The sequence below is a fragment of the Sorex fumeus genome, unplaced genomic scaffold, assembly GCF_029834395.1.
Source record: "Sorex fumeus unplaced genomic scaffold, SorFum_2.1 ptg000019l, whole genome shotgun sequence".
In the NCBI taxonomy this organism is placed as follows: Eukaryota; Metazoa; Chordata; class Mammalia; order Eulipotyphla; family Soricidae; genus Sorex; species Sorex fumeus.
This window is the reverse complement of record NW_026606076.1, coordinates 13,943,495-14,015,583: the sequence shown is the minus strand read 5'-3', so window position 1 is coordinate 14,015,583 and position 72,089 is coordinate 13,943,495. Positions and strand designations below refer to the sequence as shown.

The 72,089-nt window shown below is 41.4% G+C and overlaps 4 protein-coding genes and 1 pseudogene across 4 annotated transcripts; all 5 read right to left on the bottom strand.

Annotated features, from left to right (window-relative positions):
* Window positions 1-12,438: 12,438 nt before the first annotated feature.
* Window positions 12,439-13,287, bottom strand: LOC130021953 (putative olfactory receptor 7A2). Its single transcript, XM_056112689.1, has 2 exons — window positions 12,933-13,287; window positions 12,439-12,647 (listed from the first exon to the last, which is right to left on the bottom strand). The coding sequence occupies exons 1-2, from the start codon at window positions 13,285-13,287 to the stop codon at window positions 12,439-12,441; spliced, it is 564 nt and encodes a 187-aa protein (XP_055968664.1).
* A 9,251-nt stretch (window positions 13,288-22,538) lies between these two features.
* LOC130021952 (olfactory receptor-like protein OLF4) lies at window positions 22,539-23,486 on the bottom strand. Its single transcript, XM_056112688.1, has one exon. It carries the CDS (start codon window positions 23,478-23,480, stop codon window positions 22,539-22,541), a length of 942 nt encoding a protein of 313 aa, XP_055968663.1. The 5' UTR covers window positions 23,481-23,486.
* An 8,169-nt stretch (window positions 23,487-31,655) lies between these two features.
* Window positions 31,656-32,585, bottom strand: LOC130022409 (olfactory receptor 7A10-like). The gene has a single exon (XM_056113160.1). It carries the CDS (start codon window positions 32,583-32,585, stop codon window positions 31,656-31,658), a length of 930 nt encoding a protein of 309 aa, XP_055969135.1.
* Window positions 32,586-39,186: 6,601 nt separating this feature from the next.
* Window positions 39,187-40,134, bottom strand: LOC130022410 (olfactory receptor 18-like; the record flags this gene model as incomplete). Its single annotated transcript, XM_056113161.1, has 1 exon — window positions 39,187-40,134. A coding segment is annotated over one exon (948 nt), but the record flags the coding sequence as incomplete, so codon positions are not given.
* Window positions 40,135-51,874: 11,740 nt separating this feature from the next.
* Window positions 51,875-52,822, bottom strand: LOC130021951 (olfactory receptor-like protein OLF4; annotated as a pseudogene).
* Between the last annotated feature and the right edge of the window lie 19,267 nt (window positions 52,823-72,089).

The following is a 72,089-nucleotide window of genomic DNA, read 5'->3' as shown; positions in this document are numbered from 1 at the left end:
CCATTGTGAGACTTGCTGTTACTGTTTTTGGCATATCGAATATGCCACAGGGAGCTTACCAGGCTCTGCCATGCAGGCAAGATATTCTTGTAGCTTGCCAGGCTCTCCAAGAGGGACGGAGGAATTGAACCCGAGTCAGCCACGTGCCAGGCAAACACCATACCCACTGTGCTATCGCTCCAGCCCTATATTTAGAACACATGTGAAAATTTTACCCTTAAAACATAGTCTTCTAAACCAAAGTTTCCTCAATCAAAATATTCAAAATTTAATTTGATGCTTTGTGATCAACTACAAAGTCTTAGAAAGTAATCATTTCAGCTTTAAAATAAGAGTTGCATATTAACTTTAAAATATATAGACTCAGAAGTAAAAATATAATTAAAGGTGTTGGGAGGATCCTCCCAGGATGGGAGAAGCATGCGGAAAGTAGACTATAGACTAAACATGATTGTCACCCATTGCCTCTTTTGCAAACCACAACACCCAACAAGAGAGAGAGAACAAAAGGGAATGCCCTGCCACAGAGGCAGGGTGAGATTGGGGGATGGAGGGTGGGAGGGATACTGGGATCCGTGGTGGTGGGAAATGGGCACCGGTGGAGGGATGGGTATTTGATCATTGTGTAGTTGAAACCCAAGCACAAAAATGTGTAAGTCTGCAACTGTACCTCATGATGTCTCACTATTAAAAAATGTTTAATAAAAATATATAATTAATAAAATAAAATATAAAAATGAAATAAAGGCTGCACTGGAAAAAAGCAAAGAATTAGTGAAAAATAATTTCTTTGGTTTTGAGCCACACCTGTCTATGTTCAGGTGTTACTCCTGGATCTGCACTCAGGAATCACTTCTTGTGGTGCTCTGAGGATCATATGGGTGCCAGGAATTGAACCAAGGGCATCTGTTTTCTAGACAAGCCCTATCCCACTGTACTATCTACCCCCAATATCATTACTTCAAAAACCAGACAGTTATAAGATTGCTCTGAAGTAAACTATGCAAAAGACATAAGGGAAAGAGAAAAGCAATACTTCACTTAGGAATACAAATCCAGAGATCTCTGAAGAATTTGACTTTACAAGTCATGGGTTCTGATTAGGGGAAATGAGTGATTAACAGATAAGGGGAAGCAGAGCACAAAGGAGAAGTTAAAGATGAATACCAATGAACTGGGAGTGCTTAGGGAGCACTGTGATGGGTGTTACTCAACAAACCTAAGCTATTTGCCGCAGAGGAGAAATGGTGGAGGAGAAAGGACAAACCAATGCTGGGTCTAAAATGTTTAGAACTGTAATCCAACGGTAGCACTATACCTCCCGTTGTTCACTGATTTGCTTGAATGGGCACCAGTAACGTCTCACAACAAATTGTGAGACTTCTTGTTACTGTTTTTAGCATATCAAATACGTCACAAGTAACTTGCCAGGCTTTGCGGTGCGGGCGAGATACTCTCGGTAGCTTGCCAGGCTCTCCGAGAGGGGTGGAGGAATCGAACCAGGGTTGGCCGTGTGAGAGGCAAACGCCCTACCCACTGTGCTATTGCTCCAGCCCAATCCAATGGTATGGTGGAGAAAAATATGGTCGAGGAGGCGGTGGGGGAAGTGTGGGTTATGGAGGGAGAAGCAGATACTGAGTTTCCTCCACTTCCCATGGCTTCACTGTATACATAGGGAAGGATGAGAACCAGAGGTAATAGAACAGATTCAGGTTACCAAAACAATAATGTTAAGGGAACTCTGATGTCAGCCCTACATAAAAAGTCAGTGATATGACAGAAGACACCAGAGCAGATGCAGAGAGGCAGTTTGTGAATGGATTAGATTATTCAATAACACCACTCACTGTGGAGGAAGGACAGTTTCTTGACTTTTAATTGTTATTTCTTTCTAGTGGTCATTGAAAGAGTGTAGAAGTATTTCTTCTTTGATACTGTTAAATTTATAAGTTTCAGGTGACATGTATACCCTTTTTATGATTTTTTCCCCAAAGTCCTGCAAAGCTATTAGCCAGAATCATAGTGTAATAAGACATACTACTTTTCTTTTAAAAAATATAAGTGCGTAGATTTTAAAAAGGTGTAGGACACTTATTATTCAATAAAATAATCCTAAAGAAAAAATAAATCTAAATAATGACTGGCGTCAAACTAGTTGTTATGAAGATACATCTACCAGGCACTGTCAAATGAGAAAGAAAAAGAAAGAAGGTGTGAAAAGGAGGCCATATCTAACCTCTATTATCATTTTAAATAGTGGTGCACATATTGAAATATGCTGTTACAATATAAAAGTTATTTTCAGTCAAGTGGAAATAATACTTGTCAATGGCCGATGAAATGGAATGTGCATTTAAAGAATAGATTCAGTGTCAAAAGAACATGTAAAGACTTAAGAGATGGGAAAAAGGAGTTGATACAAGGATTTAAAGTTTATTAGAACCAATAATGAATGAGAAACTTAGCTTCGTTTTTTGTTTAGTGATATGCATGTGAGGAGCATTAAAATGTGCTTCACAAGTAGGAGAAACAGAAATTCATTGCACACAAGGAGTATGCAATTCAGTTAGGGCACAGAAGGAACAAAATAAATGAAAAACAGTCCAACCTAGTTTACAATTCAGATCCATAAAAGTGAACCATTCCCATCTTTCATAAATCAAAGAAATTATATAATTGTGTTGCAAAAGTAAGAAAATTCATCTTTCACTGAGAATTACCAGTATACCCCATATTTTAAGCACGTTGTAGATAATTAAGTATAATCATTTGTCTTGACTATGTTTAAAAATGGAATTATTTTTAACTAATTTAGCCATAACTTTACAATTATTTTTCATATTCTAATATCAATGGACTAAAATAATTCTATCTACTTTAACCATGGACTGGAAGATAGATTCATCCAAAAAATTAATTCTCACTTGCATGATTCTGGAATAAAATATGCAAACTTATTACAGACTATATATGGATTCATAGTTTTGAAAGAAAATATTTACTCTGACATGAATGGAAAGTTCCATTAAATGACCATAAACAAAATACTTTTGAGAAAGAAGTTGCCTCCAGTTGTTCCAGAGATTCTGTATATAGTTCAAAATTGGTGCTCTCCTCTGTTTACCTTAGGTAAAAAGCTGTATTTTACTATACTGATTTTTTCTTATGTGCAATTATAGTGAAATCATTTTGTATCTTGAAAATGTGCCCTTGTGACAATATTTTATTTAGAATGAATGATACATATTTACTTATAAAGAAATAGTTCATCTATTTTATAGGGACATTTGGTTAAAAATAAAATTTCCTCTTTTTTTTCAGGGGAGTTTTCCCACCAACAATGCTCAGATCTTATTCCTTGTTCTGTGTTCAAGGATTATTCCAGGGGTAGGGTGGTCAAAGGATCATATGGGGTGCAGTGCCAGACATTAGACTCAAGCTGGCCACATGCAAAGCAAATGCCCTACCCACAGTACTATCAGTCGAAGCCCTCCTCTTTCTTTTCCAAACAGAAGATGAACATTGAGGCAAAAACTCAAGTCTTCTATAAACAAATTCAAAGGAAACTCTAGTGTGAACTTCTGATAGTAATAACCTCACAACATCATAAATTGTCACCTTATCTCTCATACAGCTCAACCTAAATAAATGAAATCAAAGGAAAATAGTCAGGTGGCTAACTAGCTGCCATATTTTGAAAATCTTTTAATGAATGCAGTGAAAAATAAGAAAAGTCACTGTGAGTTGAACATATCACATAAAATTGTACTTCAACAGAAAATTGAAAATGGAAATAAGTCAATCACACACACAACTATTTTTATGCAGACAGAAAATGAAAAATGCAGAAGTAAACACCTTCACCATAGCCATTAGTAATTTTCATAGTGAGATGCATGGAATATACTCTCAAGATGTTTGTGTAGGAAGACATTTTTCAAGCATTCCTCAATCTGGGTCTTCTTTATCTATAGCTAAGCATAATGATGTGATTTAGCTAAAATTAACATGGATTTTTCATCACTCCATATCCTTCCACATCAAATTCAGTATTTATTTGCTTCCATACTCTACCATGATCATAGGACTTAGTCCTACTTTTACTGGAAGATTTTTAAGCCCTCATTCTCTCTTCCAATTCTCATTTTATTAACATCATTTTGTACTGACACTGATCCCTTAATTTATTTTTAATAATTGTCCTTTTTTGGTCACTGTGAGCAATAAATTAATGAATTAGTAAGCAATAATAGAAAGCAGTGACCAGAATTAGTTGAGTTCTTTGATGAACTCAAATTCAATTTTACCTTTAATTCTCTAATTCTCTCTCTCTCTCTCTCTCTCTCTCTCTCTCTCTCTCTCTCTCTCTCTCTCTCTCTCTCATCTTCTAATATAGATTATGCATCACATATGGACTCACCTGGATGAGATTTCTCAGAGAAAGGACTGTGAGGTGAAACACAAATTCACTCTGGGAAACTGATGATAGAGACCAAAGACCACACAGCAGGTTGGAAGGGAGCATCAGAGCCGTGGAGAGCCTCACGTCTCCAAAAGTAATAACCATGTCTTGACCAATCCTGGTTGAACAAACAGAGGGACTGAGAAGAGGAGATACTTATAGCTCTCTGTGTCTGTTCATTATAAAAATCTCGAACTAGTTACTACAGCCACTTGGTATAAGATTTCCCCCATGGGTCGCTTGTCTGGACAGAGCAAAAATTTTCTATTAGTTTTCTATTCCTAACAAGAGATCTCGTTAGAAGTCAGTTGCACCCAATTATGACCTCCACATGAATTTCCTGGCACACAGACAGATTGCTGCTCAAAACTATATGACAATAATGGGTTATACTTTCTCAAAGTTTAAGTATTAGAATTTGATCTGGATGAAGTTGCCTCCAAAGCATTATTAACTGCAACTTCAGAGCAATGTTATCTGCAGAAAATCAAGCCCATAAATATCTGGAGCATGGCTACCCCACAGTACAACAAGGAGAACTGTCTGACTTGGATGAAAAACTTGGGCTCTGCGTTTCTTAGCTCTGTGATGCTTTTGCAAAACAAAGTAGAATATCCTTCTTAGATCAGAAAGTAAGAATTGGTCTATAGGGGCTGGAGCGATAGCAGAGTGGGGAGGGCGTTTGTCTTGCACGCAGTGGACCCAGGTTCGATTCCCAGCATCCCATATGGTCCCCCGAGCACCGCCAGGAGTGATTCCTGAGTATATGAGCCAGGAATAACCCCAGAGCATCACCAGGTCTGCCCCCCCCCCAAAAAAAAGCAAAAGAAAAAAAAAAGAATTGTTCTATTATCACAAATTAGAAAACCTTAGCTAATTACAAGAGACCTATTAATGTAAGTGTTTACCACGTCACCTGAATTAAGCATCTTCTTGAAAATGTATGATGATTTTTTTTGGCGAAATGAATTGATTGAAGCATTCTATTACCAATTCTATTTTTCAATGGGAGCAAGTTTTTATGTTATTTTTAATGAAACTTTATTTAAACACCATGATTTACAAAGTTGCTCTCAATACAGTTGTTTCAGGTAATTCAGTGTTCTGACATCAGTCCCACCATCAAACGTCCCTGGTTTTCCACCTATCCCCTAAGCCCGCTCTTTAGCAAGTCACAAAATCATTTACTTTGTAGTGTTACAACAGACACCTCATTGCAGTAATGCTCTTACTAAAGTCGTTGTGTGAGAATTTACTGAGCTGTTAGTAAATAGGCTAGTCAAGCGTTGTGTGCAATTGTTTTCACTCACTGAGCTTGGTGGACTTCTACCAAGACACCATAATTTTCCCATATAATTTTCTGTGCATCTTCTGAGCTGTCAGCCCTTGTGAAGTTTGGAGGTGTTCAGCCTCGCAGTTCAGGAACTTGGAGATGGAACAATCTCCAGGAACAATCAGTTGTCAGAAGCAATCAGTTGAAGCTAGGGCAGTAGGTGCCAGATGTGGGTGGGTGGAGCCCTGGGTGGGTGGGCCCCTCCCCCCGCATCAGGGTAGGGACTTGGTCTGTCCCCATTCCAAAAAGGCTCCAGATGACTCCAGTGGCTGCCAGGCCTACCTGGAATAACTCAGCAGCTGGTATCTCTCTGAGACCAAGCATGAAGCTCTACCAATCCATTTTAAAATATTTTTGGAGGGAGCCACAACCAGCGGAGCTCAGGAATCACTCCTGGTGGGGCTCAGAGACCATACGGGGTGCCAGGGATTAAACCCAGTGGGTACCTTGCAAGGCAAATAACCTCCCAGTGATACTATTGCTCTGCCCCCCACCATTTCATTTTTATTTAGAAATTAAATATAAGAAATTCAGTGAACAAGCCAAATGTATCATCTGAGGATGGAGAATGATTAGAATCTATCGGGCTGCATCACTTTTCACATTCTGTGCCAAGAGGTCTTCATTAGAATTCCTTTTACCCATTGCTATATTTGACATGTGTGGAGACCCTAAACACCCACAATCCACAAGGCAACACCAAAGCCATAGAATCATTTTATCCAAAGTGTAACATTGAGAATGTGAGACTATGTTTTTATTTATTCATTTATTTATTTACTTTTTTCATTGATTCATAGCATAGTGAGATATACAGTTACAAAGTTCTTAATGATAGACTTCAGCCATATACTATCTCAACACCCTTTCTTCACCAGTGTACATTTCCCACCACCAATGTCTTCAGTTTCCCTCCTACCTTCCCCACCCCCACCTCTATGACAGGTACTTCTCTCTCTCTCTCTCTCTCTCTCTCTCTCTCTCTCTCTCTCTCTCTCTCTCTCTCTCTCCCCTCCTCTCTTGCTCTCACACTAGCTCTCTTTCCTTTTGGGCATTAAGATTTGCAATACCTATACTTCAAAGTTATCATGTCTATCCCTTTACCTACTTTCAATACTCAGTTCTTGCCCAGGGTGATCATTCCCAACTATTATTGTCATAATGATCCCTTTTATCATAACTCCCCTAACCTCACACACACTTGTAGCAAAATTCCGACCATTGAAATTTTTATTAATTGTGTGTTTAAGTCCCCCAGTATTTATATTCCTTGCAGATACTGGCTCAGTTCATCCTGCTGGGCCCATGGATGCAGCTTCTCTAACAGAACCTGAGCGATGCTGATGTTACAATTTTTTTCCGTTCTATGAGAACCAAGTTCAACATCCCGTGAGAGATCAAATTAATGGTCATATGAGCTCTACTAACCATATATCATATTGAATTTTGAAAGAATAATAAATACACATACTTCAGAGTTTGTGATAAAAAAAAATAACCTTTGGTTATTTGGACTGGAGTGATAGGACAGCAGGTAGGGCATTTGCCTTGCATGCGGCCCACCTGGCGAGCTGGGTGCGATTCCTCCGCCCCTCTCCGCGAGCCCAGCAAGCTGTTGGAGTAGAAGTGTAAGGTCCCTTGGGACCCCAAGGGAGATTCCAGAGTTAAAACTCTACTAATTAGTAACTCTCCCTTTCCTGCCTCCTCCCTAGTAGAGTCTTAGCTGTGAAGCCCTTCCTTATTGGGATGTAAATTCTGAAACCATTTGTTGGTCCTTCCTTATCTGTTACCTCTGTTAGGAACTTTTTCCTTATCCTCTTCCACCAAATCAAAGGGAGCCAGGTGATAACCAAATGTTCGAGTTACCAGATGCCCACTAGCCACAATGCCTATGTACGTAAATGCTGATCTTTGAATCTATAGGCTAAGGAGTGATGTACTTTTAAATGGATTGGTTAAGAAGGTATGTGTTGTTACAAATCTATTGGCTATGAAATGCGCAGGCTTTTTGCTGTACCGGCCAGTGAAGGCCTATATAAGATCCCCTTTGAAGAAGTTCGGGGTCTTGCCTCACCTATCTGACCTGCGTGTCTGTGTAGGCAGCTCGACCCTGGCTAGCCAGTCTTATAATAAACCTTGCTTGCTGTTTGCAGTCCCTGGAGTCTCTTTGTCGTTAAAGGGAGATCACAATCCGCGTCCTAACACAAGGAGCTTAGGTTTATCAGGCTGCACCCATCACAATGCTCCCGAGTCATTCCCATTACTTTGTTTGTCTGTAACTACTTTGTGCTCTTTTCTCCAACCAATTTGTAAGGTCTCATCCTTCTTAGACACTGAAGCTGTACTGTAAGTTAATATTCCTTTCTCCTCTCCTTATGTCTTTTGAATAGTTTACTTTAATACAATGGCCTTTTTGTATAGATACAGGAAGACAATTAATATTATGCTTTATAACTTAGAATTTAATTGGATTTGAATATTATTCACTCCCTGGCATCTGCTTTCTCAACTTAAGCCTCAGTTTCCCTCACTTCCTAATACCCCAAGGGCAGGGTCTGACGTGGGACTGGATGGAACCAGGGCAAGCTGGTAAGTTATGTGCTACCCTGGCATCGCGATGGGCCAGGCCAAGGTGCCACGATTCTTAACTATAGGTTAAGAGTTTGATCATAGGCAAATGCTGTCATGATCCAAAAGTAATGACGAAACTAGGACCCTGCCACTAGGAATAGGAAAGATATCTGGCCTGAGCACTGCAGTCTGAGATCGAGATGGCCCTAGGAGAGCAATTCTATAAGCTCAAAGTATTTCTTACTGTGTCCATACAAAATGATTTATATTATGTATGCTTATATGTTTGTCAGACAAGGAGAGGAGAAATCTGAACATCCAGGGAAATCTGTTCTAGGGTGGGTTGATCTAAATGAGAATCTGTCCTAGAAGCAGTTTTCCTGGGTGTCCTGACTAGCTTGGATGAGAGTGATCCTTTCTCCCCTTCAAACTGCCTTCAGTAAATTATTTCAGTATATTGAGGCAGTTTCCCTTATCTCACAGGAACCTAGCTGGTCTTAGGTATGCAGATCCCAGGAGCTAAACCAGGCCTGATCTTTGAGATGTAGATGCCTGGCTCCAGGCAGGCTGATCTTTGAGATGTAGACTCCAAGCTCTAGCAGACTGGTCTTTGATGTGCTAATCCAAGTGCTTGTAGCTTGTAAAAGGTGAGGCCAGGATTACTGGCCTGCAGATGTAAAGAAACAATGTGGATGTAAAGAAACAATGTATGGTTTGCCACCTCAGTGTTCTTTCTGTAACTCCTTTTGATGACATCACTATATTGCGCCCTTTAGAGGTTCCATGATCTATATCAGGGGATTTTTGGTGCTCTCTGGGGGTGCAAGTGCTTGAGGACTCCCGAGGCCTCCATGACATACATTGCTTGCATGTAATAAACTGCTGCTAAAACCAACCAGTTTAGCCCTCGTTTCCTTCCTTCGCCTGACTATCACCATCGACCTCCCTGGAGTGGGGAAACTGCCTGAGACTACTGAACACGGGCGGCGGGAGAGATAGGCCACTGTCGTCCCTTTGCCCGCCATTTTTTGTGTGTTTACACAGCAAGCTACCGAGAGTATCGTGCCCGCACGGCAAAGCCTGGCAAGCTACCCATGACGTATCTGATATGCCAAACACAGTAACAAGTCTCACAATGGAGATGTTACTGGGCCTGCTCAAGCAAATCGATGAACAAATGGAGGATAGTGCTACAGTGCATACCCTATTGGGGCCGGAGTGATAGTACAGCGGGAAGGGCATTTGGAAAATGCATCCAACGGGTAGACAGATAGTGCAGTGGGTAAGGCATTTGTGTTGCACATGGCCAACCCAGATTCAATCCCCAGGACCCCCTAGGAAAGTCTGCCCGGAGTAATCTCTGAGCACCACCAGGTGTGGCCACCCGCATCCCCCCCCACAAAAAAAAGAAATAAAAATTTATCCAGATGTAACAAAAGTTACTAAAGAGAATGGTTGTTGAACAGTTACAGGATAGTTAGCTTCAACCGCAGGACTCAAATCTGTTACTCAAGGACAATGTACATATCTCAAAAATAGATGGAAAAAATGTATTTAAAAAATTAAGTAGACCTTAAAGGATATGTGGGACAGCAAGATTAACAACCTCTACATCACAGGAATTAAAGGAGGAACTAAAAGTGAGAAAGACAGTGGCAGGTAGAAGAGATAATAGTTGAGAACCTCCCCAGTCTGAGGAAGGAGGTATGAGCACTGAACCAGGAAGAGGAGGGGAAGGAAAAAGGAAAGGGAAAGAATTTTAAGAATCACTAAATCAGGAAAGAATGCACTGTAACACTGTTCTCCTGTTGTTCGTTGATTTGCTCGAACAGGCACCAGTAACGTCTCCATTGTGAGACTTGTTGTTACTGTTTTTGGCATATTGAGTATGCCATGGGGAGCTTGCTAGTCTCTGCCGTGTGGGCGGGATACTCTCGGTAGCTTGCCGAGCTCTCCAAGAGGGACAGAGGAATCGAACCTGGGTCGGTCGTGTGCAAGGCAAACGCCCTATCTGCTGTGCTATCGCTCCTGCCCCAGGAAAGAATGAAGTTGAAATAAATTCTTAACCATCAATAATCACCTTAAAAGCAATATAATTAAATTATTCAATCGTGATTCATAGGCTGACTCTGTTGGGGCGGGGGAGCAGGATGGAGGTGGAGGGGGGAAGCAAGAACAACACAAAACCCAAACAAAGACTGCTTACAAGAGGTGTATTTATTTCTGGAGGCAGAGCACAGAAACACTAAAAATGAGTCATTTGGGGGAAAATTCCATGCAAACAAAGCTAATAAAATTCTCCTTTTTTCTTTTTGGATCACACCCAACAATGCTCAGGCGTTACTCCTGACTCAGGAATTACTCCTGGAGGTGCTTGGGAGACTTTATGGGATGGCGGAGATCAAACCAGGTCAGCCACATGCAAGGCAAATGCTCTACCCACAGTACTATCACTCCCACCCCATAAAGTTCTTATCGGGAAAAATAAAGCTTAAAAGTAGGCAGTCATAAAAGACAGACACTGTAACATGATATATAAAATGATAAAGGAGTCAAATCCATCAATAACATAGACTTCATGAATATATTTCACCAACTATCAGGGTGGACGAGCCTCTCGCATGAAGGAACTGGCAGAGGAATTCAGGTGTGCAGGACCCAGGGCTGAGATCTCCAAGCCTGCTCAAATAAGGACTGGGCCTTCTCCACCCAGATCCCCCATCTTCCAGTATGTAGGCGTTACACCCACCAACTGCCCCAAAGCACCGTATTATCTCATCAATGGCCAAGACCCAGGGACTATAAAACCCAGCTCCTGGAAGAGAACACCACAGAGTCTCCTGCTCCCGCACCTGGCTGTCCTCACCAAGGCCCCTTGGAGGGGGGCGGGTTGAATTTCCCTCCCTGTGCCAAGCAGAGTTCCAGCAGGTGAAGACCTCTGGAACCAGCCACAGCCATGCTTAAGACCACTCTCCACACGTTTGGATAAGCCTCATGCATGAAGGAACTGGAAGAGGAACCCAGGTGTGCTGAGATCTCCAAGCTTGCTCGGATTGAGACTGGGCCTCCTCCACCCAGATCCCCCATCTTCCAGTATGTAGGCATTACACCCACCAAATGCCCCCGGCGCCATGTTATCCCATCAATGGCCAACACCCAGGGACTATAAAATCCAGCTCCTGGAAGCATGCATTTGTGGTCATGTGACCGCTTATTGTGTAGTTCTCACTCTTGGAGAACCCGACAGGCTACCGAGTGTATCTGCCCACATGGCAGAGTCTGGCAAGCTCCTTGTGGTGTATTCGATATGCCAAAACCAAGAAACAATGATGGGTCTCATTCCCCTGACCCTGAAGGAGCCTCAAACGTGGCACTTGTTAAAATCTCATGGCTAGGACAAATGGAAACGTTACTGGTGCCTGCTCGAGGAAATCAATGAACAATAGAATGACAGTGATACAGAGATACAGTGATCAGGACACCAAACATATTTGAAGCAAAAAACACAGTTACAAAGAGGGATTGTCATAAACACAGTAATAGTAGGGAACAGTCACACTCCAATTATATCAATATCAATAGACAATGACTAAGTCAGCTACACAAATGAATGTTTTGTACACAAAGGGGAAAATTCACAGCAAATTTTTCAGATTGTTAAAATTATACAAACTCCTTGGTCATCATCTGTATCTTGTTCTTTAATACAGTTGTACCAGGTGACCAAACAGTTCTAACCCTCTTCCAGTTAGTTTAGTGTAATCTCAGTTCTTTCCAAGAAATTGCCCTAGAAATGAACGCATACCATGTTGTAATTGGGAACCACAAAATATAGCGCCCAATTTAGTAATGAGTTTGAGCGAGTGGAGTAGACAAGAAAACATTTTCATACTAAAGAAAGCAGATAGCTTAATAAAACATGCCAAGCATAACTTCTATGAAAGGTCAAATAAAAACAATGGAAAATCTAGAAATAAGTAAAAGTACAGAGCCATTCCATGCTTTGACCAAAAGCATCATGTGGTCAGTTTCTCAGTATTTGGTCCCTAAAATAATTGGTTGTTCCTCAGTGCTAGGATAATGGTACTTTTGCTGTTTTCTTCCCAGTGAGAATTTTCAGAGCCCCTTTTATGTCTTTGTTCCGGAGACTGTAGATGAAGGGGTTCAGCATGGGGGTGACTACTGTGTACATCACGGAAGCTATAGAAATAGATTGTGATTTTTGGGTGCCGGTAGAACTCACATACACCCCTATAGCAGAACAATAAAATAAGGAGACCACTGTGAGGTGGGATGCACAAGTGGAAAACGCTTTATACTTCCCCTGAGCTGAGGAGATTCTCTGTACAGAGCAAACGATCTTAGAGTAGGAGTAAAGGATCCCGCTAAGGGGACCACCCCCGAGAATTCCTGCTGAAAAGTATATCACCAAGTCATTAAGGAAGGTGTCAGAACAAGCAAGGTGGACCACCTGATTGAGTTCACAGAAAAAATGAGGGATTTCCACCTCTTTACAGAAGGACAGTTGCAACACCATGAAGATTTCTAACAAGGAATGCAGGACACTCGTGATCCAGCACACTAGAACCAGCAGTCCACAGAGCTGGGGTTTCATGATAACTGTGTAGTGCAAGGGATGGCAGATGGCCACAAAGCGGTCATAGGCCATCACAGTTAAAAGGAAATTATCCAGTCCTGCAAGAAATATGGAAAAATACATCTGGGTAATACAGCCTTCATAGGTGATGGCTTTGCTGTGTGCCTGGATGTTTACCAGCATCTTGGGGACGGTGGTGGAGGTGAAGCAGATGTCCACAAAGGACAGGTTGGACAGGAAGAAGTACATGGGCGTGTGGAGGTGGGGGTCTGAGCTGACGGCCAGGATGATGAGCAGTTTCCCCAGCACCGTGATCAGGTACATGGACAGGAAGAGCCCAAATATTAGGGGTTGTGATTCTTGTTCTTCTGAAAATCTCAGAAGAAGAAATTGTATCATTCCTGTCAGGTTTTGTGTTTCCATGCTGTGAAGGGCACTATAGGATTGAGTAAAACAAAATGATTATTTTTTTTATGTAAGCAGAGATTTCTTTTTCACTTTTAATTTTTCATTGTGATAATATTTGATTTTGTAAGCATTTTAGAGGAACAGTTTCACATCTATGGAAATCGATGCTACTACACCTTATTTTTAATAAAAGTAAATATCAATCTCCATGGATCTTGGAGAAACTAGAGTTTCTAAACATTTTCAATTAAATATCTCTTAAAAGCAAATAGCATATTTTAACTAAAAGCTTGGGAAAGGAATTATAAATCTAAAGTTGGGTAATAAGATATATTCAGCAATGTGGAGGTGTGGTATATGTCTATCTCTAAAACCACAGGGACTGTAAGCATGAAACCCAAACTGTGTAAACACACAAAAAATAAAAAGGCCGGCGGTCTGGCCGTTTCCCCACTCCAGGGAGGTCGAAGGCGATGGTCAGGTGAAGGAAGGAAACGAGGCCAAGCTAGTTGGTCTTAGTAGCCGTTTATTACATGGAAGAGATGTATGTCATGGAGGCCTCAGGAATCCTCGAGCACGTGCGCCTTTGTTCTCTCAGCTTCTGTCCTCAGCCCCATCTTCCCAGGTTCTCTGATGCACGTGTCCCCCCAGAGAGCCCTGAAATCGCCCTTATATAGATCATAGTACCTCTAAAGGGCGCAATATAATGATGTCATCAAAAGGAGTTACAGAAAGAACATTTAGGCGGCAAACATACATTGTTTCCTTACATCCGCAGGCCAGTAATCCTGGCCTCACCTTTTCACAAGCTACAAGCACTTAGATTAGCACAACAAAGACCAGTCTGCTAGAGCTTAGAATCTACATCTCCAAAAAAGCAGTCTCATCCAAGCTAGTCAGGACACCCAGGAAACTGCTTCTAGGACGTGTTTCTCCTCTCCTTGTCCAAACAACATATAAGCATACATAATATTAATCATTTCGTATGGACACAGTAAGAAATACTTTGAGCTTATAGAATTGCTCTCCTAGGGCCATCTCGATCTCAGACTGCAGTGCTCAGGCCAGATATCTTTCCTATTCCTAGCAGCAGGGCCCTAGTCTCATCGTTACTATTGGATCATGACATAATGCCTATGATCAACCTCTTAACTTATAGTTAAGAATCGTGGCACCTTGGCCTGGCCCATCGCGATGCCAGGGTAGCACATAACTTACCGACTTGCCCTGGTTCCATCCAGTCCCACGTCGGGACCCTGCCCTTGGGGTGCTAGGAAGTGAGGGCAACTGAGGCTTAAGTTGAGAAGGCAGATGCCCAGGAGTGAATAATATTCTAAGCCAATCAATTCCTAAGTTACCGAGCATATTAATTAATTGTCTTCCTGTATCTATACAAAAGGACATTGCATTAAGGTAAACTGCTCAAAAGACATAAGGAGAGGAGAAAGACAATATTAACTTACAGTACAGCTTCAGTGTCTAAGCAGGATGAGACCTTACAAATTGGTTGGGGAAGAGAGCATAGAAGAGGTCACAGACAGACAAAGTAATGGGAGTGACTCGGGAGCACTGTGATGGGTACAATCTGATAAACCTAAGCTCTGTGTACTCCAACACCAAACCATAATAATTAAATTTTAAAATGTGTCAGTCAAGGAAACAGGACAGTGTTGGGGGTGGGTGGGGACTCTGGTGGAAGGAAAGGGACAGTGGGACTGGTGTTGAAATATCATATGCCTGAAACTGAAACTCTTTCATAGATAGTTTTGTAAATTATGGTGAGGAAATCTAAAAAAAATTATTCAGACAAAAAGATATTAAATCAGATGTAAGGCTCTCACATGAAAGATAAAATAAATAAAGTTTAGGAGTATAGATGCCAAAAAATCACAATAAATAAATAAAACAATAATGTGCAAACATTATTTGAAAGACAGATAGTGGTAGAGAGCAAGTATGTACAGAGCACATGAATATTATAGTGAAATTAAAGGGCTATAAAATATGTATTAAGTGTTCTAAACTCAGTAATAGTTTATGGAGTGGGCGGGGACACCCCTTTCACATTTATCAAGCTACAAAGAAAATTTGAATACCCCAATAATTCGGGCTGGCAGCTCTAGCAGTTAGAAATTTGGGGCACAATTGAAAGTATCATAATGCTAGGGAAAATAATTTTTTTAAAGACAGCCCTGGCAAAAATACTATAGGTCTATATACATTTTTTTCTGTTAAAGTAATGAAGACTTTATTCACTCAGGACTACTTCAATAGAAGAAAGATACCAAATTCAGCTCTGAAAAGAGTGGTTACTGGGTATTCACAGTAGCAGTAAAGTGTCAAAGGCAAGGTGGTGTCTGTGGAGAGGACATCATCTAAAAACAGGGAAATTCGGGCTGAATCGATAGAACAGCGGGTCGGGCATTTGCCTTGCACACAACTGAACCAAGTTCAATTCCCAGCATCCCAAATGATCCCCAAGCACCGCCAGGAGTAATTCCTGAGTGCAAAAGATAGGAGTAACTCCTGTACACCACCAGGTGTGACCCCAAAACCCAAAAATAAATAAATAAATAGAAGTAGAAAAGCAAAAATAAAAATAGGGAGATTCTCAACCAACTCTAGGTGATTCTGCCAAGAGGTAGACTAGAGAAGATAGTGGGACTGTCACTCTAAATTGACTTAGAATGATTTTTGCCGCAACTGGGTAAGGAGTATTTGACTATATTTTCAGATATAAGCATAGGATTAATATTTTACATTAATATTATATTTAATATATTAAATGTATATTTAATAGATGTATATATTTTAGTTTCAATAATAAATCTGAATTGGTGAGTTTTTGTCCAGTTTAAGGAAAAAGGCATTTCAAATGAATAAATGACATGAAAGTTTTGTTTGGTTGTTTTGGCTCTATGCTCAGGGCTCACTCCTGGCTCTGTGCTCAGTGTATACTCCTGGCTCTATGCTCATGGTTCACTCTTGGCTCTGTGCTCAGTGTATACTCCTGGCTCTGTGCTCAGGGAGCACTCCTGGAGGCCTCATGGGGCCACTTGGGATGCAACCAAACCTGGGTTGGCTGCATGTCAGGCGAGAGCCCAACCGACTGTACTATCTCTTTTGCCCCAAAATGGTGCTAACCTTTAAAAGCATATTTAATCATAAAGGACAAAAGAAAGTATAAGGATGAAAGAGATGTGAAAATGAGTTGGGGATATGTATAAAAAGTAACTTAACAGCACCAAGAAGGCTGATGATCCTTGACTTTGCTTTTTGTTTAAACCAAGGATTCATGTGAAGTGTATTCAAGTGCTGTTTACACAGAATAGAAACAAAACTTCGTACATGGCTTGTGTAAACCAATGTGAGTACATGTGAGCCTAAAATTATTGCCTGTTCATCCAAAATCTCAAAGAGGGAATCAGTCTTTTCACTCAGAAATAGGACATTTAATTCAAGTGACAGTGAGAGAAAATTGCAGTCTCACAGAAAAATACTCAAACAGCACACACTGAAAACGAGTCATAAATTGGTTATAATCTTTAATCATACTTTGTTTAACAATGCATGACTTTATATATGACTTATTAGTTATGTTTTATACAGCCTTATATTAAAATAATATAAAATTATTCTATCTTCCTGAAAACAGAGAATGAGAAAGAGATTAAACATGTAATCATTTGTAACTGTATACATTTGACCATTGAACTGGAGCTAAAATTTTGAATTTTTTATAATATAATCTAATTATACATGCTGGCATATTCTTGACTCAACAAGGTTATCTGACATTCCACTCAACATCAAGGGGTATGACACTATTTGGGGAAAATTTCTTGCAAATTTCTTTATGGGTGCTATGCATAGTTTAAAATATTAAAGGCTTGTTGTCTATATGTCATAGGCTAGTAAAACATACCCTATGTCTTTATTTTTTCTTATGTACAATGTTTCAGTAATTGTGCATTTGTTTGTGCTCTCTCTTGAATATGTGATAGCGGCTCTTGATTTAGCCTTAATCTGTGCTTGTGTGAGGGTTCATTGTTACTTAATTCTCATTGGTTATCAATAAATCGCCCCTTCTTCTACCAACCATAGACAGTGTTAAGTGATAGTTCGATGATTTTGTTTTAGTCTAAGACCCAAACATGTGGCCCAAGGCACAACTACAACAGCCAAACTTTAAAATGGGGCGTGAGAGGGAAACTGAAGACACTGGTGCATGGAAGTTGACACTGGTGGCGAGATTGATGTTAGAACACTCAATGCCTAAAACTCAGTTATGAATAACTTTGTAAGTCATAGTACCTTAATAAAAATGTTATTTAAAGTAGCACAAAGAATCATAGTGTGAGTGATAGCACTAATCCCACCACATCATAAATTCTGTCAGAGACTCCCTTGTATGACTATGTATACATAAATTAAATTAATAAAAACAAGGGAAAGGGAAAGGCCCTCCCGTTGTTCGTCGATTTGTTCGAGCGGGCCCAGTAACGTCTCCATTGGAGACTTTGTTGTTACTGTGTTTGGCATATCGAGTACGTCACAGGGAGCTTGCCAGGCTCTGCTGTGCGGGCGAGATACTCTCGGCAGCTTGCCAGGCTCTCCGAGAGGGGCGGAGGAATCAAACTCGGGTTGGCCATGTTGGCTGCGTGCAAGGCAAACACCCTAAAATTAAATAAATTAAATTAATAAAAACAGTCATATGAACAAATTCTATGAATCTAATGAATGCAATGAAAAACAGTAACAAATTGACTGTTGACCTCAACCTACTAAGAACTCTTATAGACAATTCACATGCAAAACTATATCTATCACACCCACAGATATATTTGGACACACGGGAAATGAAATAACTAGAAAGAACTGTTAGCCTAGCCTTTCTCAACATTTTATCATTGTCTTACTATGTGTATCTCAAGTTGTTGCAAGATAACATTCTTGATCATTCCTTCATCTGTGTCTTTTTTGTCTATAGGTAAATGTACTCAACTGTGCTTTATCATAAAAATGAACACCTTGCTTAACATCTCTACAGCAAATTCAGAATTTACCCATTTCTATTAATTTCAAAGATTGTTAGTCTTTGGCTGTACTTTGACCACAGGTGTCTAAGCCTGCATTGCTTCTAATTTTTCTTCTAGTAATATGATTGATCCCTGCTTATCTTTTATGAACTCATTTTTGGTCATCATAATAAAGTATCAATGAATTATGGAACTATGGAACCTACACAAACAGTGATCTCTGGTGTCTGTCCCAGGACAGCAGACTCTAAATCAGACTCTAGATCAGACTCTGATCTCGGGTAAACCTTCTTGCCTTTATCTCCCACAGAACTTCACCTGCGCCATCCACATGACATGCAGACACACCTGTGTGGAATTTCTGAGTCAGTACCTGAATGGTCTCCCACAATTCCCTTGGCAAGGAGCCTGAAGCCCGGACACCAGAGCAGGCAGGAGAGAAGCCTTGGTCCCCCCCACCAAACTCAGAACTGGAAAGCAACAAGCATGCTGTGACCCATCAAGCAAGGGAGATGAGGGAATGAGCAGAGGCGCTACTTATGGTTCCTGCTGCCTCCCTGTTGGGCACATTGCCTTCTAGTTACTATGGCCACTAAGTATAGATTCCCCTGGGGGCTGTTTGTCTGGACAGAATGAAAATTTCCTGCTGATTTTCTATTTCTAATTGATCTTGCTAGAATTTAGGTATGTCTTTGTGTGATTTTTCAGATAAGGGCTGAAGGGACTTAACCTATCATCCATAGGTCATAGTCAACACGTGGAATTATTCTACTAAAATATCAAATTTTTACACATCATTAGAATATATATTAGAATCCATATATATTATACATATGTATTATACACTAACATATAGTATTGGAATACACATTATTATTATTAGAATAACATGTTATAAATAAAAACTTCTCAGACTTCACTGGTCATTGCAACATCTGAACTTTGCTTGAGTACAGATTCTGATTCAGAGAAGGCTGATGTCACTGTGATCTCAGCATCTTTGATGAGCTATTGAGTAATGCTTAGATTCTTGGAGTTGGTTTGTGTGCCACTCTGTGAATAGTAATACTTTGGCCTTGTTATAGAGTAAAATAATGATAGGTCAGATCTTCTTATAAAATATTTACTTACATTTAATTTAGAAAGAATTTAAGATGAGCATATTCACCAGGGTTCTGGTTTATTTATCTGAATATCATTTAATAACATTATTAAATGTCAATTAATAAATTAAATTATTTATTAATTATTAAATCAAATTATTTATCTGAATATCACTTAGTAACATTGAAATATACTTTTGTAAAAGTACTTTATTAAAGGAAGTACATAAATACATGCATATTTTCTAATCAAGATATGAGTATGTGACATTCTATATGTACATAATTTATATATACTATTAATATTATGACTCAGAAAATTATACACTGAATGGAGTATGAGTAATGCATGTTGTTATGCTACAACTGAGTATTTTTTTAAATAAATAATTTTTCTCAACATGCAATTTGGCAGGTAGGGAGCGTCATCACATTTTTTGGTTTGGGGGCAACACCAGGCAGGGTTAAGAGCATATTCCTGGCTCTGCTTTCAAGGGTCACTCCTGGCAGGGCTTGGGGACCATTGTGTAGATGGACCATAGATTTTTTACCCAGTCATCTGTTATTGGGAGTTCAGGTTGTTTCCAGATTCTGGCTATTGTGAATAGTGCTGCAATAAACATAGAATTGCAAATGGTATTTCTGCAGTATGTTTTTGGGCAACAGGGTTTTTTTTTTACAGAAGTGGTATTGCTGAGTCATATGGAAGCACCTGTGACTAATTTTTAGCAATACTCCCAAAGTTAATATGATAGGATCTAGTCCTATTAAAGTAGATTTATGAGATTTAAATAGTTCATGGTGTAAATATAGCAAGAGAAGAAAAGTGCCTTCCATAGAGGAGTGTTGCGGGGAGGGTGTAGGGGGAAAACTGGGAGCATTCGTGGTGGGGAATGTACACTGGTGAAGAGATAGGTTATGGAACACTGCATAACTGAAACCTACTCATGAACGACTTTGTAACTGTGTGTCTAGAGGTGCTTCAATTAAAAAAGAAATATTTTTATTATTCTAAAATAGACTTCTAGGAATAGAATTTGTTCATCACAGGGATCATATGATAGGTCTATTTAAAAATTTTATATCCCTCCATACTAGGGCTGGAGCGATAGCACAGCGGGTAGGGCGTCTGCCTTGCACGCAGCCAACATAGCCGACCCGAGTTGGATTCCTCCGCCCCTCTCGGAGAGCCCGGCAAGCTACCGAGAGTATTCGATATGCCAGACACAGTAACAACAAAGTCTCCAATGGAGACGTTACTGGGCCCGCTCGAGCAAATCAACGATCAACGGGAGGGCCTTTACTTTTACTTTTTACTTTACCTCCATACTGTTTTCTATAGAATGTGAACAAGTTTCCATCACACCAACACAGAATGAAGGTTTGCTTTTCCTATATTCTCACTGGCATTTGCTGTTTCTAGTTCATTCAGGCTCTGTACATAAGTGTGTGGTAATATCTATTATTTAATTATTAGTTTCCCATATACAGAGAGTTCTTGAGGAGGGGGCATCGGATTTTTGACGATTTTTGTGGTTATTTTATGTTCCTAACACATGGTTTGGATTACAATAATTAACCCTTTTTGGGGGGTCTATGCCAAGCAGTGCTCAGAAGAATCACTTCTGGTGGTACTTAGGGTACCTTATGGGATCACTGTCACTGTCACTGTCCTCCCATTGTTCATTGATTTGCTCGAGCGGGCCCAGTAACGTCTCCATTGGAGACTTTGTTGTTACTGTGTCTGGCATATCGAATACGTCACGGGGAGCTTGCCAGGCTCTGCTGTGCGGGCGAGATACTCTCGGTAGCTTGCCGGGCTCTCCGAGAGAGGAGAAGGAATCGAACTCGGGTCGGCCATATTGGCTGTGTGCAAGGGAAATGCCCTACCCGCTGTGCTATCGCTCCAGCCCACCTATGGGATAACAGGGTTAAACGTAGGTCCGCCGCATGCAAGGCAAGTGCTCTACCCACTGTACTATAGGTCCAACCCCTAACTTCAATGTTTTAATTAAGAAAGCCTGACAAAACTATATATTTTCTTTATCAGGATTTCATTGTTTCTTTGGGTTATTTCTACAGTTTGGAAATTGTTGTCTATATTTTGTATTAATAGCCATTGGGATTTTGTTAAGAAATTTTTAGAATTCCTGGGTGACTATGAGTATTATATTCACATTAAAACATTATCCTATGGTCACTGGAAATATAAACCTTTCCATTATATGTCTTATTCTACTTCTTTAATGGATGGCTAACAGTTTCATAGTGTAAATTGCTCACACCCATGGTTAATGTCACTTTAAATATTTTACTGGTGTTTATACTATCATAATAGTGGTTATTTTGTGTATTGATTTTTCGTAAGTTGCTATTTTGTATACAGAGTAACTATTTGTGTGATCTGTGGTTTTCTGAAACTTTATTCTATTTGATTATTACTTCTTACAAGTTTTAGTTCACCATTTTTCACTCTATATCTGTAAGAAGCTATTATTTAAACAGAATTGAAGACACTATAAATATTCAGTCAAAAGAATATAGACTATACTGTCAAGAAAAAAATTAATCAGAGATAGAGAAATCAATTTTAGAAATCAAGTGGCAGACTTTGTCATACATTTTGCTTTAAATTATATATAAGCTGCTGGGTTGCACTACATAACATTATTTTCCATAGGAATACTATATCTCAATACCATTATTCAATAACATTTGCATAGTTTTATCTGCATAATTTGAGAAAATAATTTCAATAAATTCCATAATATAATGGAAGTTTCCACATATTTGTAATCACCAGTTTCTTCATTTAAAGAAAGTACCAAATTAGAAGGAAACTTCTCTCCACTCAGAGCAAAGTTTTTGATAAAGAAAATTATATAAATGGCACAGAGAAACTGAAATCAAATCTTTTAATTCGATGGATAAATTAAAGAGATAATGCCCAACTCTGAAAAAAATTCAAAATTTTTGACACTTAATTTCTTTTCTGTTAGATCAAGGAAATCCTTCAGCCCGCTGACTATATGCCTCTTTTAGTTTCTGACCCAAACAGAATTTTCAGAGCCCCCTTGAGGTCTTTGTTCCTGAGACTGTAGATGAAGGGGTTAAGCATTGGGGCAACCATCGTGTACATCACCGAGGCGATGGCACTGGAGTGAGAGCCGTGGGCACCAGTAGAGCTCAGGTGCACGCTGATGGATGAACAATAAAACAAGGAGACCACGGAGAGGTGAGACGCACAGGTGGAAAATGCTTTATACTTTCCCTGGGCTGAGGAGATCCTAAGTATGGAGGAGACTATTTTAGTGTAAGAGTAAAAGATCCCAGCCAGGGGACCTCCGGCCAGCAGCACAGATACTAAATACAACACCAAGTTGTTAACAAAGGTGTCAGAGCAGGCAAGTTCCACCAACTGCTTGAGGTCACAGATAAACAGGGGTATTTCTGTGTTTGGACAGAAGGATAATGGCAACACCAAAGAGGTTTCGAGCAAGGAATGTAAGGAGCTTGTGACCCAGCACACCAGAACCAGCAGCCCACAGAGTCGGGGGTTCATGATGACTGTGTAGTGCAGTGGGTGGCAGATGGCCACGTAGCGGTCATAAGCCATCACGGTCAACAGGAAGTTCTCCAGTCCTGCGAAGAGCAAGAAAAAAGACATCTGGGTGATGCAGCTCTCATAGGAGATGAAGTTGCTGTGTGTCTGGATGTTCTGCAGCATCTTGGGGACGGTGGTGGAGGTGAAGCAGATGTCCACAAAGGACAGGTTGGACAGGAAGAAGTACATGGGCGTGTGGAGGTGGGGGTCTGAGCTGACGGCCAGGATGATGAGCAGGTTCCCAAACACAGTGATCAGATACATGGAAAGGAAGAGCCCAAACAAGAATGGTTGTACATCTGCGTCCTCAGAAAATCCTAGAAGAAGAAATTCTGTGATTCTTGTGAAGTTTCTTTGCTCCATGTTGTGAATGAGACTACAGAAAATGAAAAAAAATAGAATTATCCCACAACTAGGTTCAGACTCATCTAAATGATAATTCAAATTTCAAAGTCTCCAGATTAATATTAATATCTTGGTTATGGATCAGATCTCTTTTAGATGATTCACCTGTTTTTGTTTGGGGGCCATGTCCTGCAAGGTTAGGACTCACTCCTGGCTCTTACTCCTTACTTGGGCTTTTTTGTGTCACACTCAGCGATGCTCAGGGGTAACTTCTGGCTCTGCACTCAGGAATTACTCCTGGCAGTACTCCGGGATCATATGGGATGCTGGGAATCGCACCTGGGTCGGCCACATGCAAGGAAAACGCCCTACCCGCTGTACTATTGCTCCAGCCCCTGATGTTTTCCTTTTAATACAGCTTTTTACTCAAAAGCTTTGAACGTGCCTAGCTTGTGAAAACCAGGAAAGCTGCAGTCCTCCTTGCCATTCATGATACCAGCCACGGAGTAGGGGAGAGGGCACAGGGTGGCGGGGAGTAGGGGGAGCTGTGTGCCAATTGCCCCATTGCAACCAATAGCATCACATTTCCATCAGGGCCAGCACTCAGAACTTGGGGGGTAAAAGGAACCTATGCTAAGGGATCACTCCTGATCAGCTTCAGGAGTCCCTATGTGGTGCTGGAGATTGAACTGAGGTTGATTAAGTGCAGGGCATGTGCTTTAACCCCTGTGCTATGTCTCTTCCAAGATTCTTCTGTTAGTGGATTATGGTTATTTTTATTTATTTATTTGGGCTGGAGCAGTATCAAAACAGGTAAGGCATTTGCCTTGTATGCGGTCGACCCGAGTTTGATTCCTCTGCCCCTCTCAAAGCTACCTAGAGTACCTTGCCTGCACAGCAAAACCTGGCAAGCTACCTATAACACATATTCAATATGCCAAAAACAGTAACAACAAGTCTCACAATTTGTTGTGCAACATTACTGGTGCCCGCTTGAGCAAATCAATGAACAACGGGAGGACAGTGCTATAGTGCATTTATTTATTTATTTATTTATTATTTTCGATCACACCCAGCAATGCTCAGGGGTTACTCCTGGCTCTGCACTCAGATATTACTCCTGGCGGTACTCAGGGGACCATATGGGATGCTGGGAATCAAACCCTGGTCAACCGCATGCAAGGCAAACACCCTACCCCCTGTACTCTCACTCCAGCCCCTGGATTACGATTCTGCTCTCATTTTTTTTTCACAAGAGGTTATTTGTTCTGCTTTTGAACTTGAAATTGGATGCAATTGTGAATATTAACTGAATGCAGAGCATGTTTCCTGATCTTTCCATAGCTTTAGTGATGACAATCCCAAGGCAACTTATCTTCAGTTAATTCTAGAGAAAGAGTAAAGGCAAAAACATTCACTTTACATCGAGAGAATGAGGGGTTCGGAGATAGAGTTGCTATGATACAAAGGCAAATAGCTTTAAGGGTCATAGGGACTCTTTCCTGGCATCTACACCAGACCAGAAAACATGGTGATGTTGATCAGAAATCACAGATTATCCAGAATGGGACAAAGACAATATCTCCAGCAAAAAGCCCTTGCATGGAGAGCATCTGGTGTTAAAAATGGGAGGAGTACCTGGACTCAGAAACTGTGAGGAATCATCTGGGAGCAAAATGACAGGGTGAGAGGTGATGAGGGAAAGGGAAGCTTCCAACCACTGCTGAATTGTTTGGACGCCTGCAGCCTTCCCACACCTCATGACGCTCTGGCACTTCCCCGGTTTTGTTACAACGGCTGCTCCTGAGTGAATCTGATCACCCACTGTGGAAATACATGCTTTCTAGTCTCTGGAACATGTGGTACACTTGCAAATAGAAGACCAAGTTTATACTAATAGGAAAATTATCTAACATGGGTGTGTGTGCCGGGACCCCCCAAACTCACACACACACACACACACACACACACACACACACACTCATACACACGCAGAGTCATACACTGCGTAGATGAGACCTGCTCCCTGCCTCTCCCTCCTGTGCTCCTTTCACATTAATCGTATTAATTAGAGAGGAATAAAACTCAAGCACAACAGCTACACTATTGCTTCACAAAAGTAGAGAAATGTCAGGCTGGAGTAAACGTGCAGCAGCTAAGGCGTATGTCTGCATGGACCAATCCAGGTTCAGTCCCTGGTGCCTTATGTGGTACCACGAGTCATCCCAGAGATGATCCTCGAGCTCAGAGCCAGGAGTAAGCCCAAAGCCTGAGCACCACAACGTGTGGCCCAAACACCAAAAGCATATAAAATTAAAATGTATTAAAATGTTGTGTGGGATGGTTGGAAGCTTTCCACAAGTGCTGGTGGGGGGGTGGGCAGCCAGGATAGAGAATGGACCACTATGCCAAAGATAGTTGGAAATGATCACTCTGGACAAGAACTGAGTTCTGAAAAGAGGTAAAGGGACAAACATGATAACCTCTCAGTACCTGTATGGCAAAGCATAAAGCTCAAAAGGTAAAAAAGAGAGAGAGAAAGAGAGAGAGAGAGAGAAATGCCTGCCATAGAGTTAGGCTAGAGGAGGGGGACAGGAGAGAAACTAAGGTCATAGGTCGTGGGAAATGTACACTGGTAAAGGAATGGGTGACAGAACATTGTATGACTGAAACCAAATCATGAACAACTTAGTAACTATGTATCTCACGATGATTATGTATGAATGTGTGTGTATGTGTGTATATATACATACATATAAACAATTAAATGTTGTTGTGGGATTTCTAGCTAGCACAACAGTCTCCTGTGGACAAACGAAAAGGGAAGTTGGGTACTCAATCATTGTATGACTGAAACATAATCACAAAAGTTTGTAATTCTGTAACTGTATCTCATAGTGATTCATTAAAAAAATTAAAACAAATGGGATGTTATGGTCCTTTCTTATTAGATATTTATATGATCCTGGAATATAAGGAACAAATTCATAAGAGATTTTGACACGCAACATACATTCAGATAATATTCGGTTGCAAAGGCCAATAAAGTAGGAGAATATGTTTTGCATAAATATTCAGAAAATTGCCCAAAATCTACAACTGGATAGTTATGGAATGAAACATGAAAGCAGAGGTTAGCTAAACATGATGGACCACACAATGGAATGTTAAGGGTCATTTCAAGAACGGCTCGCCAAGAATAGACTGACTAAGGAGACCCCATTAGATACTCTAGTGACAAAGAAAGAGAAATGACACCATTGTCCTGAAACCAAAGGAGTATAATCACAAGCCTCAGGTTAGAGTTCAACGAGTGAAGATGCTTCACTTCCTCCTGAATCACAATGTCTAGAATCCGGAAAGAGCCCGAGTGCCTGAGAACAGAGGACTAGATGAAGAAACTATGGGAAATATCCAAGACTATTTAAAAAATAGTCTCCGGTAACTGAGCCAGGACAGGTGAGTCGACTGGTGAACTAGCCAGGAATGTTCTTGCTTTTACTCTCTCTGACCTCCTGAAAAGTCTTCATGCCATGCAGACTCACCTGGATGGGATTTTGGAGACAAAGAGCCCTGCAAGGAAACACAAACTCCTTCCTGGCAGGTTAAGGATAAGATACTGACGTCCAGAGAAATCAGCAGGAAGAACAGAGTTGTTGGTCCCCTGCCAGACAAACAACCAACCTTGTTCTGAGCAGCCCAGTTTGAATAATTGAGGGCCTGAGTAGAGGAGATATTTACTGGCCCTGTGACTGCTCATTAGGCATGCTGCCATCTAGTTACTATGTCTAATAGTAACTAACACTAACACCTAATTTCCCCATGGTCCAAGACCTTGGATATTTGAAATTTTTCTTCTATTTGAGCTGGAGCAATAGAACAGCGGGTAGGGCGTTTGCCTTGCACGCAGCCAACATGGCTGACCTGAGTTTGATTCCTCCGCCCCTCTCAGAGAGCCCGGCAAGCTACCGAGAGTATCTCGCCCACACGCCAGAGCCTGGCAAGCCCCCCGTGACGTATTCGATATGCCAAACACAGTAAGAACAAGTCTCACGATGGAGATGTTACTGGGCCCGCTCGAGCAAATCGATGATCAATGGGAGGGCCTTTACCTTTACCATATATATATATATATATATGTAAAAAAATATTTCCCTCTAAGGTTGATTGCCTCCTACTTTAAAACCCATCAAATGTGGTAAGCTACTCTTGGTGTATGGGTGGTGTGAAGTATGAGATCTGGACCAGACCAAAATGCCAGGCACTCTTTATTGCTAGCTGGAGTTAGAGTCCGAGTCTCATCCAACGCAGTGGAGTCTTGACAAGGACCCTGATCCAAGTTGCAGGGAACATTATATGGCATATTCTTACATAAAGAAAGCTGGCACTTTCCCCAAGAATTTTGACAAAGCAGTCACAAGTTTGGAGCTAATTGGCCATGCCCATCTGCTGTGCCCAGAGATATCCTACTTATCACAGGACTGGCTAGAAGCCTCTAGGGGATTTCCAGCTTCCACCAAGGACAGCCTCAGGGAATTCTTTGGGGAGGGGGAAGGGGAACAGAAATTAGGCCTACTGCCTGTTTCAGTCTTAAAGTGAAGCCTGTTATAGTCCTGCTCTGACCTCACAATCCATATTTACTTGACTTGAGCCTCAGTTGCCCTTCGTTCCTGTCACTCTGAAAGCAGAGTCCTGACAAGGGACTGGATGGACCCAGGGCAAGCTGTAAGCAACCCTGGCATCGAAATGGGCCTGGCCAAGTATCATAATAGCACTGTAGCTCTGTAGCACTGTTCTCCCATTGTTCATCAATTTGCTTGAGCAGGCACCAGTAATGTCTCCATTATGACACTTGTTGTTACAGATTTTAGGCATATCAAATCCGCCACGGGGAGCTTGCCAGGCTCTGCCATGTGGGCAGGATACTCTCAGTAGCTTGCCAGGCTCTCTGAGACGGACAAAGGAATCGAACCAGGGTTGGTGGCTTGCAAGGCAAGCGCCCTACCTGTTGTGCTGTTGCTCCAGCCATAATACCTATAAGTTAAGAGCACAGTCATTGGGTGACAACAAAAAGTTGGAAAGAATGGAACAAAGCGTATTTATTCTATGACACAATCAAAATAACTTAAAAACAAAAACAAAAATCAAAACAGAGTGACCTGTGGTTTGGAATCACAGTTTCCATTATCTAGGATTTTAGAGCAAACTCAAATTTCTGTTCGGGATAAAGTACAGGAGGTTAGAGTCTGTTGACAGGGAAGATTCTGGAGGAGAAATGGACAGGATTCTCCTGATCATTGTATCTGCTCTTTGGGGAATAAATAGGAGATCATGATCACGGTCCTCCCATTGTTCATCGATTTGCTCGAGCGGGCCCAGTAACATCTCCATCGTGAGACTTGTTCTTACTGTGTTTGGCATATCGAATACGTCACGGGGGGCTTGCCAGGCTCTGGCGTGTGGGCGAGATACTCTGGGTAGCTTGCCGGGCTCTCCGAGAGGGGTGGAGGAATCAAACTCGGGTCGGCCATGTTGGCTGCGTGCAAGGCAAACGCCCTACTGCTGTATATATATATACACACAAGACGCAACCTTTAGCAACATGTTAGTTATCTCTTATAGAACTTAAAGAAGGACTTAATGACTCCTGAGTGAAATACAACATTCTTCACACTCTTTCATCTAAGGAAATTTTTGGGGGAGCATTTTCAGTGGTTTTTCATAACAAATAATACAAAATACATTATTTCAGTTCTGCTTTGGGGCAGGGGTTGGTGTTTGTGTTGGGAACATCCAAAATAGGGTGATGGGAAGGTGCAATATTGGTGAGATTGGTGTTCAAATATTAAATGTAATCAAATATTGTATTTAAAATAAATTTTAAAAGTTTTTAAGGGACTGGAGTGATAGCACAGCGGGTAGGGTGTTTGCCTTGCATGCAGCCGACCCGGGTTCGATTCCCAGCATCCCATATGGTTAAATAAAAAGTTTTTAAATACTATGCCAATATGTTGACTGCCACAGGGGTTTTTAATTTCTAAAAATAAAATACACAAAAGGCACATATCCATAAAATTAATTGCTCATAGCAGCATGGATATATTTCAGGATTTGGGGTGTGTTCTATTTGCCTATTCTGTTTATGTGATTGCATGTTTTTTTAATTACTATAAAGGTAAAAGGTAAAAGGCCCTCCCGTTGATCGTCGATTTGCTCGAGCGGGCCCAGTAACGTCTCCATTGGAGACTTTGTTGTTACTGTGTTTGGCATATCGAATACGTCACAGGGAGCTTGCCAGGCTCTGCTGTGTGGGCGAGATACTCTCGGTAGCTTGCCGGGCTCTCCGAGAGGGGCGGAGGAATCAAACTCGGGTTGGCCATGTTGGCCGCTTGTAAGGCGAACACCCTACTGCTGTGCTATTGCTCCATTTGGGCTTTTTATTTTGAAAAATAAAATACACAAAAAGCACATTGTCCATAAAATTAATTGCTCATAGCAGCATGGATATATTTCAGGATTTTGTGTGTGTTCCATTTGCCAATTCTGTTTATGCCAATTGAGTGTTTTTTTAATTACTATAGTTTTATAAAAATACAGAAACTTGAAGTGTGATGTCTCTAGCTTTGTTCTCCTTCAGAATGGCCTTGCCTCATTTGGGTCTTCTGAGATTCTGCATAACCATAATAGCTATGTTTTGTATTTTCCTACTATTATAGGCTTATTTTGGTAGGATTAACTGAGTTTATACATAGCTTTGAGTATTACATCAAGTTAAACATTGTATCTTCTTTACAATGCACAAATACATTGATCTCATATAGATGAGATCAGATTAAAATTGAAGTATCAGAGTGCATCATTTCTCATACCTTTGGTGACTTTATTATTAAATATTTTATTGTTGCACACTGTACATTAAAATGAATTGTTAAAATAGATGAATTAACTTAGTCTTCATGTGGCTCAATGATTTAATACAAAAATGGAAGAGACATGTTGTGATTTATCCTGCAATTTAATTTATTTTCTTATTATTTTCCACCATTTTGAGTAGAATCTTTAGGGATATATCTATAAAATTCTATATTCTCACAGAGTGGTGGATACTAATAACAATCACCTCAAAAGAAATTGCCTACATTATCAGAAAGAACAATTAAGCCAGGGTCATAGAAATGAGTGTCAGGCAAAAGTTGTAAATGTAGTAGAGTTTAACTTTTATAACTTTATTATATACTGATTGTTGGCAAAGTATGGTTATTTTTAAATGAGAATTCTACATCATGCTTTATTATTGACAAAAACAAAATTTTGTTTTTGTTTTTCTTTAGTCAGAATAAGTTTCCTCAAGAAATATATCGTGTCCATAATATAAATAGAAATTTCAAGATATTTGATAAAGACTTGTGGGAAAAATTCAGGAGTGTTAAAGTTAAGGAAGTAAAATATGCCACTACCAGGGAATGCAGAAAGCTTAATTAAAAATTAATAATAATAAAGTTACTTAGTCGTTGAAATTAAGTATTGAAAATTCTAAAAAGAATTAATTAAAATGATATAACTACTAAACTATGGGGGGGAATAAAAATTCCTTTTTTTCATATTCTGATACCTGAAAAATTAGAAATTTTTCATCTAGGGACAACTGGCAAATATTTCAAGAGAGTGACAACTATTTTTATTCCAAAGAGAATTTTCAGAGACCTCAGAATGTCTTTGCTCCTGAGACTGTAGAAAACGGGGCTATCAAATAAATGAATAACGTGTTCAATTTTTTCTTTTGTCATATAAACTGTTTGCAAATTATAATTTTTTCAAAAATGTGTTGTTATTATTATTCTAAGTAAACCCAATAAAACATACTTAGTATTGTCATTGTCTTCTGGATAAGTTACTTTAAATAAAAAAACTATAATGTAAATGACAAATTTTAATATTCTAGATCAATATTTGGGGAAAAATATGACAAAACAGAAGTCAAAATGTAAAACAAAATCTCCATAGTAATTAAAAAGAAAGGTTAATGAAAAGAAACAAATAAATTTATATGGATGTTGAGATAAGATAATTAAAATGACAAAATTTAATAAATATTACAAAGTTTATTACAAATATCTTTTAAGTGCTAGTTCTAGTTCTCATTACAGCTACTGGAAATTTAGGAGTTTTCATCACAGGAAAAACTGACCATTTTTAAATTTTTGTTCCAAAGATTTTTTTCAGAGCCATCTGTAAGTTCTTGTTCCTCAGACTGTAGATAAAGGGGTTCAGCATGGGGGTGACCACAGTGAACATCACTGAGGCTATTGTGTTAGATTGTGAACTATGAGGAACAGCAGAGCTCAGGTATATTCCAAGGGCTGTACCATAAAACAGCAAGACCACAGACAGATGAGACATACAGGTGGAAAATGCCTTATACTTTCCCTGAGTCGATGAGATGCTACGAACAGAGGCAATGATTTTAGAGTAAGAGTAAAGGATGCAAGCAAAAGGACCACCTCCCAGAAGCAAAGCTTCCAAATACATCACTGTGACATTAAGAAGGGTGTCAGAATGAGAAACTTGGACCACTTCTTTGAGGTCACAGAAAAAGTGAGGGATTTCCTGTTCTGTACCGAAGGACAGATGCAACGTCAATAAGGAGTTCAACAAGGAACGCAGAGCACTGATGACCCAGCTTAACAGAACCAGGGATCTGCAGAGCCGCGAGTTCATGATGACTGTGTAATGCAGGGGGTGGCAAATGGCCACAAAGCGGTCATAGGCCATCACTGTCAGAAGGAAGTTGTCCAATGTTGCAAACAGTATGAAAAAATACATCTGGGTAATGCATCCATCAAAAGTGATGGCTTTGCTTTGAGTCTGGATGTTCACCAGCATCTTGGGGATGATGGTAGAGGTGAAGCAAATGTCCGCAAAGGACAGGTTGGACAGGAAGAAGTACATGGGCGTGTGGAGGTGGGAGTCCGTGATGGAGGCGACGATTAAAAGCAGATTTCCAAGCACAGTGATCAAGTACATGAGGAGGAAAAGGCCAAATATGAGGGGCTGTAGTTCTGGATCGTCTGAAAATCCTAGCAGAATAAATTCCATACTTCCCGTGAGATTCTCTGCTTCCATGTGGTGGAAAGCACTACAAGAGACAGAGCAGTAGAGTCCTGTTAAAATGAGCACTACACAGAGCTCAACACATACATCTCACATTTATTGTCAAAAGGTAACTTCAATATTTTGGGTGGATCTGTCCTTTATACCTTTATATAGGAATACTTCCTACCACCTGCCTTGCTGAACTTTTTCCACTTCAGCCTTTCCTAAAATAATTCACCACCTTTTTGTTGTTTTTTTGGGGGGGAGTGCCATACCCGGCTTACTTCTATCTATACTCAGATATCACCCGTGGCAGCACTTGGAGGACCATATGGGGTGCTGAGTATCCAATTCAGGTCAGTTATGTGCAAGGAAGCTCCCTACCCATTGTACTATCACCCAGCCCTCACCAACTCTTTTTATCAAAAATGTTATTTTGGGGGGCTGGAGCGATAGGAGAGCAGGTAGGGCATTTGCTATGCATGCATCCGACTGGGTTTGATTCCCAGAATCCTATATGGTCCCCCGAGTACCAGCAGGAGTGATTCCTGAGTGCATGAACTTTTTCCACGTTCAGCATTTCCTAAAAGATAATTCACCACTTTTTGTTGGTTTTTTGGAGGGTGCCATACCCAGCTGTTCACTGGGCTAACTTCTGTCTCTACACTCAGATATCACCCCTGGCAGGGCTTGGAGGACCATGTGGGGTGCTGAGTAACCCCTGTGCCAGGTGTGACCATAAAAGAAAAAAATTAACTTTTGCTAAGAGCTATCTAGGTCATGCACTAATGATGAACAAAACAAACCACAATTTTGTTCAATTAGTTACAAAGAAAAATATAAGCCAATAAAAACGTATCTAATTATCTCCAACTGTGGTCAAGACTTTAATAAAAACGCAAGGTGGCAGAGAGGAGGACATATATAAAGAGCTTTTACTTTCATAAATTTGGAAAGGCAAACAAACAGGTGAAAACTCAGTTTTTTAGTTAAAACTAGAGGAACACATTAAGAATTTGTTGGCTGAGTGGCTGGAGCAATAGCACAGCATGTAGGGCTTTTGCCTTGCACACGGCCTACCTGAGTTCAACTCCAGCATCCTATATAGTCCCCTGAGCACTGCCAGGAGTAATTCCTGAGTGCAGAGCCAAGAGTAACCCCTGCACATTGCTGAGGTGTGACCCCAAAAGTAAAATAAATAAATGTATAATTCTTTCTTTTAAAAAACAAAAAGAAAAGAAAAAGAATTTGCTCACCAAATGGGCTGCTTACAACACTGTCAAACAAACTGTCCTCCCGTTGTTTATCGATTTGCTCGAGCGGACCCAGTAACGTCTTCATTGTGAGACTTCTTGTTACTGTGTTTGGCATATTGAATACTCTCAGTAGCTTGCCAGGCTCTCCGATAGGGGCGGAGGAATCAAACCCGGTTTAGCTGGGCTGGCTGCACTCAAGGCAAATGCCCTAACGCTGCAACATATAAACTATTGCACATTTTCTAAGATCTACAGATAAACATATCACCCAGGAGGAAAGTGCTCAGATGGTAAGAATTATATAATAATTTCAAATATTGCATTATTAACAAACACTGCAGCTTACTAAACACTAAAGCAAAGCCTGTTGATAATTCACAAATGTAAAAAGCGCATTCCCAAAAAGCACTATTGAGCAGTGAGAGCCAGTTACTGGGCGAGGCTAGAAGAACTTGGTGATAATCTCAGAGCAATGCTCTTGCCTTGCATTCTCTCTGACCAACTCCTCTGGGGTCTACACTCCAATGCGTACTCACCTAGGTGGGGTTTCTGAGAGGGAAACTTCTGGGTGAAAACACAAATCCCTCCCACGGCAGTTGCTTGTACAAACTCGAGCACAAATGAGAGAGCAAGAATGGAAGCATCGGTCTCCCTGTAAGGCTCAAGACTCCAGAGCAAGAATCATGTCCTGGCCAGCACAGGTTAAGCAAATGAGTCCTGAGCAGAGGAGATATTTACAGTTCCTGTGTCTGCTCATTAGGCAGAGTGCCATCTACTTCCTGTCGCCACTAAGTATAGGAATTCCCTGTGGGCCATTCCTCTGGACTAAGGAAAAATTTTCTCCTGATTATCCTTAGAGATAAGGCTAGGAATTGTTACCAAAATAAATCCATCCTCACGTTGGAAAGTCTTTCTCAAGAGACAAGCATTAGTGTGTTGGGGGAGAAAAACATGCTTATTCATGTGCTAATAACTTGCCTTGATGGTGGATCTGATGTCCTCAAAATCCATCCTCTCCCAGGACGGGTCTAAGAGATTGTATAGATCTCACTGGAGAAATTAGCTGGATTCAGAATAGGTCACTGAGTCAAAGGGAGAGAAGATTCAGTCTTGAGATTGTCTTAATGACATTATCATTTGATACATGTGGGAGGATGGTAGATTTTTTCTAGTAAAACCTTGAGCAAATATTATTGAATGGCATGAGCCTCTGGGGTTGCATGAATGGCCTCCAGGACTCTTTCTAGGTCATTTTTATTTGCTCTTCCCCCCTCCATCTATAAACGAATCTGTGAACATTAAATATACAATGAACACGGGAACAGCTCGTAACAGAGGCAGGACACAGGCCAATGAACAGGAAGGAGGAGCTAAGAAATGTCTGTGAATGCCTGATATGTGAACTAATTCTCAGAGTCTAACACAAAATCTTGCAACCCATGTGATCCAGGTTGTTAGAAAAATCCTTAATTTGGGCATACGTCTGCGGAAGTCCACAATAATATAATCATGTGGGAAAATTGAGAGTTTATTCATTGAAATGGGCATGTGGTGCCATTAAGTCTAAAATAGTGTGCTTTACCGGCGTCACATGCTGGGAGGAAAGGCAACTCAGATAGTTATGGGACTACCAAGTAAAAGGTGTGAGGAGGGCCCGCTTGAGAGGGGAGATGCGAGCTGAAAGTAGACTATAGACCAAACATGATGGCCACTTAATACCTCTATTGCAAACCACAACACCCAAAAGGAGAGAGAGAGCAAGAGGAAATGCCCTGACACAGAGGCAGGGTGGGGTGGAAGGAAAGGGGTGGGAGTGTTGGGAGGGATGCTGGGACCATTGGTGGTAGAAAAAGGGCACTGGCGGAGGGATGTGTGCTCGATCATTGTATGACTGAAATGCAAGCATGAAAGTTTGTAAGTCTGTAACTGTATCTCACGGTGACTCACTAGTGTGTGTTTTATTATTCAATTTTTGTATGTTGGTTTAGTTTCAAGGCTACATCCAGCTGTGCTCAGGATATACTCCAGGCCTTTCACTCAGGAATCATTCTTGGATTTCAAGATTTCAAGATTTCAAGGTTTCAGGGAATGGAATGCCAGAGATCAAATCTGAGTTGGCTGCATGCAAGGCAAGTGCCTACCTTGCAGTACATTCTTCTGACTTCGCTTTATTTTGTAAATGATCAAAAATAGGACAGATTGATGCATTTATCCTATTATCAAATAAACCAAATAGTATATCATATAAATAAATGTGAACAGAAATGGGCAGTAATACATGAAATCGTGTAAGGAAAGTGAGACATGAAAAAGTAGAAAGCATATTTATAGCACATATTATGCCCTTATGTCTTGTCAGACCATTTTAAATACCACCACCATGAAGAGTTTCCCATGGAGAACGTCATCCCCTTGAACATGTGCTAACATCAAGCCACCAAACCATGACTCAACTATTTTGGAGATTTGTGGATTCATCATGTCGTGCAGAGATTTATCTTCATACTCTCCTTTGGAACATTTTCTCCTAGTTGCCCAATTTTCAAAAGAAGGGAACAAGAATGATCCGAACAATCAACTAGTATTCTTATTCTCAACCCACTCACCAGCTGTTATAGTTTCCTGCTTGGTAAGATACAGCTTTAATCTTCGAAGAAGAAATTTTGGGAAAGCTTCCATGGATAACTGGAAAGTTGTCTTGTGTAGGCATTGCTGAATCCTATTCAATGGCAAGATCTTAAGATGCCATTTAAGCCCCTTCAAGTGAATCACTCATTCTTGATTCTTACATTTCATTAAATTTTTGCTTTGGGCCACACCTGGCAGTGCTCAGGGCTTACTTCTCACTGTGCTTAGGGATAACTCCTAATAGTGCTCAGAAGACATATGGGGTCCCAGGGATAAAATCCAAGTCATGCCCATGCAAAGCATGCACCTTACCACTCTATACTTTCTCTCTATGACCTGATTCTTGCATTTTAATCTATTATACTCACCCCAAAATCTCTTAACTCGTCCATAACAAGAGCTGGGCAATTTGATTTACCATTTCTCTCTGAGAACAACTTCCTCTTGAAATTTCTTAGCACTGACTGTGTTCACATTTGATGTACAGGAGATCTGTAGTCATTTTTTTAAAATTTGAACAATTATTCAGTCCTAAGCAGTATTTTCCCCTTTAATTGAATGAAAGGCTGGAGCGATAGCACAGCAGTAGGGCGTTTGCCTTGCACGCGGCGAACCATGTCTGCCCTGGTTCGATTCCTTCGTTCCTCTTGGAGAGCCCGGCAAGCTATCGAGAGTATCTCGCCCACACAGCAAAGCCTGGCAAGATCCCCGTGATGTATTCGATATGCCAAACACAGTAACAACAAGTCTCACAATGGAGACGTTACTGGGCCTGCTCAAGCAAATCGATGAACAGTAATTGAATGAAAATGGCATGTTAACAAATTAATTTTTTTGCCTTTCTATTTGGAAATTAGCACATGGCTGCAATATTCAGAGGATCTCTATGAAATGTGGGATACTAGCAATTGTATGGACTGAGAATATATGGGACATTTTTTTTCAAATTACTTTAATCTTTCTTAATTTTCTTTGTTTAATTAAACCACAGTGAGATACACACTTACAAAGTTGTTCAGGATTGGGTTTCAGTCACATAATGTTCCAGTCTCCATCTCTATTCATCAGGGCACATTTCCCACCACCCATGTCCCCAGTTCCCCTCTCCGCCCTGCACTCAGCTCTTTGGCAGGCACATTTCTTCTCATCTCTCTCTGTCTCTGTCTCTCTCTGTGTCTCTTTCTCTGTGTCTCTGTCTTCTCTGTTGCTCTGTCTCTGTCTTACACTCTCTCTTTTTCTCTTACCTTCTCCCTCTCCCTCTCTCTCTCTGTGTCTCCACTTAAGGGAAGTATGGTCTACAGTACAAATACTGAAAGTTTATTTTGTATATCCCTTTACCAACTTTCAACACTCAGTTCTTGTCTAGAGTGATCATTTCTAACTATTAATGTTATACTGGACTCGTCTCTATTTTAACTACCCTTGGTGCCCCACCACAAACACACACACACACACACACACAGACACACACACGCCCCTTTGGCAAGCTTCCAACCCGTGACCATTTCTCCCGGCCCCATTTTTCCTGGCTATATATCTCGCAAATGAGTGCAGTTATTCCACATCATATGGTAATTTTTTAATCATCAAATGGTAGTCTGTTGGGTAGTAATTTGCTACCAGATTACACGTAAACAAAATTTTACACATTTGAAATATGTTACCAATTTTAACATGCATATGGAAGAAACAACTCCACTCAGGATAGTCAGCTGGTGAACACACAAGACAGTGATTACAGAAGAAGATGGAAGACGTGGGGGAGAATATTCGGATCTCTGTGTCTATAGGCTTCACCTCCTTGAAGTCATGCACTTTTCACTCTAAGTATCTCAGAGAATCTCCCCAAACTAATCATTCCCATCCAAGGCTAACCAAAATCTTTCCCTTATAAAGAGGCACATGGTACAGATTGCACTGACTTGATTTTTCTGCCAACTGAATTGTCTTCAGTTATGTATATTTTGGGTGTGGGAGAAGAGAGTCAATGTGTCCCAACCACCAGTACTCACATTCTTCCCTTGGCTTCTTGCTTGGATGACGGGGATGGGTCCCTCCAGGAAGTGCACATGAGACAGAGAAGAACTGGGGTTTGAATTGGCGCTTCTGTCATTAAAAACTCGTATCTCACTGTTAGTCCTATCTCCTTGACACCAACGTTGTTTTATTTTCCAGAACACTTCTTTGCATGTGGGAAGCCTGAGTTCAAACTTCAACACTGTATTGTTCCCTACCAATACCAAGAGTAGTAATTGTGGCCCCCACCACTAATGGGTATCCCCCTTAATAAAACCTGATGCTTCCTATATACAGCCAAGATTGAGTAATAGTACCCTGTATTCTCTCATACCATCTTTATCAGTAGATTTTATCAGAGCCTGTTTTTCCTGAACATAAAAATGAATCAAGGGAATGGTTAGTGACATATATTTATATAAGTATATATTTATATAAAGGTGATTCCTTATATCAAAATGTTGGTCATAGGTGACAGTTAACGGTTGACAGTATTTAAGGGTGATTTTTGACATGCATATTACTGCAAAATACTCCATATTCTTATAAAAGAAGAGCTAAAAAAGTCATTTGAAATATTTATTTAAGTAGATTAGGTGATATAAAAACATGGATTAAAATTTTGGGGGGGGGGTTGCGATCAAGGACTCATATTTGGTGATTTCAGATGGCTGGTTTTGCAATTATTCCTAATCCTATGACTTAAATTATCACTATCACAATTATTAAGATTAAGTTGTCCTACTGAGAAATTTCTGGAAGGCTTTCTGGAGGTCCTTGTTTCTCAGGCTGTAGATGAAGGGGTTCAGCATGGGGACCACCACGGAGTACACTACTGATATCAGTGCATCATTTCTGGTAGAATGAGAAACAGCTGAGCTGAGGTAAACCCCAACACCTGTTCCATAATATAAGCAAACAACGGCTAAGTGAGAGCCACAAGTGGAGAAGGCTTTGTACTTCCCACCTGTTGATGAAACTCTTGAAACTGATGAAGCAATTCTTGTATATGAGTAAAGAATCCCTGAGACTGGAACACCGCCAAAGATAGAACCAAAAAGATACATCAGTAGGCTATAAGTGGACGTGTCCCCACAGGCAAGCCTCAGGAGTTGAGGGGGGTCACAGAAGAAATGAGGGATTTCCACTTGAGCACAAAAGGTTAGCAGTGATATCATCAGACAGTGCACCTGGGAGTCGAAAATGCTGATAAAAACAGACGCCAGAAGGAGCAGTTTACAGAGGCGGGGGTTCATGATGACGGGGTAATGGAGGGGGTGACAAATAGCTACAAAACGGTCATACGCCATCACAGCTAAAACGGCACTGTCCAAACAAGCAAAAATATATAAAAGTGAAAGCTGCACCAGGCATCCAGCATAAGAGAGGATTTTGCTCTGAGTGTGAATGTCCCAAATCATCTTTGGCACTGTGGTAGAGGTAAAACCAATGTCAGCCATGGACAGGGCAGAGAGGAAAAAGTACATGGGGGTGTGCAGATGGGGGTCAGAGCTGATGACCAGAATGATGAACAGGTTCCCCATGATGGTGACCAGGTACATGGTCAGGAAGAGGCAGAAGAGGAGAGGCTGGACTTGTGGATCATCTGAGAGTCCCCGAAGGAGAAATTCTACGACCGCTGTTCTATTGTGTGGGTCCACAGAGCAGAGACACCTTTGGATAAATCAATGAAAGTAATTAACAGTCATACACATCCATATCACTGTGTGTACATATTAGGCTGAAGAAGTTCCTAAATGGAGTCACTCTTGGGGCTGGAGCGATAGCACAGCGGGTACGGTGTTTGTCTTGCTTGTGGCCGACCCGGGTTCAATGTCCAGAATCCCATATGGTCCCCTGAGCACCACCAGGAGTAATTCCTGAGTGAAGAGTAATCCCAGTGCATTGCCGGGTGTGACCCAAAAAGCAAAATAAAGATAATAATAATAATAATAATAACAATAATAATAATAAATGGAGTAACTCTTCTTGAGTTACTATCCACTTGAAGCTATAGCTCTTGTTGTGACAACCATTCTATTTTGAAGTCTTTTCTCAATGACTTTTCCTCCATTCTTTGTTGCTATAAGCACTGAGTTTTGGAGAACTGTAGGAAAGCAACATGACACCTGAAAATACTTAGTGGTTACTATCACTGTCACTGTCCTCCCGTTGTTCATAAATTTGCTCGAGCAGGCCCAGTAACGTCTCCATTGTGACACTTGTGTTGCTCTCTTTGGCATATCGAATACGTCATGAGAATAGTGCCAGGCTTTTCCGTGAGGGAGAGATACTCTCAGTAGTTTGCCAGGATCTCTGAGAGGGGCGAAGGAATATAAAAAATCAGAGCAAAATACTAATCATTCCTTTAAAGTAAATAAAAGGCATATGCGATAGCACAGCGGGTAGAGCATTTGTCTTGCACACGGCCAACCAGGGTTCAATTCCTTCATCCCTCTTGGAGAGCCTGTCAAGCTACTGAGAGTATCCTGCCTACATGGCAGAACCTGGCAAGCTCCCCATGGCATATTCGATATGTCAAAAACAGTAACAACAAGTCTCACAGTGGAAGATGTTACTGGTGCCCGCTCAAGCAAATCGGTGAACAACGCAGGGGACAGTGCTACAGCGCTACAGGACATCCAGAATCTGTTGTAAAGAAAAACAAAGTCCTAATTAAAGAGCATAAATTAGTAGTCTTTTGTATTACTCAAGCACAATGCATTCAATTCCCTTCATGTATATGATTTGAGAAAAAAAAAGTACTAATCTTATTTATTCATTTTTGTTTGTAGGCCCCATTTGGTGGTGCTCTGGGCTTATCCCTGACTCTGGACTCATGGATATCTCTTAGTATTCCTCAGAGGTACCATAGGAGAAGCCAGAGATTGAACTTAGGTTGATAAGTGCCTTTGTCAAGTGCAAGGCAAGTGCCCTCCTCACGATAGCCAACCCTATAAACAGACTTCTTTAAAATCATTCTTTCTGTCATTCATTTATTCTGAACAAGTAAAAATTACCGAAGGCTGTGGTATGTGGAATATAAATGGCTGAAGTGTGACTCAAAAACTCATGGAAATTAATTAAAAGACCATAGTTTTGTTTTGGGTTTTTTTGTTTGTTTGTTTGATTTTTTTATTTTTAGTTTTTTGCTTTGTTTTGTATTGTTTTTTGCCTTTTAGGTCACAACTGGTGATGCACAGGAATTACTCCTGGTGGTGCTCAGGAGATCATATGGGATGCTAGGAGTTGAACCCCTGTTGGCCACGTGTAAGGCAAATGCCCTACCTGCCGTACTATTGCTCCAAGCCCCATAGATATTTTTAAAGATAAATATTTTGTGTTAGTTCTCTAAGCCAGAGAGTTGTTCTGTAGGCTGTACGTCCAGAGGTCCTCATCAGAACCTCATCACTGTGCATGCATATTAAAGTTCACGGTCACGGTCCTTCCATTGTTCATCGATTTGCTCGAGCGGGCCCAGTAACGTCTCCTTCATGAGACTTGTTGTTACTGTGTTTGGCATATCGAATACGTCACGGGTAGCTTGCCAGGCTCTGCCGTGGGGGCGAGATACTCTTGGTAGCTTGCCGGGCTCTCCGAGAGGGGCAAAGGAATTGAACTCGGGTCGGCCATGTTGGCTGCATGCAAGGCAAACACCCCACTCACTGTGCTATCGCTCCAGCCCAGCGATCAGGCCAGACTGGAGCGATGGCACAGTGGCTGGGGCGTTTGCCTTACAAGTGGCCAATATGGCTGACCTGAGTTCGATTCCTCCGCCACTCTTGGAGAGACCGGCAAGCTACTGAGAATATCTTACCCGCAAGGCAAAGCCTGGCAAGCTCCCTGTGATGTATCTGATATGCCAAACACAGTAACAATTGTCACAATGGAGACATTAAAGTTAAGCAGTTCTTAAGTGTATTATCTCTTCTTGAGACCTATCCACTTTATATATTGTCCCTATAGCTCAAAGGAGGGACCTAGGGAGAGAAAGGCAAGGCTGAGTGTTCTGCTCAAGTCTAAAACTGACCTCCCAGAGGTTAGAGCAATGGGACAGCAGGTAGAACGTTTACCAAGCACACAACTGACTCGGGTTCAATTCGCGGCTTCTCATAGGGTCCTGTGAGCACCACCAAAGTAATTCCTGGGTGTAGAGCTGGGAGTAACCCCTGAGCATCACAGGGGTTTATATAAAATCAAATCAAATTGATTTTCCCATAATTTGTTAGTATACAGAAATAGCATTAAAATGGTGTTAGGTAATCACCAAAATACAGAAATATTTGAATTCATGTAGTGCGGCTGGAGCGATAGCACAAGCGGTAGGGCGTTTGCCTTGCACGCAGCCAACATGGCCGACCCGAGTTCGATTCCTCTGCCCCTCTCGGAGAGCCTGGCAAGCTACCGAGAGTATCCCGCCCGCACGGCAGAGCCTGGCAAGCTCCCCATGACGTATTTGATATGCCAAACACAGTAACAACAAAGTCTCCAATGGAGACGTTACTGGGCCCGCTCGAGCAAATCGACAAACAACGGGAGGGCCTTTACCTTTACCTTTACCTGTTTTTCATCCTTGCCTGTAATATACTCAGCTTAACTGTGAAACACTCAAGTGTACAATGACAGCACTTACATGTTGTGGGTGAGTCTGCAGAGACAATGTAAAATTACGTGCATACCATGCAAAGAGGATCACAGGAAGCCACCAGCAGTGATATTATTGTCCCTCTCCCCTCAACACAGTAATGAGCATCCCCTGATCCCTGAACATTTTCCTTGTCTGAGGAAGAATTGAGAAAGATTGTCTTTCTTTGGTGCAATTGGGCCAAGCTAAGGGAAGCAAGAAGTGCTGCTAGAGAGAGCAGCAGGATTCTTCACAAGAGATCTGAAACCCCCAGCAGGAAAAGAAAACATGGAGTCCTCATGTGTCTGCGTGGAAACAATGCACATGATGACCCCCATGTCTGTCTCCATGTCCTACTTGTCTGAGTGAAGAGACCAGCATCCCCCACCCAGCATCCCCCTCACCACTCACTGATCTCTGGTGGGTCTCTGCTGGCTCATGCTTGGAGCTGGGGCCCCTCGCTCTCTCCTTCCTTGTGATTGATGAGAGCTGAGACTCTGTGCTCAAGACAGCAAAGGCGGTATAGTCGGGCATGAACCCGACAGGTGATAGTGATGAAAGGAACACAAGTAGGAGCCTCACTGAGAAATACCCTCCATGGCTGCAGGGCTGACCCCTTATTAATCCTCCATGACCTTGAGGGATCAATCACAGGACTCAAGGTGAGTCAGTGTTCCTTGTTAGCCCAGTCCCTGAGGGCCCCCTGATAGAAGCAGATGAACAAGGGGATGATGCAATACTGTAATTAGGAGGCACAGAAGGACCTGCATCTCAGTTTACTTGGGCACTTTGCTTCATGGGTCTCCAATTTTAAATACTATCTCAAAGTTGAGTCTCTTTTCATTTTTAATCTAGGATTTTTGACTAGGACATCTAAAGTGTTTTATTAATCATTCAAACTGATAAAAAATACACACCAACATTGAAATCTAGACCTATATCCTTTTTCTCAGTAAATACAAACCTTTTCATTTCCTATTGTGGAGCTTTTCCTTCTTTAAATAACTCCTCTTGTAAATGGTTTCCTTATATGGATGTACAGTGGACTATATTATAAATTGTTTGATTTATTTACTTGTTTGTTGCATGTAATTTTAAAAATCTATCAGAGGAGCTGGAGTGATAGCACAGCGGGTACAGTGTGTGCCTTGCACACGGCCTACCGGGTTCAATTCACAGCATCCCATAGGGTCCCAAGAGCACCACCAGGAGTAATTCCTGAGTGCAGAGCCACGAGCAACACCTGTGCACTGCTGGGTGTCACCTAAACAACAAAACAATCACGACCATCCTGTTATTCGTCGATTGCCTTGAGCAGGCCCCAGTAACGTCTCCTTCGTCCTAGCCCTGAGATTTTTTAAAAAGTGCCATATTCAAGGCTCTTTCAGAGTTAGGAGAATGAGACCCATCATTGTTACTGGTATTTGGCATATTGGGTATGCCACGGGGAGTTTGCCAGATTCTGCCATGTGGGCAGGTTACCTTTGGTAGCAGGTTAGAACAAAAACAAATAATAATAATAATAATAATTAATTTTTTAAAAAAACTATCAGAGTATTTTCCCAAACTTCTTTTTTCCCATTTTCTGTGGCATTCAAACAAGGTAAGTGCTTGTATACTTTTTGTTCGGTTGGTTGGTTCTGGTTTTGGTTATTTTGTTGGTTGGGTGATTTGTTTAGTCATAAAATTTTCTAACCCCTGTCTCCATTAACCAGTGCACATTTTCCACCATTGGTTTCTCTCTCTCTCTCTCTCTCTCTCTCTCTCTCTCTCTCTTTCTCTTTCTCTCTCTCTCTCCGTCTCTTTCCTTTGGGGCATTCCATACAGATACTGAAAGTAGATCATGTATATACTTTACCTATTTTCAACACTCAATTCTAGTCCCGAGTGATCATTTCCCCTGTGGGCCAAGACCTTGGACATTTGAATTTTTTCTCCTATTTATCCCCCAAAGAGCAGATACAATGATCAGGAGAATCCTGTCCATTTCTCCTCCAGAATCTTCTCTGTCATCGGCTCTAACCTCCTATGCCTTTTCCCGAACAGAAATTTGAGTTTTCTCAAAAATCCTAGATATTGGAAACTGTGATTCAACACCACAGGTCACTCTGTTTGATTTTTTTGGGGGGGTTTTAAGTTATTTTGAGTGCGTCGTAGAATAAATACACTTTGTTCCATTCTGTCCAACTTTTTATTGTCACCCCGTGACTGTGCTCTTAACTTATAGTTAGGTATTATGGCTGGGGCAATAGCACAGGGTGTAGGGCATTTGCCTTGCACATGGCCAACCCTGGTTTGATTCCTCCGTCCCTCTCAGAGAGCCTGGCAAGCTACTGAGAGTATCCCATCCACATGGCAGAGCCTGGCAGGCTCCCCGTGGCGGATTTGATATGCCAAAACCAGTAACAACAAGTCTCACAATGGAGACATTACTGGTGCCTGCTCAAGCAAATTGATGAACAATGGGAGAACAGTGCTACAGAGCTACAGTGCTATTATGATACTTGACCAGGCCCATTTCGATGCCAGGGTTGCTTACAGCTTGCCCTGGGTCCATCCAGTCCCTTGTCAGGACTCTGCTTTCAGAGTGACAGGAACGAAGGGCAACTGAGGCTCAAGTCAAGTAAATATGGATTGTGAGGTCAGAGCAGGACTATAACAGGCTTCACTTTAAGACTGAAACAGGCAGTAGGCCTAATTTCTGTTCCCCTTCCCCCTCCCCAAAGAATTCCCTGAGGCTGTCCTTGGTGGAAGCTGGAAATCCCCTAGAGGCTTCTAGCCAGTCCTGTGATAAGTAGGATATCTCTGGGCACAGCAGATGGGCATGGCCAATTAGCTCAAATCTTGTGACTGCTTTGTCAAAATTCTTGGGGAAAGTGCCAGCTTTCTTTATGTAAGAATATGCCATATAATGTTCCCTGCAACTTGGGTCAGGGTCCTTGTCTAGACTCCACTGTGTTGGATGAGATTCGAACCCTAATTCCAGCTAGCAATAAAGAGTGCTTGGCATTTTGGTCTGGTCCAGGTGCAGTGAAACTCCTTTCCCGGGACATAACAGGATGCCCAGGAATAAGCATTATTTTGAAGTCAATTAACTCCCATGTTACATAGGATAGCATCAACAGTCTTCCTGTGTCTACACAAAAAGGACATTGGTAAATAAACCATGCAAATGATATACAGGAAAGAGAAAAGTAGTATGGGATTATTAGTGTCTGATGGAATTGGGTGTGCCTCAGTGGTGTTGTTGTGGCTGAATAAACCTTAAGCTCCCTGTGGGAGATGCAAGAACAACCCAATGTCACTTTTGATGTTTGGTTTTGCATCATTGCAGAAAATATTTCTGTCACTAATGCCAGGTGGACTTTTTTTCCTAGATGCTGTCTTTGGCATTTTATGATATTAGTAATTATGTGGAAGTCTTTGATCCATCTGAGATAATTGAGAGTTGTGCATGAGAGAGATTCCAGTTCATTCTCATTGATGAGAACTGCCATTCTCTGAGCACCATGTTTTAATAGTTTTGTCCTCACTACAGAGTGTGTGATGTTTGAGGTGAAATTGTTATTTCCCACCTAAGGACAATGGGGGAGGTTCTTTTGCATTTGGTGGCAATAAACTGTCATAACTTTATACATTAAAGGCATGGGCTGATCACTATCAAAGTCATGTTGCCTGAACATTATTATGAAAATAATGATAAAACTTTAAAATTGCAATGAAACAGTCAATTGAAAAGTATTACCAGGCCAGAGCAATAGTATAGCAGGTAAAGTGATTGCCTTAGATGCAGCTGAGCTGAATTTGAGCCCCAGTATCACAGGTTTGACACCATAAATGATCCCTGAGTATAGTTGGGTGCGCCCCACACAACACACACAGTGTTACCAGCTAAGTAAATGAAATGGAAAGTAAAAGTTTATGCTCAGTGGGAGGAAGTACAATTGCCTTTTGGAAACCAGCAACATTTTGCTTTCAGATGTATACATAGGCATGTCATGGGAAATATTACAGAAGAATCAAAACATGTAAAAGATGACAAGTGACAATTTATCAAAGTTTCAAACATATTTATGTTTTCCTGTAATATAAAATGTCATGCCAATTTGTTGACATGTTTTATTTCAAAATCTGTATGATAGGCATATAGTCTATTATATAGATATTTTATTTCAAAATCTAATAGGCCTATGGTCCATAATATATAATGTACATATTTGTAAATATGTAAAAGTACTTCTATAATTTGAACATAATAGGCATATTTACTTTTACAATGTGTACATAATAGGCATTTAGTCCATAAAATTAATTGCTCATAGCAGCACGGGTTTATTTCAGAATTTCAGTTCTGTTCCATTGACCTAGAAACTGTTTATGCTAATTTCATGTTGTTGGGGTGTTTCATTCTTTTTTATGATCTTTTTCTTGGATCACTGTGAGATAGACCCTTACAAAGCTGTTCATGATTAGGTATCTGTCATACAGTGTTCCGACACCCATCCCTCCACCACTGCTCATTTCCCAGAACCAGTGTCCCCAGTTCCCTGCCATCACCCATCACCACCCCCACCTGCCTCTCTCCTGTCTCTCTATCTCTCTTTGTCTGTCTCTCTTTCTTTCCCTGTCTCTCTGTCTCTGTATCTGTTTCTCTCTGTTTCTCTCCTCTTGCTGTTTTAATTACTGTGGTTTTATAAAAATACAGAGCCATAAAGTGCGGTGTCAACAACTCTGTTCTCCTTCAGAATGGCCTTGTCTCATGTGGGTATTCTCTGATTCTGTGTAACTAGCAAAATTTGTATTTTCCTAAGATAATTGTCTAAATTGGGGAAGGATTAACGAAGCTTATACATAGCTTTGAGTATTGCATCATTTAAAACAGTGCTTCTTCTTTACAATGCACAGATAAACTGATCTCATATATTGGTGTCTTGCTCAGATGAATGTAAGTGTTTTATAATGTCAGAATGTATAATTTCTCATATCTTTGGTGACTTTATTATTAAATATTTTGTCTTTTAACCTAAATTATAATGCATTGTTAAGATAAATGAATTTATTTTTTTCATATGGTTCAGTTATTAAATACAAAAATCACTTAATCACTTAACTTCCCGTTAGTCGTCAATTTGCTCCAGCGGGCGCCAGTAACGTCTCCATTTGTCCCTGTCGCGTGCTAGTGTAGCCCAATGGCATCTGTTTGCTCCGGGAACATGAAGGGCCTCAAACCGATCGTTCATGATCTTGACAAAGAAGTCTGACCATCTGGAAGGTGGGCAGCCACGCACTCTTTTGACATCCCGTGGAATCCAGTCGGTAACAGCTCTAGTCCAGCGGTTGTCTTTAAATCTCATTACGTGACCAGCCCATCTGATTTTCGACACCTTGGCAAATGAGACAGCGTCCCTGATTCTTGATAGTCGACGGATGTCAGAACTCCGGATTCTTTCTCTCATTTGAGTGAAACGTGATATTCCAAGCATAGCTCTTTCTATTCTTCTTTGGGAGACCTGAATAGCATTCTCATCCTGTTTGCATAGGGCCCAGGTCTCTGAGGCATATGTTAATGAAGGAAGAACAGTGGAATCAAAGAGATGTGCCTGGAGCCGGAGGTTCTTCATCCTCTTAGCTATTTCTTCGACGTTCTGAAGGCGTTCCAAGCCGCTCTCTTCATCCTGCGCAGCTCAGGTGCCAGGTCATTTGTCATGTTGACCTCTCGACCTAGGTACATAGCTGTTGCATTTGGAGATGGTCGTTCCATTGAGAGCGAATGGGGCGTCAGGAACAAGGCTGTTTCTCATAAACATTGTCTTCATAAGATTCAGCTGTAGTCCTACCTTTCCACACTCACGATCAAAGACGGCCAGCATTTGTGCTGCTTGGCTGATGTTTGGTGTTATTAAAACAATGTAATCAGCAAAGCGGAGGTGGTGTAGTTGCCGACCATCTATCTTCACTCCCATTCCTTCCCATTCCAGTCGTCGCATGATGTTCTCGAGGGTGGCACTGAAGAGTTTCGGTGAAACGGTATCACCCTGCCGCACCCCTCTCTTGACATCAACGATCACTTCTTTGTAGAATGGTGAGATCCTGGTAGTAGTGAATCCGCAATACAGCTCATGGAGGATCCTGATGTATTGGGCTTGAATGCCCTGATTGGCTAGGGCTTCAATGACTACTTCCGTCTCAACAGAATCAAAGGCCTTCTTTAAATCAATGAACGTTAAACAGAGCGGCATCTTGAACTCCCGAGAAACCTCAATGAGCTTGGTTATTGTGTGGATATGGTCGATGGTGCTGAATCCTTTGCGGAACCCTGCTTGCTTGCATGGTTGTCCTTCATCTAGTGTTCTGCCAATCCTATTTAGGATGACTCGAGTGAACAACTTGTAGATGACAGACAATAGGCAGATCAGGCGATAGTTGCCAATGTCATGGATGTCTCCCTTCTTGAACAGTAGTACGGTCCTGCTGGTTTTCCATTGGGACGGAACCTTGCATTCAGACAGGTAGCGAGTGAAGAGCCGAGCCAGTGTATTGATGAGTACTGAGAGCAGATTCTTCAGGTGTTCAGGTCTGACCTTGTCTGGGCCGGGTGCTGTTTGTTTCTTTACTGACGAAATGGCGTGTCGGATTTCGGAAGGGAGAATATCGGGAACGACATATCCATCCTGTGGAATTTGGTATGTCGGCAAGTGGACATGGCTATCGAAGAGATTTGAGTAGAAGTCATGGATAATCTTCTCCATTGCCGTTATGGAGGATGTGATGGATCCATCAGGACGTCGGAGGGCAGTCATCTTGGTCTTATAGTTGGCGAAGGACAGGTGGGCGTTACGAATACTTTTCCCGGCTTCTGCCGCATCTACCAGTACTTCTGCTTTTCTCTCTTTGAGGTCTTCCTTGATCGCATCTCTGCACTGCTTTGCGAGCTCAGACGTTAGCTTGCGGTTGCCTGAGGCATGCGCCAAACCACGCTGGCGAATTAGCTCAAGAGTTTTCGAAGATAGGCGATTTTTTGTGGCTATCTCTCTCTTGGCGTTCCTCGCACATTCATGGAGGTGCTGAACCAGTCGATTGTATTCCTCATCAATGTTGTCAACAATGGCATCTTCCCATGTTGCCGCAATAGTACCAAAGAGTTCCCAGTTGGTGGTCATTCTGGGAGTTCTCTTTTTGAACTTTGTAGCCCTCTCTCCCTGCTCTGTGAAGTAGAATTTTGCACGAACAAGATGGTGGTCCGATCCCGTTCGAAATTTTGGGACAACAGCGACATCAGTCAGGCAAAACCGTCGATTGAATATGATGTGGTCTATTTCGTTGTGGAATCGTCCACCGGGAGACTCCCATGTCCATCGTTTAGATTCTGTCTTCTGGAACTGTGAGTTACCATGAATGGTCTTGGTCGACATGATGAACTCAGACAGATACAAAAATACAAAAATAGGACAGATATATCGTGTGGATTTATCCTGCATTTTAATATATTTTCTTATTATTTCCAATCATTTTGATTAAAAGCTTTAGGGTCTATCTAACAGATTGTATCTTGTAGGGGAATATCAAAGCATAATAACAATAGATGCAGAGAGCAGGAGAGCTGCTCTTCAGTAGAAAACTTAGCACTGGGGCAGGGGAGAGAGGGGATAACTTATGGAAGGGAACACTCTTTTATGTTTTGAAAAATGCCATGTTTTGAATTTCCGTGGAGTCTGTTGTAATTTCTCCCTTTCAATCTCTGAGCCGATTTTCTTTGAGCATTTTCTCTTATTCTCTCCTTTCATACCTTCCCCACTGGTTCCCACCGCTCTGCAACTGTGGTCTATGACTGTGATTTCATGTCATCAGATTTATTCCTTTGCTCTGTGTTCCCCCACCCCTTCTAGGAATCAGCTCAATTTCACTTTGTTTTTCTCCTCTAACTTGTTTCACTCATCATGACCTCTCAAATGCCATTGATGCTCTTCCAAATGGCAAGACATTGATTTTCTAATTTCTGAGAGGCTTTGCAGTACATAGACATAGATATATAGCTTTGAACAGTTCTTTGAACAGTGCTGTCCAAGAAAAACTAAATCAGTGGTAGAGAAATTAACTTTAGAAATCAAGTGATAGTCTGTGTCATATATTTTGCTTTAAATTTTGGACAAGCTGCTGGGTTAAGCTGCATAACTTTATTTTCTATAGGAGCATTATATCTCATTATATCTCATTACTGTCACTGTCACTGTCACAGTCCTCTGGTTGTTCATTGATTTTCCCAGGCGGGCCCAGTAACATCTTCATTGTGAGACTTGTTGTTACTGTGTTTGGCATATCAAATACATCACAGGGAGCTTGCCAGTCTTTGTTGTGCAGGCGAGATATTCTCAGTAGCTTGCCGGGTGCTCCAACAGGGGCAGAGGAATTGAACTCGGGTCGGTCCGGTTGGCCTTGTGCAAGGCAAACGCCCTGAAACTGTGCTATCGCTCCAGCATTTTTCAATAAAACTTTCAAGGTGTCATCCGCATAATTTGAGTAAATTAGTACCATTGTATTCCAAACTATAATGAATCTCTTCAAATATCTGTGAATCAGTTTCTTCAGCTAGAAAATATCAAATTAGAAGAAAGTTCCTCTCCAATCAGAGCAAGATTTTGATCTTTTAAATTAGATCAATGGTACAGAGAAATTTAAATCAAATATTTTAATTCAATAAATGAATTTTAAAAGCAAGGGATAATACCCAACTGTGGAAAATTTCCCAGCTTCTGGCACTTATCTTCATTCTGTTAGATCAAGAAAATTCTTCAGTCCTATGAATACATGCCTCTTTTGGTTTCTGACCCAAACAGAATTTTCAGAGCCCCCTTGAGGTCTTTGTTCCTGAGGCTGTAGATGAATAGGTTTAGCATGGGGGTGACCACTGTGTACATCACCGAGGTTATTGCACTGGAGCGTGAGCTGTGGGCACCAGCAGAGCTCATGTACATGCCGATGGCTGAGCAATAAAATAAGGAGACCATGGAGAGGTGAGATGCACAGGTAGAAAATGCTTTAGACTTCCCCTGAGCAGATGAGATTCTATGAATGGATGAGTGTTTTTTAAAGTAAGAGTAAAAGATCCCAGCCAAAGGACCCCCGGCCAGGAACACAGATACTAAATACATCACCAAGTCATTAGCAAAAGTGTCAAAACAGGCAAGTTAGACAACCTCCTTGAGATCACAGAAAAAGTGGGGTGTTTCAATGTCAGAACAGAAGGAAAACTGCAACACCATTAAGGTTTCAAGCAAGGAATGTAATGAACTTGAGACCCAGCACATCAGAATCAGCAGCCCACACAGTCAGGGATTCATGATGACCGTGTAGTGCAGGGGGTGACAAATGGCCACAAAGCGGTCATAGGCCATCACGGTCAACAAGAAGTTCTTCAGTGCTGCAAAGAGCATGAAAAAGTACATCTGTGTCAGGCAGGCCTCATAGGAGATAACTTTACTGTGTGTCTGGATGTTCTGCAGCACCTTGGGGACAGTAGTGGAGATGAAACAGATGTCCAGAAAAGACAGGTTGGACAGGAAGAAGTACATGGGCGTGTGGAGGTGAGGGTCTGAGCTGACGGCCAGGATGATGAGCAGATTCCCGAACACAGTGATCAGGTACATGGACAGGAAGAGCCCAAATAAGAATGGTTGCATGGCTGATTCCTCAGAAAATCCTAGAAGAAGAAATTCTGTAATTCTTGTGAAGTTCCTTTGTTCCATTGTTGTTAAGGAGACTACAGAAAATTGAAAAATAGCATTTTCACACAAGTAGGCAATTAATAACTGGTTTAAATGGTAACTATCACATTTGCAATCCCCAAATTAATATTAATATTTTGATTATGGATCAGCTCTCTTCTAGATGATTCTTCTGTTTCTTTTTCAGGGTCTGGCCCTATAAGACCCTACTCCTGGCTAACTCCTGGCTCAGTGATGAGGCATTACTCCTAACTAGCCTTAGGAGAACCTGTGAAGTACCAGAGATTGAGCTGAGATTGACTAACAGCAAGGCATGTACATTAACCCCTGTGCTATCTCTCTTCTTAGATTTCTCTAATTATGATTTACTGTCATACTCCTCAGTTTTGCCAAAGAAGTCATCAGTTCTGCTATTTTAGCCTGAAATTGAATGCAACTGCAAATATTAACTTATTATAAACCACGTTGCAAGATCTTACAATATCTTTCGTTATGACATACACCAAGCAAAACCATCTTCAGTTAACTGTGGAGAAATAACAGAGGCAAAATCATTCGTGTACTATCAAAGGGATGGGGTTCTCTAGAGCTAGAGCTGCTATGATAAAAGCAGATAGTTTTTTTTTTCTGTGATAGATATTATTTATTTATTTATTTATTTACAGTTGTAGATTTACAATTTTTTTTGTGCTTGGGTTTCAATTATACAATGATCAGATACCCATCCCTCCACCAGTGCCCGTTTTTCACCACCATGGATAATATCCCTCCCACCCCCATCCCCCCATCTCCCCCTGCCTCTGTGGCAGGGCAATCCCCTGTGTTCTCTCTCTCCGTTTGGGTGTTGTGGTCTGCAAAAGAGGCATTGAGTGGCAAACATGTTCAGTCCATAGTCTACTTTCGACATGCATCTCCCCTCCTGGGAGGATCCTCCAAACATCCTTTATTTGGTGCTCCCTTCTCTATCTGAACTGCCCTTTCCTCTAGGATACCCGGCTGACCTCTAAGTTATGGGGTAATCCTCCTGGTGCTGATCTCAGCTATTCTTGGGTATTAATCTCATACTTTGTTACTTTATATCCCCCAGATGAATGCAATCTTTCTATGTCTATCCCTCTCTTTCTGACTCATTTCGCTTAGCATGATACTTTCCATATTGTACCACTTGTATGTAAATTTCATGACTTCATCTTTTCTAACCGCTACATAGTACTCCATTGTGTAGATGTACCAAAGTTTCTTTAGCCAGTCATCTGTTCTTGGGCATTCAGGTTTCTTCCAGTTTCTGGCTATTGTAAAGAGTGCTGCAATGAACAAACAAGTGCAGATGTCACTTCGACTATACATTTTTGCCTCTCTGGGATATATTCCCAGGAGTGGTATTGCTGGGTCAAATGGGAGCTCAATTTCAAATTTTTTGAGAATCGTCCATACTGTTGTCCAGAAGGGCTGAACCAGTGGACATTCCCACCAACAGTGAAGGAGTGTCCCTTTCTCGCCACATCCACGCCAGCATTGGTTGCTTTTGTTCTTTTGAGTGTGGGCCAGTCTCTGAGGTGTGAGATGGTATCTCATTGTGGTTTTGATCTGCATCTCCCTGATGATTAATGATGTAGAGCATTTTCTCATGTGCTTTTTTGCCATTCGGATTTCTTCTTTGAGAAAGTTTCTGTTCATTTCATTGCCCCATTTTTGGATGGGGTTGGATGTTTTCTTCTTGTGGAGTTTAACCAGTATTTTGTATATCCTGGATATCAACCCCTTGTCAGATGTGTATTCGGCGAATAACCTTTCCCATTCTGTAGACTGTCTTTGTATTTTGGTCACTGTTTCTTTGGAGGTACAGAAGCTTCTTAGTTTAAGATAGTCCCATTTATCTATCTCTGTTTTCACTTGCTCGGCCAGTGGCGTGGCATCTTTGAAGATACCATTAGCTTCAATATCATGGAGGGTTTTGCCAACTTTGTCTTCAATGTACCTTATGGTTTCTGGTCTGATGTTGAGGTCTTTAGTCCATTTTGATCTTACTTTTGTACATGGTGTTAGGCAGAGTTCTGAGCCCATTTTTTTTGCATGTAGCCGTCCAATGATGCCAACATAATTTATTAAAGAGGCTTTCCTTACTCCACTTCACATTACTTGCACCTTTATCAAAGATTAGATGATCATATGATTGAGGGGAGATGTCAGTGTATTCAACCCTGTTCCATTGGTCTGCAGTTCTGCCTTTGTTCCAGTACCATGCTGTTTTAATTATTACTGCTTTGTAGTACAGTTTGAAGTTAGGGAGGTTGATTCCTCCCATTTTCTTTTTCCCAAGAATTGCTTTAGCTATTCGTGGGGGCTTATTGTTCCATATAAATTTCAGGAGTGTTTGCTCCATTTCTTTGAAGAATGTCATGGGTATCCTTATAGGGATTGCATTGAATTTATACAATGCTTTCGGTAGTATTGCCATTTTGACAATGTTAAGTCTCCCGACCCATGAGCAGGGGATATCTTTCCATTTCCTCATGTCCTCTTTTATTTCCTGAAGTAGCGTTTTGTAGTTTTCTTTGTACAGGTCCTTTACTTCCTTAGTTAAGCTGATTCCTAGGTACTTGATTTTCTGGGGCACAATTGTGAACGGGATTGTTTTTTTCATGTTGCTTTCTTCTCTCTCACTGTTTGCATATAGGAAAGCCATGGACTTTTGGGTATTGATTTTATAACCTGCAACTTTACTATACGAGTCTATTGTTTCTAGGAGTTTTTTGGTGGAGGTTATTGGGTTCTCTAAGTAGAGTATCATATCATCTGCGAAAAGTGAGAGCTTGATTTCTTCCTTTCCTACCTGAATGCCCTTAATATCTTTTTCTTGCCTAATCGCTATTGCAAGTACTTCCAGTACTATATTGAACAGAAGTGGAGAGAGTGGGCATCCCTGTCTCGTCCCTGATCTTAGAGGGAAGGCTTTCAGTTTTTCCCCATTGAGGATGATGCTTGCTGTAGGCTTGTGGTAGATGGCTTTAATTATGTTGAGGAAGGTCCCCTCTATACCCATTTTGGCTAGGGTTTTCATCATAAAGGGGTGCTGGATCTTGTCAAATGCTTTCTCTGCATCTATTGATATACTCATATGCTTTTTATCTTTTCTTTTGTTGATATGATGGATTATGTTGATTGATTTTCGAATGTTAAACCATCCTTGCATCCCTAGGATGAATCCTACTTGGTCATGGTGTATGATCTTTTTGATGAGTAGTTGGATTCTATTTGCTAGTAGTTTGTTGAGGATCTTTGCATCTGTGTTCATCAGGGATATCGGCCTGTAATTCTCTTTCTTTGTGGTATCTCTGTCTGCTTTTGGTATCAGTGTGATATTTACTTCGTAGAAACTGTTCGGAAGTGTTTTTGATATTTCAATTTCGTGGAAAAGCTTAAAGAGCATTGGGAGTAAGTCCTCTTTAAAGATTTGGAAGAATTCACTAGTGAATCCATCTGGGCCAGGACTTTTGTGCTTGGGGAGACTTTTTATTACCATTTCAATTTCCTTGATGGTGATAGGTCTGTTCAGGTATTCCAGGTCTTCTTGGTTCAGCCTTGGGAGTCTGTAGGAGTCTAGGAATTTATCCATTTCCTCGAGGTTTTGATGTTCCGTGGCATAAAGCTTCTCAAAGTACTCCCTGAGGATCCTCTGAATTTCTGTGGTTTCTGTTGTAATGACCCCCTTTTCATTTCTGATTCGGTTTATTAGGGTTTTCTCTCTCCCTTTCTTTGTGAGTTTTGCTAGCGGCTTATCGATCTTGTTAATTTTCTCAAAGAACCAGCTTTTGGTTTCATTGATCTTTCGGATTGTTTTTTGGGTTTCCATCTCATTAATCTCTGCTCTGAGTTTTATTATTTCCTTTCTCCTGTTCGGGTTGTGCTCCTTTTTTTGGTCCTTCTCCAAGCTCTTAAGCTGTGAGGTTAGGTTACTTATGTGTGCTCGCTGCTCCTTCCTGAGGAATGCTTGTAGAGCTATAAACTTTCCTCTTAACACAGCCTTTGCTGTGTCCCATAAGTTTTGGTAACTCGTGTTCTCATTTTCATTCGTTTCTAGGAATCTTTTGATTTCCTCTTTGATTTCCTGTCTAATCCACTCGTTGTTCAATAGTGCACTGTTTAATTTCCAGGTGTTTGATTTAGTTTTCTGTTTTTGTGTGTGATTTACTTCTAATTTCAGCGCATTATGGTCTGAGAAGATTGTTGATACAATCTCTATCTTCTTAATTTTATGGAGGCATGTTTTGTGGCTCAGCATGTGGTCTATCTTGGAGAATGTTCCATGGACGCTTGAGAAGAATGTGTATTCAGCTTTTTGTGGATGAAGTGTCCTATATATATCTACTAAGTCCCTTTCTTCCATTGTTTCCCTCAAATGAAGTATGTCCTTGCTAAGCTTGAGTCTGGTTGATCTATCAAGAGGTGACAAAGCAGTGTTGAAGTCTCCTACTAGTATTGTATTGCTATTGATGTCTTTTTCCAAATCTATGAGTAGTTGTTTTAAGTACTTTGCTGGTCTCTCATTAGGTGCATATACATTTATTATTGTAAGTTCTTTCTGTTGTACAGATACTTTGATCAATAAGAAATGGCCTTCACTGTCTCTTATGACCTTCCTCACTCTGAAATCGATGTGGTCTGATATAAGGATGGCTACCCCAGCTTTTTTATGGGAGCTGTTTGCCTGTAGGATTGTTTTCCAGCCTTTGACTCTGAGTCTGTGTTTGCTTTGACTATTGAGGTGCGTTTCTTGCAGGCAGCAGAATGTTGGGTTCAATTTTCTAATCCATCCTGCCACTCTATGTCTTTTAATTGGTGCGTTTAGCCCATTGACATTGAGAGAGATTATTGTTATGGGATTTTGTCCCATTGTTCTGTTAAAATTTGGTGTATTTGAGGGGCCTTTCTTGCCTGAAAGTAGCCCATTTAGTTGTTCTTGTAACCATGGTTTTGAGTCTATGAAGTTCCTGAGCTGTTGTTTGTCTGTGAAACTGTGTGTTGTTCCTTCTATTATGAATGAGAGTCTTGAAAAGCAGATAGTTTTAAGGGACATGTAAACAGTAATACTGGTGTAGGTGTTCTTCTTTCACACCTATGCCAGACTAGGTAACATGATGAAGTTGATCAGAAATCACAAATGATCCGGATTGGGACCAGGATGATAGCTCCAACAACAGGTGCTTGAACAGAAGACAGCATCTAGTGTAAAAGTGGAAGGAAGGACTTGGACTCAGAAACTGTGAGGAATCACCTGGGAGCACAATGACAGTGTCAGAGGTGCTGAGGGAAAAAGGGAACTTCCAACCAATGCTGAACTGTTCAGGTACATGCAGCCTACCTACACTTCATGAGTCTCTTGTACATCATTAGCTTTGCGACAGTGGCTTGAGTGAATCTGATGGCCCACTGTGGGAACATGATGGCTTTCTAGTCTCTGGAGCATGCATTTCTCTTGGAAATAGATGTTGAAGTTCAGAGTAATAGAAAATCTATCTAACGTGGTGGTGTTAAACCAGGCTGAGATCTCCCCAGAGAAATCACATAAAGACAAGTTGCGATGCAATAAGCAAAGGGCTTTTATTGGCTAGCTTAGCTAGCTCGAGTTAGGGTCCTAGTCAAGCTCACTGACACCGTGGTAACCTTCTCAGAGGAAGTGGCCTTGAGTCTCAAAGGTGAAGGACTTTTATTCTGAACCATTACAGAACAGAGACTTCCCATGGAAAAACCTTTTGGCCATAGTCTGAGGGGCTTTCCACTACTTGTATTTTGCTGATTGGTTAGAAGTTGGAGTTATATAAGGGTTTCATAAGAGTTACCTAAGGATTGTATAGGGAAAGGCTTCCATACCTGCATCTGATTATTAATCCTTCGTTGACCATATGATGGCTATCTCACTTTGGGAAAGTCATGACTCAATTCCAGGAATTGTGCTTTAATTCCAGCAATTCTGGAACTGAACCTAGGCTTAGCTTCTTCTGGCTTCTTTATGAGCCTGTCATGGCTCTGCCTTTGCTTCTCTATGTATCTCTCAGCAGAGGTGAGGGGGCTCATCTGCATTCCCAAACACACACACACACACACACACACACACACACACACACACACACGTGCACGCAGATTCATACCAAGTGGATGAGACATGCTCCCTGGCTCTCCCACCTGTGCTCCTGACACATTAATCGCATTGATTAGAGAGGGATAAAACTCAAGCATAACAGCTACATTATTGATTCACAAACGTAGAGAAAAGTCAGACTGGAGTAAAAGTGCAGCAGCTAAGGCGTATGCCCTGCATGCGGCCAATACAGGTTCAGTCCCTCCCTGGTGCCTCATGTGGTTCCCCAAGTCATCCCAGGGATGATCCCTGAGCTCAGAGCCCGGATTAAACTATGAGGACCAGGACCGGTGGCCCCCAAAACAAAACAATAAAAAAATTTTAAATATTAAAATGTTGTGTGGTATTCTAGCTAGCTCAACAGTCTTCCATGGACCAGTAAAATGGGTTGTTATGGTCCTTTCCTGCCAGGTATTTATATGATTTTGAGATCACTGTCACTGTCATTCTGTTGTTCATCGATTTTCTCAAGCAGGCACCAGTAACGTCTCCATTCGTCCCTGTTGTGTGCTAGTGTAGCCCAGTGTCATATTGGGGGCTCTTTCAGGTCAGGGGAATGAGGACCATCATTGGTACTGTTTGGGGTATATCAAGTATGCCAAAGGTAGCTTGCCAAGATCCTGGAATATAAGAATAAATTCCTAATGGATATAGACAAGCATCATATGTTTAGATTATATTTTGTTGTAAAGTTCAATCAAGTAGGAGAAAGTGTTTTACATAAGTGTTCGGGAAAAGGACCTAAAATCTGCAGCTGGGTAGTTACAGCATGAAACATAAAAGCAGAAGTGAATTAAACAGGATGAGTCACACAATGAAATGTTATGGGTCATTTTCATAAGGACTCACCAAGGATGAATTAACTAGGTAGACACAACCCTATTAGGTTCCTGAGTGACAAAGAAAGAAGGACACTGCTGAAAATGACACCCTTGTCCTGAACTTTAGGAGCACAATTATGAGCCTGGGGTTCTTATTGTGAGAATTTGTTCCTGTTGGAATTAAAAATATGATGGGGCAGGCATGCTTAGAACTGAGAAAAAAAAAAGATTGGTCAAAGACCTCAAATAGGGCTGGAGACAACACTCCAGGGCTGGAGCATGTACTTTCATGTAGGCGGTCAGATTGAGTCTTTGGCACTGCCTCGTCCGTTGAGCATCACCAGGAATCACTCCTCAGACATAGCAGGGAGTAATTCGTGGGTACCTCAAGGTGTGGTTCCAAAGCAAAACAGAACCAAAAGAAAAAAACTTGTAAGAGCTACAGAAAGAGCAGTGAGAGTCAAAACTTAATTAGGTCCAGATCTGTGGTAAGGAAACAGCTTTGTGAAACAATACGGTCACGGTCCTCCTGTTGTTCATCAATTTGCTCGAACGGGCCCAGTAACATCTCTATCATGAGAATTGTTGTTACTGTGTTTTGGCATATCGAATACATCACGGGTAGCTTGCCAGGCTCTGCCAGGCGGGCGAGATACTCTCGGTAGCTTGCTGGGCTCTCCAAGAGGGGTGGAGAAATCGAACTTGGGTCGGCCATGTTGGCAGGTTGTAAGGCAAGCGCCCTACCTCTGTGCTTAAAAAAACCCAAACTAGGTTTAAATAATGATAGGGAATTGCACCAATTCAATGATACCTAGAGGGGAAATTTTTTAATTATATTGCAGTGACTGAGAAAATCAAAAGAATGTAGGGGAAGATATTAATGAGGTGGAGAGTTACCATCTAAGTTGTAATTTCATCTGATGTATACAGCCATGTGTACACATGGACTCAAATACACTCAGTGATAAAGGTGTCTTCTAGGGTAAAGCAGATTTCTTTCCAAATTATGGCCAGGTATTGTAACTGCTATAAATAGACTCAACTGAAAGAGAATAATGAGTAACAGGGATGTGAAAACATGTTGTAAATACCATACTAGGTGTTTATTTCACCAGAGTATATGCAGAAGAACTTTCATTCTGAATTTGCTGAAAGCATAAAATGAATGCTGATGAATATCAAGTGATAGGATAGCTCAACTCTTTTGATGAAAAACATTTGGGGACAACATTATAGAAAAGAACGAACAATGTAAACTTTGACTCATTCTGCTAATACCTCACATGCACAAACTCGCAGATGTAATGCACACAGGTAGGGAGACAAATCACTAAAACATCAGTCAAGCAACATCACTATGGGATTTAAAATACTGTGACTTCATCATACACCAGTTCAGACTCCATGAGATAAATCTATTTACAAAAAGTGTGTGTCTAAGAACATCGTTCCCAATGTTCTCCCTTCCGAAATCCAACATGCCATCTCGTCGGTAAAGAAACAAAAAGCACCTGGCCCAGACAAGATCAGACCTGAACACCTGAAGAACTTACCATCAGTACTCATTAATACATTGGCTCGACTCTTCACACGCTACCTGTCTGAATGCAAGGTTCCATCCCAATGGAAAACCAGCAAGACTGTACTACTATACAAGAAAGGAGACATCCACGACATTGGCAACTATCGCCCAATCTGCCTATTGTCTGTCATCTACAAACTATTCACTCGAGTCATCCTGAATAGGATTAGCAGAACACTAGATGAAGGACAACCATGTGAACAAGCTGGATTCCGAAAAGGATTCAGTACCATTGACCATATCCACACAATAACCAAGCTCATTGAGGTATCTCAGGAGTTCAAGATGCCGCTCTGTCTAACGTTCATTGATTTAAAGAAGGCCTTTGATTCTGTTGAGACGGAAGCGGTCATGGAAGCCCTAGCCAATCAGGGCGTACAAACTCAATACATCAGGATCCTTCGTGAGCTCTATTGCGGATTCACTACCAACATCTCACCATTCTACAAAGAAGTAATCATCCATATCAAGAGAGGGGTTCGGCAGGGTGATACCATTTCACCAAAACTCTTCAGTGCCACCCTCGAGAACATCATGCGACGACTGGAATGGGAAAACATGGGAGTGAAGATAGATGGTCGGCAACTACACCACCTCCGCTTTGCTGATGACATCGTTCTAATAACACCAAACATCAACCAAGCGGCACAAATGCTGAACGACTTTGACCGTGAATGTGGAAAGGTCGGACTACAGCTGAATCTTATGAAGACAATGTTTATAAGAAACAGCCTTGTTCCTGACGCTCCATTCGCTCTCAACGGAACCACCATCTCCGAATGCAACAGATATATATACCTAGGTCGAGAAATCAACATGATGAATGACCTGGCACCTGAGTTGCGCAGGAGGAAGAGAGCGGCTTGGAATGCCTTCAAGAGCATTGAAGAAATAACTAAAAGGACAAAGAACCTCCAGCTACGAGCACATCTCTTTGATTCCACTATTCTTCCTGCATTAACATATGCCTCAGAGACCTGGACCCTACGAAAACAGGATGAGAACACTATTCGGGTCTCTCAAAGAGGAATCGAAAGAACTATGCTTGGAATATCACGATTCACTCAAATGAGAGATAGAATCCGGAGTTCTGATCTTCGTCAACGCTCAAGAATCAGGGACGCTGTCTCATTTGCCAAGACATCAAAAATCAGATGGGCTGGACACGTAATGAGGTTTACAGACAACCGCTGGACTAGAGCCATTACTGATTGGATTCCACGAGACATCAAAAGATCACGTGGACGCCCACCTATAAGATGGTCAGACTTCTTCGTCAAGACCCTAAATGATCGGTTTGAGGCTCTACATGTTCCTAAAACGAACAGATACCATTGGGCTACGCTAGCACGCAACCGGGATGAATGGAGACGTTACTGGCACCCACTCGAATAAATCGATGAATAATGGGGATTAAGTGATTAAGTGATTAAGTGTGTCTAAGGACACTAAAAACACAGGGAATAAAAATAAATAAATTGCAAGATTCATGAACATAGGTTTTTTTGCATAGTATTTGCTTTTCTTTCTTATCAATTCCTTCAGAAGAATATACCATGTTACGTGTCTCAGGGACAGCTGAGACAAGCATTCCTTGATCTGCATTTTTTTTTTCAGCTAAAGGGAGTCAGAGTGATACAGTTTGTCTAAAATCATAAGGAGAAAAACAGACAATTCACTGTGTTCTGGCAAATGCAGAGGGTGTTACCATGGATAGCAACAGCACCTAGACTGACACTCCAATGTTAACTCCAATCTCTCCTATATATATTTTCTATGTAATGCAGTTAATTGTCAACATGGGCCCCACATGTCTTTTTTTTTAATGAATCACTATGAGATACAGTTACACATTTACAAACTTGCCTGATTATATTTCAGTCATACAATGTTAGGGTACCCATCCCTCCACCAGTGCCCATTCTCCATCACCATTGCTCCCAGTATCCCTCCTGCCACCCCACCCCACCCCCGCCATTGCAATACAGGTACTAAGTGGCCATCATGTTCGGTCCATAGTCTACTTTCAGCACGCATCTCCAATCCTGAGCAAGTCCTCCAACCATCATTTACTTAGGGGCCCCACATGACACAGGATCCACTTCGCATTTTTCATCGTGAACTGTCACTGTCACTGTCCTCCCATTGTTCATCGATTTGCTCCAGCAGGCCCAGTAACGTCTCTATTGTGAGACTTGTTGTTAATGTATTTGGCATATCCAATACATCATGGGTAGCTTGCCAGACTTTGTCCTGCAGGCGAGATAGTCTCAGTAATTTGCCGAGCTCTCCGAGAGGGGTGGAGGAATTGAACGCGGGTTGGTTGGCCGGCCCCATGCAAGGCAAACGCCCTACTGCTGTGCTATCACTCCAGCCCATCACAACTTATTAAATAATTACCCAACTAGCAACTGCCTTCTGTTAAGTGGGCTGGGCCAGGTGAGTTAGCTGGTGAACTAGTCGGAAAGGTTCTTGCTTTTATTCTCTCTGAACTTCTCCTACATAGTCTACATGCCATGCGGACTCACCTGGGTGGTTTTGGAGATTAAGACCCCTGCAAGGAAATACAAATCCCACCCTGGCAGGTTGAGGGTGAAACACTGATGTCCAGAGAAATCAGCAGGAAGAAGTTCTTAGTCTTCTGCCAGACTCAGGACTCCAAAGGCAACAGCCTTGTCCTGAGCAGCCCAGGTTGAACAAATAAGGGACAAAGCAGAGAAGATATTTACCACCCCGTGTCTGCTCATTAGGCACCTTGCCATCTAGTTATTGTGCCCACTAACACATAATTTCCCTGTGGGCCATGGCCCCGGACAAATGAAAGTTTTCTCCTATTTATTCCCCAAAGAGCAGTTAGGATGATCAGGTGAATCCTGTTCATTTCTCCTGCATGAATTCCTCTTTCTGTCAATATCTAAGTGCAGATACCTTATCAAAAACATAAATTTGAGTTTGCTCTAAAATTCCAGATAGGGTCAGAGAGATGGTACATTGGGTAGGCCATTTGCTTTGCACGCAGTCAATCCAGGTTTGATCCCCGGCATCCATATGGGTCCCACAAGCACACCAGGAGTAATTCCTGAGTGCAGAGCATCACTGCACTCAGATGACCCAAAAAGCCAAAAAAAAAGAAAAAATTATTCTAAATAAATTCAAGTAAGAGAAACTCTGTCTCTGGGTCTGCTGAGCTGGAGTCCAAGGTCTCAGAGAGTTCCGCTTATTTTGTTCTGTGGGTCTTCAGTCGTGCGTGAGTCTGGGCCAGAGCTGCCACACGGGTCTGGAAAGCGTCCTGGAGTGTGGCGATGGCTGGGTAGTAGAGGTAGTGTCTCTGCTTGCTCCCACCAACCACAGGTGACAAAGGGATTCTAATCAGGAGCCCCACCCTACCCTGCCCTGTCTGCTCATCAACCACCCAGGGATCGGATTGCACACAGAAGACCCACCCTACCCAGATAAATACCCCACCGGCCGACTTCCACTATCGACACTACCTCCACTACCCAGCCGTCGCCACACTCCAAAACACTTTCCGGACCCGCGTGGCCACAAAGCGGCCGCGCTACAGATCATAAGGCACTAAATACCCATCTTCCGGAATTGTCGTACCATATTTGATAGGGTTCAAATATGGTAACACCTACAAGGGTGATTAGAGGTCACCCCAAAAGCCTCTATCCCTCTCGGAAAGACTGGCAAGCTATCGAGAGTATTCCGCCCGCACGGAAGAGCCTGGCAAGCTATCCGTTGTGTATTCGATATGCCGAAACCAGTAACTACAACTGGTCTCATTCACCTGACCCTGAAGGCTTCACCAACATGGCAGCACTGAGAAGGATGAGAAAGGAGAGGCCGACAAAATCTCAAGACCGAACTAGGCTGCCACAACGAAGGAAGACAAAAATGATCATCTGTACTTTCAATGCACGTACGCTAGCATCAGATACATCCATCGAGGACCTGATGGTACAAGCGCGAATGATCAAGTACGACATCATTGGTCTGACCAAGACAAGAAAGCACGAATCTCACCATGCCGTTTTCGACACTGGAGAAGAATTTTCCTCGGAACATGAGATAAAAGAGGTGTCGGAGGCGTCGGTGTCCTTGTCAACACAAACTTGGCCAAGCGCATTGATTCATTCAAATGCCTAACAACCCGAATCGTACGTTTACATCTGAATAGATGTGGCTCACTGCCTGCAGTTTCTATCTTCGTTGTCTACGCACCAACATCTCATTATGATGAAAGAGAAATCGAGAAGTTCTACATGGAGCTGGAGAAGTTCTATAAAGAAGACCACACCTTCTACAAGATCATCGTGGGTGATTTTAATGACAAGATAGGACCGAGAAGATCAGCTGAAAAATTTCACATCGGGACCCATGGCCTAGAATGGAACGAACAGGGTGAGAGACTGAGTTCATCATGTCGATCAAGACCATCCATGGTAACTCACAGTTCCAGAAGGCAGAATCTAAACGTTGGACATGGGAGTCTCCCGGTGGATGATTCCACAACGAAATAGACCACATCATATTCAATCGACGGTTTTGCCTGACCGATGTCGCTGTTGTCCCAAAATTTCGAATGGGATCGGACCACCGTCTCCTTCATGCAAAATTCTACTTCACAGAGCAGGGAGAAAGGGCTGCAAAGTTCAAAAAGAGAACTCCCAGAATGACCACCAACTGGGAACTCTTTGGCACTATTGCGGCAACATGGGAAGATGCCATTGTTCACAACATTGACGAAGAATACGATCGACAGGTTCAGCACCTCCATGAATGTGCAAGGAATGCCAAGAGAGAGATAGCCACAAAAAAAGCCTGTCTTCGAAAACTCTTGAGCTAATTCACCAGCGTGGTTTGGCGCATGCCTCAGGCAACCGCAAGCTAACGTCTGAGCTCAAAAAGCAGTGCAGAGATGCGATCAAGGAAGACCTCAAAGAGAGAAGAGCAGAAGTACTGGTAGATGTGGCAGAAGCCGGGAAAAGTATTCGTAAGGCCCACCTGTCCTTCGCCAACTACAAGACCAAGATGACTGCCCTCCGACGTCCTGATGGATCCATCACATCCTCCAGAACGGCAATGGAGAAGATTATCCATGACTTCTACTCAAATCTCTTTGATAGCCCTGTCCACTTGCCGACATACCAAATTCCACAGGATGGATATGTCGATCCCGACATTCTCCCTTCCGAAATCCGACACGCCATTTCGTCGGTAAAGAAACAAACAGCAGCACCCGGCCCAGACTAGGTCAGACCTGAACACCTGAAGAACCTGCCATCAGTACTCATCAATATACTGGCTCAGCAATTCACTCGCTACCTGTATGAATGCAAGGTTCCGTCCCAATGGAAAACCAGCAGGACCGTACTACTGTTCAAGAAGGGAGACATCCATGACATTGGCAACTATCGCCCGATCTGCCTATTGTCTGTCATCTACAAGTTGTTCACTCGAGTCATCCTAAATAGGATTGGCAGAACACTAGATGAAGGACAACCATGCGAGCAAGCCAGGTTCCGCTAAGGATTCAGCACCATCGACCATATCCACACAATAACCAAGCTCATTGAGGTTTCTCGGGAGTTCAAGATGCCGCTCTGTTTAACGTTCATTGATTTAAAGAAGGCCTTTGATTCTGTTGAGACGGAAGTAGTCATTGAAGCCCTAGCCAATCAGGGCATTCAAGCCCAATACATCAGGATCCTCCGTGAGCTGTATTGCGGATTCACTACCAGGATCTCACCATTCTACAAAGAAGTGATCGTTGATGTCAAGAGAGGGGTTCGGCAGGGTGATACCATTTCACTGAAACTCTTCAGTGCCACCCTCGAGAACATCATGCGAGGACTGGAATGGGAAGGAATGGGAGTGAACATAGATGGTCGGCAATTACACCACCTCCGCTTTGCTGATGATATTGTTTTAATAACACCAAACATCAGCCAAGTGGCACAAATGCTGGCCGAAAGGTAGGACTACAGCTGAATCTTACGAAGACAATGTTTATGAGAAACAGCCTTGTTCCTGATGCCCCAATCACTCTCAATGGAACGACCATCTCCGAATGCAACAGCTATGTGTACCTAGGTAGAGAAGTCAACATGACAAATGACCTGGCACCCGAGCTGCGCAGGAGGAAGAGAGCGGCTTGGAACGCCTTCAAGAACGTCGAAGAAATAGCTAAGAGGATGAAGAACCTCCGGCTCTGGGCACATCTCTTTGATTCCACTGTTCTTCCTGTATTAACATATGCCTCAGAGACCTGGGCCCTATGCAAACAGGATGAGAATGCTATTCAGGTCTCCCAAAGAAGAATAGAAAGAGCTATGCTTGGAATATCACGTTTCACTCAAATGAGAGAAAAAATCTGGAGTTCCAACATCCGTCGACGATCAAGAATCAGGGACGCTGTCTCATTTGCCAAGGTGTCAAAAATCAGATGGGCTGGTCATGTAATGAGATTTAAAGATGACTGCTGGACTAGAGCTGTTACTGACTGAATTCCACAAGATGTCAAAAGACCGCGTGGCCGCCCACCTACCAGATGGTCAGACTTCTTCGTGAAGATCATGAACAATCGGTTTGAGGCTCTTCATGTTCCCAGAGCGAACAGATGCCATTGGGCTACACTAGCACGTGACAGGGACAAATGGAGACGTTACTGGCACCCGCTCGAGCAAATCGACGACTAACGGGAAGTGATTAAGTGATTAAATTCAATTAAATTTCAGATAATAGAAACAGTGATTCCAAACTCCAGGTTGCCCCATTTAAAAAATTATTTTGGGAAGCTGGAGCAGTAGCACAGTAGGTAGGTCATTTGCCATGCACATGGCAGACGCAAATTCTATTCTCAACATCCCATATGGTCCCCTGAGCACTGGCAGGAGTAATTCCTTAGTGTAGAGCCAGGAGTAACCCCTATGCATCGCTGGGTGTGATCCAAAAAGCAAAATAAATTATTTTGGTTGCATTGTAGAATAAATGTTTTGCTCCATTTTGTTTCATTTTTTTATTGTCACTTTTGTTGTTTGATTTTATATCATTGCATAAAATATTTCTAACACTATTGTCAGGTAGATTTTTTTCCTAGATGCTGTCTTTGGCATTTTATGATTTTAGTAATTATGCAGAAGTAATTATTTGGAAGTCTTTGATCCCTTAGAGATAATGGTTGTGAGTTGTGCATGAAAGAAACTCTAGTTCATTCTTTTGAAATTGAATAACCAGTTCTCCCAGCCTCAATTTTCGAAGTTTTATTTTCACTCCAGAGTGCATGAGCTTTGATGTCAAAATGCTACTGCCCACATCAGGACATTGGTGGGGGTTCTTGTGCATTTGTAGTAATATGGTGCCATAACTGTGTACATTAAAACCATACACTGAGCACAATTAAAATCAAGCTGCCTGCTATAGACCGAACATGATGGCCACTATTGCAAACCACAACACCCAAAAGGGGAGAGAGAGCAAAAGGGAATGCCCTGCTACAGAGGCTGGGAGGGGGGAGGGGGACAGGGTGGGAAGGATGCTGGGACCATTGGTGGTAGAAAATGGGCACTGGTGGAGGGATGGATACTCGACCATTGTCTGACTGAAATGCAAGCACAGAAGTTTGTAAGTCTGTAATTGTACCTCACAGTGATTCACTAATAAAAAAAATCATGTTGTCTGAACTATAAAAAAATCAATAATTTTAAAATTGCAATTAAATAATCAATCGAAAAGTGTTGCCAGGCTAGAGCAAAATAGCACAGTAGATAAAGTGCTCACCTTGCATGGAGCTCACTAGGATTTGATTCCTGCACCAAAGACAGTTCCCAGGCATCACCAGGAGAGAGCCTTGAGCACAGCTGTGTATGTCCCCCACCCCCTACACGCACATACACATAAAAAAAAATAGTGCTACCAGCTATGAAATGGGAGTCAAAGTAGATACTGGCAGGGGGTATTGGGGGGAGTACAATCGTATTTTGAAAACCAGTAACATTTTGCTTTCAGATATACCCCCAATGGCATACAAGTGGAAAATATTGCAGAAGAATCAAAATGTGTGAAAGATTACAAGCGACAACTTAGCGAGAATTCCAATATTTACGTTTTCCTGTGATATGAATTGCTATGCCAGGTTTCACTGGGGCACTCCGGAGGGGGTGGGGGAGACCCCTCCCCGCCCCAAGGGACCCTGCCCCGGCAGCCGACAACCTCCAGAACTCAACCTCTGCCAGGCTCATGGACGCTCTCCAAATGCTTGGGCCGAGCCTCAAGTGAACCTAATCCCGATCTCCAAGTCTCATACCTCACACCGCCCATACACCAAGAGTAGCTTACCACATTTGATGGGTTTTAAAGTAGGAGGCAACCAACTTTAGAGGGAAATATTTTTTACACACACACACACACACACACACACACACACACACATATGCAGACAAGACTCAACCTTTAACAACATGTTGGTAATCTCTTATAGAACTTATAGACGGACTTGATGGCCCCTGCGTGAAATACAACAACCTTCACACTCTTTCCTCTAAGGAAACTACTTTGGGGGTGCATTTGGTTTTTCATAACAAATAATACAAAATACATTATTTCTGTTCTGCTTTGGGGCAGGGGTTGGGGTTTCTGTTGGAAACATCCAAAATAGGGGTGGTGGGAAGGTGCAATGTTGGTGAGATTGGTGTTCAAATATTGAAAGTAATCAAATATTGTGAACTGCTTTATAAAATTTAAAATAAATTTAAAAATTTTAAATGCTATGCCAATATGTTGACTTTTAATTCTTTATGTGGGCTTTTAATTTCGAAAAATAAAATAAACAAAAAGCACATAGTCCATAAAATTAATTGCTCATAGCAGCATGGATTCATTTCAGGATTTTGGGTGTGTTCTATTTGCCTATTCTGTTTATAGCAATTGCTCTTTTTAAATTACTATAGTTTTATAAAAATACAGAAACTTGAAGTGTAATGTCTCTAGCTTTGTTCTCCTTCAGGATGGCCTTGCCTCGTTTGGGTCTTCTGAGATTCTGCATAACCATCATAGAATTGTTTTGTATTTTCCTATTACTATAGTCTTATTTTGGTAGGATTAACTGAGTTTTTTCATAGCTTTAAGTATTACATCAAGTTAAACATTGTATCTTCTTTACAATGCACAAATAAATTGATCCCATATTGAAGAGATCAGATTAAAACTTAAGTGTCAGAGTGCATCGTTTCTCATATCTTTGGTGACTTTATTATTAAATATTTTATTGCAGCACACTCTAAATTAAAATGGATCAATAAAACAGATGAATTTACTTAGTTTTCATGTGGCTCAATGATTTAATACAAAAATGGAACAGATATATTGTGATTTATCCTGCAATTTAATATATTTTCTTATTATTTCCCACCATTTTGAGTAGAATCTTTAGGGATATATCTATAAAATACTATCTTCTAACAGAGTGGTGGGTACAAATAACAATCACCTCAGAAGAAATTGTCTACATTATCAGAAAGAACAATTAAATCAGGGTCATAGAAATGAGTGTGAAGCATAAATTATAAATGTGGGCCAGAGTTTAACTTTTATAACTTATATACTGATTGTTGGCAAATTTGGTTATTTTTAAATGAGAATTCTGCATCATTGCTTTATTACTGACAAAAACAAAATTTTGTTTTTGTTTGGCAGGATATCTTTGGTCAGAATAAGTTTTTCTCAAGAAATGTATAGAGTCCATAATATAATAGAAGTTTCAAGATATTTTAGAGACTTGTGAGAAAAATTCAGGATTTTTAAAGTTCAGGAAGAAAATATGCCACTACCAGGGAATGCACAAAGCTTAATTTAAAAATAATAATGATAAAGGTACTTAGCAGTTGATATTAAGTATTGAAAATTCTAAAAAAATTAATTAAAATGATGCAACTACTAAACTATGGAGGGGAAGAATTAGAAATTCCTTTTTTTCATATTCTGATACCTGAAAAATTAGAAATTTTTCATCTAGGAACAACTGGCAAATATTTCAAGAGAATGACAACTATTTTTATCCCAAAGAGAATTTTCAGAGACCTCAAAATGTCTTTGCTCCTCCTGAAACTGTAGATAACGGGGTTAACAAATGAAGTAAGTAAATTGTGTTCAACTTTTGCTTTTGTTATATAAACTGCTTGCAAATTATCATTTTTCCAATAGTGTGTTATTATTATTCTAAGCAAATTCAATAAAACATACTTAGTATTGTCGTTCCTCCTCCCCTCTCAGAGAGTCCGGCAAGCTACCGAGAGTATTTCGCCTGAACGGCAAACCCTGGCAAGCTTCCCATGACGTATTCAATATGCCAAACTCAGTAACAAGTCTCACGATGGAGACATTACTGGGCACACTCGAGCAAATCGATGAACAACGGGAGTACCGTGACCATAGTATTGTCATTGTCATTTGGATAAGTTATTTTAAATAAATAAACTATAATGTAAATGACAAATTTTAATTTTCATTTTTCATTTCATCATCCTGTTATTCGTCGATTGCCTCGAGCAGGCCCCAGTAACGTCTCTTTCATCCTAGCCCTGAGATTATATTCAAGGCTATTTAGGAGAGTGAGACCCATCATTGTTACTGGTATTTGGCATATTTGGTGCGCCACGGGGAGTTTGCCAGACTCTGCCCTGTGGGCAGGCTACATTCGATAGCCTGCAAGTTTGTCCAAAGTAGAAATAAGACAATAAGATG

Excerpts from the sequence above, each read along its gene's own strand:
- LOC130021953 (XM_056112689.1), bottom strand. The coding sequence starts at position 13,287 with ATGTACCTGATCACGGTGCTGGGGAAACTGCTCATCATCCTGGCCGTC. Across the intron at positions 12,648-12,932 it reads TCTAGTGTGCTGGATCACGA|TGGTCTCCTTATTTTATTGT; the intron begins GTGTCCTGCATT and ends CCCACCTCACAG.
- LOC130021952 (XM_056112688.1), bottom strand. The coding sequence starts at position 23,480 with ATGGAGCAAAGAAACTTCACAAGAATCACAGAATTTCTTCTTCTAGGA.
- LOC130022409 (XM_056113160.1), bottom strand. The coding sequence starts at position 32,585 with ATGGAAGCAGAGAATCTCACGGGAAGTATGGAATTTATTCTGCTAGGA.